This window comes from Neophocaena asiaeorientalis, unplaced genomic scaffold (genome assembly GCF_003031525.2).
Source record: "Neophocaena asiaeorientalis asiaeorientalis breed wild unplaced genomic scaffold, Neophocaena_asiaeorientalis_V1.1 scaffold29, whole genome shotgun sequence".
In the NCBI taxonomy this organism is placed as follows: domain Eukaryota; kingdom Metazoa; phylum Chordata; class Mammalia; order Artiodactyla; family Phocoenidae; genus Neophocaena; species Neophocaena asiaeorientalis.
Window position 1 is genome coordinate 1,914,761 of NW_020174423.1, and position 72,089 is coordinate 1,986,849.

The following is a 72,089-nucleotide window of genomic DNA, read 5'->3' on the forward strand; positions in this document are numbered from 1 at the left end:
AAGACTGGCTTGATTTCTGCCTTTGAGAAGTCACTGGAGTAAACAAATAATAAAAGACCCACCAATGCCATCCCTTCTACCATCACCCTGCCCTCTCCCCTGCGTTATTTTTCTCCATATCACTTATCGCCATCTGACATGCCCTATATTTTACCATTTTTTACCATCAGTTTCCCCCTGACTAGAATGTAAGCTCCGTGAGGGAGGGATGTTGTGTCGGGATGTGTGGCTGAATCCCTAGTACCCGAACATTGCCCAGCATGTGAAGGACTCAGACATATAAGCTGAATGAATGAAACACAACGTTATGTGCGCAATATCAGAAATGTGGACGAAGAGCTGCGGAATTACAGGGATCCCCGTGGAACTAAGGGTCAGTGTGTGTGTGCGCGCATAAAAGTCAGATTCAAAGAGAAATTTGATGCTTTTGGAATGATGTAGGTAAAATACCAAAGCCTTCAGAAGAGGCTTGGTCATCTGGTGCTGGGTTGGAGAGCTACAAAGGAGGGGGAAATGTGACATATTCCACCCTTCAAACTTATTGAAGTGTTTGTTGCTTTGTCGAGTTGTATTGGAAATGCTTATATTTCATTTGGAAGGAGAGGGAACGGGGAGCATTCTCAGTGCCTCCTTAGAACACAAAAAGGAAAGCTAGGTCACAGCGGTCAGGCAGGCAGCAGGGGCTTAAGAGCTCAGGTGTGGGAAGTCCTCATTTCTTTCCTGTCTCTGCTGTGTGCCCTTGAGCATGTTACCTGACCTCTCTGAGCCCCACTTCCTCAAAATATGTAATAACACCTTGTACATGTTACCTTGTAGAGGTGTCCCAAGGATTAAGTGAGAAAATGGATATAGGGTGTTTAACATGGCACCTGCCTGTTAAGCCCACAATAAAAAGGTAGCTCTTCTTGTAGTAAGGTCACAGCAGAAAAAAACAGAGCTCTACCCTCGCGCATCCATACTGCTGAGGAGAAGGGACGCCGCATCGCTAAGTGTCTATACGTAGTTTCAAGTAAGGCCTAACCAATTTTCCCCAGCTCTTTATTTTTACATAAAGTGGCACCAAATGCAACATAAATTAGGTGCCAATAAAAACTGACACCCCCTCCTATTCCCAACCTTTCCCAAACCTGGTAGAAAAGAGGTTTCTCTCCCACTACTGAGGAGCAGTGGTGACGTTCTTCCACTCAGACTATGGTTTCCTGGGTGACTAAGTCATTATCCTTCTCCTGCCTCCTCCCCACACTCACCCCTTTCTCACCCCTATTACTTCTGCTGAAAAAAGCTTTTAGAAGACAATTTTACAAGCTGCTCTAGCCATCGATTTAAAACATTTTTTTCTTTCCTGAATGCAATATATTTTCTAAAATATTGAAGAAAACACCTTTTTTCTAGGGCAGAGGAAGGCAATAAAAAGGTACACAATGAAAGAGAAAAAAGGAAAGCCTAGGAAACAGGAAACCCAGTGGGATCCACTGGGCCTGGCTGGACTTCCTGGGGGGTGAGTTTCTGGGAGTTGAGTGGCTTTGTCTGTGTGGGGATTAACTTCTGAAAAAAATGGGATCTGCTTGGCCAACTATGGCACTGGATAAAATTTTGGACCCATAAGCTAAACCTGAGGACTCTAGATTCTTTGTGACTGTTTCATCTGAGTCAATGTTATCACATATAAAACTGAACTCCTTATTGCCGTTTTTAATAAGAATTATGTATGTGCCTTGCTACTTGGGTTTGGGAATTTTTACACATGGTGGACACAGCCATAATCAACCCAGATCGAGGTATAGGACATTTCCAATTCTCCAGAAAGTCTCCTCTTGCCCCTCCCAAGTCAAAACACCCCACCCCACAGCAGGAAGCCCTTGTTCTGACCTCTGTCACCATCAGTTAGTTTGCCTATCCTTGAACTTCATATAAATGGAATCATATAGTATATACTCATCTGTCTGTCTGCTTTCACTCAACATCATGTCTGTGAGATTCATGCAAGTTGGTGCATATAGCAGTAGTCTGTTCCTTTTCATTGCTGTGTAGGACTCCATTGTGTGACTACATCACAATTTATCTCTTTTCAGTTGTTGGCATTTGGGTTGTTTCCAGTTTGGGACTACTATGGATAAAGATGCTGTCAACATTTGTCTACATGTCTTGGGCGGACTTAAGCACTCATTTCTCTTGGGTGTTAGGGGTGGGATTTCTGGCTGATAAACGAGTCAAACATTCAGCTTTCAGTAGATCCTGCTGAACAAGTTTTCAAAGTGTCTGTCCTATTTTATACTCACATCACGACTCTACACTACTTCCTGCCTTAATGGAATAAGGAGTAACTGTTATGAAACAAAATATTCTTTGGTTGCTCTACATTCTCAGCCTCATGTGCAAATCAAGGTTCCATCAGTTACTATTAATAACAGTTTTTACCTGTTATTCCCTCTGCCTGGAACACTCTGCCACTGGGTATTCCCTGGCAGCTCCTCCTTATATTCAGGTCCTAGCCCAGAGGATGCCTCCCCAGCAAGGTCTTCCCTGAGTGCCTGAGTGCCCATCCAACTGAGTGCCTCTGCTTCCCTAGCTAGTCATCGTCATTTCACCCCCTGCTTCATGTCCTTTCCGGCACTTATCCTGTTTGTTCATCAGTTTAATTATTGTGTATCTATCTCCTCTCACTGGGAACAAAAGCTCGGTGAGGGCTGGGTGTTGTCTGTCACAGAGTTCAGTACAACCAACACAACCTGTACAACCAATGAAATATTGCAGAAGTGACCGTGTGTGACACCCAAGATTAGGGAATAAATCATATGGCATCTGCCGTGCTTTCTCTTGGATCACCTGCTGTGAGGGAAGCCATATTGTGAGGACATTCAAGCAGCCTGGAAAGGCCTGTGTCTTCTGCCAACAGTCCGCATCATGTGAGAGAGGAACCTTGGAGTCAGTGCTTCCAGCCCCAGTCAGGCCTTCAGACGACTACGTCTTGGTTGATCCCATCATGAGTGACCTTGAGCCAGAGCCACCCAGATAAACCACTTCCAAATTCCTGACCCACAGAAACTGTGAACGTGGCATGGACTTATATATACTACCAAATGTAAAATAGATACATTTTACATTTGGGGAGCAGTAAATGGGAAGTGGGAAGCAGCCGCATAGCACTGGGAGATCAGCTCGGTGCTTTGTGACCACCTAGAGGGGTGAGATAGGGAGGGTGGGAGGGAGACGCAAGAAGGCGGGGATATGGGTATATATGTGTACATACAGCTGATTCACTTCGTTATAAAGAAGAAACTAACACACCATTGTAAGGCAATTCTACTCCAATAAAGATGTTAAAAAAAATAATAAAATAAAATAAAAAGTCACAGAACGGTTGTAAAAAAAAAAAAGAAACTGTGACCACATTCACCTCATTGTGGTTTTAAGCTACTAAGTTTTGAAGTAATTTGAACACAGTAATATTTAACAAATACCAGCACTCAGCAAGTATTTGTTGAACAAATGAGTGAATTAGAGTAAAAGCAACAGAAAACATGGCCTCACACCATCTACTTTGACCTGGTCAGAATGCATGTGCCACAGGCCTCTCCACTCTCCTTAAGTTTTAGCTTAAGCTTATGATCCTAGAGCAGGGTTTCTCAACCTTGGCACTCTTGTTATTTGGAGCTAGAAAAGTTTTTGTTTGAGGGGCAATCCTGTTCATTGCTGTAGGATGTTTAGCAGAATCCCTAGTCTCTACCCACTAGATGCCAGTGGAAACTCCTCCCTCCAATGCAACTGTCACAACTAAAAATGTCTCCAGACATGGCCAAATGTGCCCTAGGGTGCAAAATCATCCCTACTTAAGAACCGTTGCTCTGAAATAGTCATTGAAGAGAGGTTAGAAGTACAATACTGGTTGGGTTCAGGGCAGGTACAAAATTTTACAATGTTTTTTTAAGATATGTGACTTATAAGAATCCAATCAACACATAACATATTTTTTCCAAAAAAAATATAAATAAATAAGAGCTTAGTTAAGCCAAGTACATCTATACATAAAACAATTCTTTCTTATAAGTAAATGGCCCAATTAATACATATTGTGGCTAGGTGTGAAAAAAAAGACAGCACCATGACCAAGTCAAGTTCAACCTCTGGCTTTAAATAAAATATTGGAAAGATGATTTGTCCCATAAATCTCCCTTTGGAAGAGGAACAGAAGTTACTCTTTTTTCTTTCTTTCTTTCTTTCTTTTTTTTTTAAGTATAGTAGATTTTCAATGTTGTATTTATTAGTTTCAGGTGTACAGTAAAGTGATTCAGTTATATATATACATTTTTTCAGATCCTTTTCCCTTATAGGTTATTACAAAATATTGAGTGTAGTTCCTAAAAGTTACTCTTAAAGTAGAGCAGTACAGGAAACCAGCCTTCCTCAAATCCACCTGTTTACTTCCTGTTCCCTCTAGCCTGGAAGCCTTCTCAAGAGAGCCATGCAGCTTGCCCCTTACTTCCTCCAGGTATCTGCTTAAATATCTCCTTATCAAAAAGGCCTTCCAAGACCAATCTTTACCGATAGCACTCCCGGCGTCATAGCACCCCCGGCGTCCCCGCAATCTTCTACTCATCCTGTATAGCAATTATCACCATCAGATAGACTGTATATTCTGTTTGTCTTCAGCGTCGGTCTCTGCATTGCTAAAATGTCATTTCCAGAAGGGCAGGGATGTTGTTGATACTCTGCTGTATCCTTACACCTGCAAGTAGTGCCTCACACCAGGTAGGTGCTCAATAAATGTTTGTGGAATGAGTGAATGACTGATGTGGTGGCTCAAAGGCCAAGGAGGGCTCAAAGTGCTCCCCTGGGATGGGACGGGGTGGACAGGGGACTGCTCACGCATATCGTACTTTTTGCATCTTGAGTCGTGTGAAAATAATAGCTACTTAAAACAATTAAAAAGTGAAAGAAAAACGTGGTCAGTTCCCCTCTTTCACCAAATGGGGCAAATCAAGTCTGCTCCACCATCTCAATATTACTTTACATGTGTGTCATATGCAAAAGGTTTGTTCACCATGTCTCATTCACCCTCAGCGCAAAACTGGCTGTGTTTTTGTTGTTATTTTCACAACATAAAATGATGGATTGTTTTGGATCCTCATTCCTCATTTGAGAGCCTCTTGGCCTCTTTTAAGTCAAGTTTCAGTGTTTCTTCAGTTCTTTCAAGTATTTTCAGCCATAGAAAAGAAAAGAAAAGAAAAAGCCAATCTATCACCATGTGTCCCCTACAATATTGAAGAACAATTATTTCAAGCATATTATAGCTACTTAACTTGATAGCTACTTTCTGAGAAAAGAGAAGTGTAAATTCAAGTTTTGTAAATCAATGAGTTTAAATGCATCGTGGAGACATTCTAAGATGATCCTGTGGTGAATAGTTTTATTGAAAAAAATGAAAAAGAACCTGCAAAACATGAAGAACAGAAGAAAGAAAAAAATTCTGATATTGAACCCAAACCGGGTGATTTGTACCCATTTTTCATTTTGGTCCCATGTTGGTTATTCAAGTGTTGAGCACGTCTTTTGTGTTTTCCTTTACACTGTCTCCTCTCTAGGTAAAAAGTCAACAGTACTTTCCACCGTTCCCAGGGGGAAATATCGGCATCACTGGGATGGGTGCGGGATCTTGAGAGACTTTTGCAAACTCCACAGCACGTCTAGCAGTGGAATCTGGCATACCTCAGGTTAGGGGAAGGGAGCCGCCATTGCAGGTTAGGTTCTTCGGGAGGTAGATGCTGAGAAAGAGTGAGGGGCACAGAGGTCTACTGGGAGGTAAGACCTATAAAAGGAGATGGGGAGCAAGCAGAACTGGGCAGGCAGAGTGGTCCGAAGGCCATCAGACTGGACAAAGTCTGCCAGCCCCACGAGGAGCTCAGTCACAGGGACTGCCTGGTAGAGAAGTCTTGTGTTGAGGGGACGTGGCTAGGCTAGCACCGCCCTTTTACTCAGCCCTTGGCTGGGGATCCCCCCAGAAGACTGTGACCTTGACTTGAAGAGCTGAAGCAGATCCTGAGGGAGCTGACGGCTGTAGGCTGTTGGACAATCACACACCCTGTGACTGGGCAGCCAGTCATTTCTTGAAGGGGGCTCTGAGCAACACATGTCTGTCCGCCCCAGGAGGGAAGGAATGGGAGAATCTGACAGACATTTTGCAGAAGTCTTGGCAACTCTTGGTGCTTGGTCAGATCTATAGGAAGAGGTTAAAGAGAACCCTGACAGGGCTTCCCTGGTGGCGTAGTGGTTGGGAGTCCGCCTGCCGATGCTAGGGACACGGGGTCGTGCCCAGGTCCAGGAAGATCCCACATGCCGCGGAGTGGCTGGGCCCGTGGGCCATGGCCGCGGAGCCTGCGCGTCTGGAGCCTGTGCTCCGCAATGGGAGAGGTCACAGCAGTGAGAGGCCTGCGTACCGCAAAAAAAAAAAAAAGAGAGAACCCTGACAATTAGGATAGCACTGCCATCAGTAGACATAGTTTGGACGGGATGTAACCTCTTCCCACGAGACCCACAGCTGCCTTTTATTGAAAGTAGCCCAATTATTTTCTGCCTAAGTTGCCATGGCCTGTGCCCCCTGTGTTGAGTGACCAGCCATGCTCCTTAGCTGCAACTTATAGGGCTCACCAGGGGATTGATCCGAGGCCCAAGAAGGCCACATGCAGGATGGGGGTGGCTTGATGTGAAACGGTCCCATTTTGAATGAGGACAAACTAACTCAACACTCTTGTTAGTTTCAAGGAGCAGTTGAAGCAGGTGCTCAGGCTGCATCCTAAGGGACACTGAGTGTTGTTCCCACTCTCACCTGCTGCACTGAGCTGACCAGAGAGCCGTGGACATCCACCCTGCTGTTGCCTGAAGAGGCAATATGTCCTTTGCTACCCAGTATCCTTGCAGGAAACTCCTGTCATCACAGGTGATCTGGGGATGCCATTTCCTTAGAGTCTGTCCTTTGAATTTCAAAATGACAATGCTGACGGGTATTTTTTCTTCGTAAAAAGTGGGTGAAAAGATGAGATTTGACCCTGAGACTCTAAGAACTGTCCTTTAGTTTTTGGTTTCGGCAACCTTCATAAACATTGAGCACATCCAACTTACCTCCTCACCTCCCATGGTGGTGTTTCCCAGAGCAGGAGCTGTCATGTCTCTAAATTTTGAATGTCAGGCTAATCTGCCTGCCACATTCTTTACTTGCTGCAGGTGATACAAAGAACTAACTCTCAACAGTTCACAATCTAATTAGCAGGACCCTATCTCAAGCAGACCTTATTTAAAGTTGTTCTGTATAAATAAAACGGTTTACAGTACTATCTGTGGACTTCCCTGGTGGCTCAGTGCTTAAGAATCTGCCTGCCAATGCAGGGGACACGGGTTCGATCCCTGCTCCAGGAAGATCCCACACACCATGGAGCAACTAAGCCCATGCATCACAACTACTGAGCCTGTGCTCTAGAGCCCGCGAGCCACGACTACTGAGCCCACGCGCCACAACTACTGAAGCCCGCGCTCCTAGAGCCCGTGCTCCAGAACAAGAGAAGCCACCGCAATGAGAAGCCCAGGCACCGCAACGAAGAGTAGCGCCCGCTCACCGCAACTAGAGAAAGCCCGCACTCAGCAACGATGACCCAATGCAGCCAAAAAAAAATTTTTTTTAATTAAAAATGAATACTACCTGTTAATACCAAATCTCTGTAACCTCCCAGTATGAAAAGCCTTAAAAGCTTTCAAACCAGAATTGAGCTACACACACACACACCTGCGCACACACACACACACCCGCGCGCACACACACACGTACAACTTAGAAGCAGGGGAGGGTTCTGTTTCTATAATTCTCTGCCTCTACTACAGGTTTGGAATTCTTCGACCTTCAGGTCATAGAATAAGGATCATCTCTTCCCAGGCAGAAGCCAGATTAAATGGAAAAGGGGAACTACTAAGAGGTATTGCAGGGAATTTTATTTTTAAAACAGTGATCAAAATTGTAGTTTGAAAATTAAAATTTTAAAGCGCTTAAAGGTGAAAGAGAAAATAAGAAAAAGTTACAAGGGTACTACTCAAATTCATACATTTCCTTTCAATATGGTAATTAAAAATCAGAGTTATACCAACAAATACAATATTCATTCTCTACACTAGTCCTTGGGAATTTTTGGATATTTTTAACTGAATGGAATAATGTGTTGGAAGAAGTCAGCTTCTAGATCTCAGAGCCTGTCAGGGAGAAAACTCAGAAATGCTAAACAGATAACATATTTTTCAAGTTTATATGTGCTACAATTCCAATAACTTCGATGAATAATATCTGCAGAGATATCTGCAAACATAGCTGAGGGGCTTAAGGTAAGGTGACGTATAGATTAGGTAAAGCTTAGAATGCAAATAAAAATAAAGATGGGAGGCAAGAGATCGCAGTGGCTAAAATACCAGCGTCAGAATCTGGCTTTGGTTTGAATTCAAGCTCTGCCCCTCGACTAACTGAAGAATCCTGAGCAAGTTACCTCCCCTTTGTGGGTCTCTATTTGCTGTAAAATAAGAATAAGGAGATGATCCAAGATGTCAGTCCCCAGGGCTGTTCACGTGGATGAATGTTCTCCAGTATGCCTGAACTGGTGTCTATGTCCCTGGGGTGAGTCGCAAGCCCATCACCAACACCACCCCTCAGCAGAGATTTTGCAGTTGCGCCTGTCATCTTTCACATCAGACAACAAGTGGATTACCCGACAGCAAATGGAAAACCAGACTATTAAAATTTTCCTGGTATCAAAGCATCCTGCTCTGGTCATTTCTTCAGGTCACCATTCTCTTGTGAGGGCTCCCGTGTACATGTAAATATTCAATAAAATTTGTATGCTTTTCTCCTGTTAAAAAAAAAAAAGAATAAGGAAATCTACCTCATGTTAGTTTTGTGAGAATTCATGTATAAAGTACTGAGCACACAATTTGGCATGTAGTAGGTGTCCAATTAATGAAAATGATCTATAATAAAAAGTAACCTAAAGTGAAAACCTTATCACAATGATCACTTCTAATTTTTAAGTGATTAACCTGTTCACTTTAATTCAATGAAGGATGAGCAGTAATCACTATGTTTTTTTAGTTATTCTGCTGTATATCTTTCTTTAAACAACTTAGTACTTAGGAAGACTGAAATATGAGAATAAGAGCTATTATTTATTGAACCTCTACTATTCGCCCTGCATCGTGGCGGACACTATTTACATATCACTAATTTTCACATTATATGTGATATTTTTTTCTCTATTTATAGATGAAGAAACTGAGGATCAGAAAGTCAGAGAGGTTGCAAGTGACTCTATAACCTAATCTCTATTCACGCTGCCATATTGCCTCTAAGAGTTGTGATGCCATCAAATTAATCTGTAAATAAAATTAATTTATTTTAAACAATGTAACCAATTGCTGACTTCCATATCATTCCTGTCAGATGTGCTTAATGGACTCTGGCCTTGAATCTACTACGGGTCTTCAATCTACTGGATTGAAACGAAAAGCAAAATGGAAGATTCTACTACCCTCCATCCATCTCTAGTGCCACTATCCTACTGGATCCTGGCACTTACTGTCATTCCTAGGAGAGGCATGCCACGAGACACATCTTCTACAACACAGAGAGACTTCTCAAAGTCAGAGAAAGGAATGATTACCTTTGAGAAGGGTCAGAAAAATCGCTAAGAAGTTATTTGCTAAAATGCTAACATGCTGGCTTGAAGAAGTTAAGTTCTTCACATTTGGTTAGCAATATGACCACCAAAGTATCCTGTTCACTTTAATTCAATGAAGGATGAGCAGTAATCACTATGTCTTTTTAGTTATTCTGCTGTATATCTTTCTTTAAACAACTTAGTACTATACATGGAAATCCAAATACACACACTAAATAAATTAGGAAAGTTGTCCTCTTTCTCTCTCTCTCTCTTTTTTTCTAATGAAGAGCGACTTTTGTTTTCCTAAAAACCTAATACCCTTTGAAGCTGGGAAGAAGCACTTCAGAATTCCTTTAAAGGTAAGCTCCCTCAAATACTTATTTGGTGTTTTTTAAACATGTACCTAATAAGTAAAAAAAATTAAAAATATAGAAAATATGCTATACAAATGGCAAGTAAGCACATGAAAAAATGCTCAGCATCATTAGTCATTAGGGAAATGCATTTTAAAACCACAATGAGATAGCCCTACACACTCACTAGAGTGGCTGTAATTAAAGAGACTGACAACACTAAGTGTTTCCAAGGATATAGAACAACTGAAACTTTCATACATTTCTTGTGAAAATAGTACAGCCACTTTAGAAAGCAGTTTGGCGGTGTTTTATAAAATTACACATACACCTACCATATGACCCTTCAATTCCACTCCTAGATATTTACCCAAGAGAAATGAAAGCAGATGTCCACACAAAAATGGGTATGTCAGTGTTCACAGCAGCTTTCTTCATAATAGCCAAAAACAAAAAAACAACCAGATGTCCAGCAATGGGTGAACAGATGAGGAGACCATGGTCTATTCCTACAATGGAATACTATTCAGTAATAACAAGGAACGAACTAAATAGATCCACAAAAATTTGCCCAGCTGATTTTCGGCAAAGTTGCAAAAGCAATTCAATGGAGGGAGGATACCTTTCTTAAAAAAAAAAAAAAAAAAATGGTGCTAGAGCAATTGGACATCTATAGGCAAAAAAGAAAATTGAATCTCAAACTAGAGTCATAGAATCCACAACAAGTATACGAAATAGGTAACAATTTTAGGACTATTTATGCCACTATTAGCTAGGATTACTTTTTTTAAAAATATAAATAAATTTATTTATTTAGGCTGTGTTAGTTTTGTGAGAATTCATATATAAAGCACTGAGCACACAATTTGGCACCTATTAGGTATCCAATTAATTTGTTGCTGTGCATCGGCTTTCTCTAGTTGTGGCAAGCAGGGGCTACTCTTTGTTGTGGTGCATGGGCTTCTCATTGCGGTGGCTTCTCTTGTTGTGGAGCATGGGCTCTAGGCGTGCGGGCTTCAGTACTTGTGGCACGCGGGCTCAGTAGTTGTGGCTCGTGGGCTCTAGAGCACAAGCTCAGTAGTTGTGACTCACAGGCTTAGTTGCTCCACGGCATGTGGGATCTTCCCAGACCAGAGCTCAAACCCGTGACCCCTGCATTGGCAGGCGGATTCTTAACCACTGCCCCACCAGGGAAGTCCCTAGCATTACTTTTTTTTTTTTTTAATTTATTTTTTTGTACAGCAGATTCTTATTAGTTACCCATTTTATACATATTAGTGTATATATGTCAATCCCAATCTTTTGACTACAAATGATAGACACTCTGAACTAGCAGGGGCTTAATCTCATTAACAAAAACAACAAAAATGCAGGTTAGGGGTAGTACAGCAGTTCCGAGAAGTTCTGAGAGCCCCACGCTCCTTCTGCTTGTCTGCTCCACTTTTCTTGGTATTCTGCCTCAGTCCAGGTTGGCTTACCTAGCGCTCACTATGTCCACACTCTGGCCAGCAGGAAGGGGAAGGGACAAAGCAGTGAGCATCCTTTCCCTTTCTGGATACTTCCCAGAAGTCTCACATCAAACATCTCTTTACATGTCTTGGCCATTACAAGGCCCACCTAGTTGGGTGGGTGGTAAGAAATGTCTTTTTTCCAGGGAACATTGTGCCCAGCAGAATATCAGAAATTTTACTACTGTTTCTAGAAGAAAGCAAGAAGATGTATTGGAGAAAACTTGCAGACTCTTCCACAGGCCACATTTACATTTGTTTCTTCAATGGTTCTCAAGCCTCTCTCTTCTTGAAAAGTATGAACAAAAAATATGACTTTTCTATAAAAATATAAAATACCCAACACTCTAGGGAGGGTGGGAGGGAGGGAGACGCAAGAGGGAAGAGATATGGGAACATATATATATGTATGACTGATTTACTTTGTTATAAAGGAGAAACTAACACACCATTGTAAAGCAATTATACTCCAATAAAGATGTTAAAAAAAAAATAACCAAACACTGGAAATGGCCCAGATGTCCTTCAACAGATGAACGGTCAAACAAACTCTGGTACACCCATACCATGGAATACTACTCAGCAATGAAAAGGAATGAACTATTGATACTTGTAACAGCCTGGATGCATCTCAAGGAGATTATCTCAAGATTATGCTAAGTGAAAAAAAAGCTAATTCCCAACAACTTCATACTATATGATTCCATTTATGTAACACTGAAATGACAAAATTTTAGTAATGGAGAACAGATTAGTGGTTGTCAGGGGTGAAAAAGGAGGTGGGGATACAGGAGAGACATGGATGTAGTTATGAAAGGGCAACAGGATCCCTCCTGTGATGGAACTGTTCTGTAACTTAACTTTAGGGGTAGACAGAGGAAACCATGTATGTGATAAATGGTATAGAATTAACACACACACACACAAATGAGTACAAGTAAAGCTGGAAAACCTGAATAAGATCTGCAGATTGTACCAGTGTCAATAAGGTAGTCAATATATTATACTATAGTTTTATAAGATGTTATCATTGGGGGAACTGGATAAAGGATGCAAGGGATCTCTCTGTATTATTTCTTAAAACTGTATGTGAATCTAATATTATCTCAATAAAAATTTCAATTAAAAAAAACACCCAACACTCATTAATTGGCTCATCATCCATTCAATAAACATACTTTCTTTTTTCAAGAAACTGTGCTAGATGCTAAATCATTAAGATAAAAACACACTCAAGGGGAAAAATATCCCTCATTATTAGTAGCAAAAAAACAAAACAAAACGAAACAAAAAAAACCAAAACCCTTACTATTGATCTGTAGTTTCTTTAAGAATACCTGGTTGTTGTTGTTGTTGTTGTTTTAATGTTTATTTATTTATTTTCTTATTAGTCATCCATTTTATACACATCAGTGTATACATGTCAAACCCAATCTCCCAATTCATCTCACCACCACCGCCACCCACCACCGCTTTCCCCCCGTAGTGTCCATACGTTTGTTCTCTACATCTGTGTCTCAATTTCTGTCCTGCAAACCGGTTCATCTGTACCATTTTTCTAGGTTCCACATATATGCGTTAATATACGATATTTGTTTTTCTCTTTCTGACTTACTTCACTCAGTCTCTAGATGCATCCACATCTCTACAAATGATCCAATTTCGTTCCTTTTTATGGCTGAGTAATATTCCATTGTATATATGTACCACATCTTCTTTATCCATTCATCTGTCGATGGGCATTTAGGTTGCTTCCATGACCTGGCTATTGTAAATAGAGCTGCAATGAACATTGAGGTGCATGACTCTTTTTGAATTACGGTTTTCTCTGGATATATGCCCAGTAGTGGGATTGCTGGGTCATATGGTAGTTCTATTTTTAGTTTTATAAGGAACCTCCATATTGTTCTCCAGAGTGGCTGTATCGATTACATTCCCACCAACAGTGCAAGAGGGTTCCCTTTTCTCCACACCCTCTCCAGCATTTGTTGTTTGTAGATTTTCTGATGATGCCTATTCCAACTGGTGTGAGGTGATACCTCACTGTAGTTTTGATTTGTATTTCTCTAATAATTAGTGATGTTGAGCAGGTTTTCATGTGCTCCTTGGCCATCTGTATGTCTTCTATGGAGAAATGTCTATTTAGGTCTTCTGCCCATTTTTGGATTGGGTTGTTTGTTTTTTTAATATTGAGCTGCATGAGCTATTTATATATGTTGGAGATTAATCCTTTGTCTGATGATTCATTTGCAAATATTTTCTCCCATTCTGAGGGCTGTCTTTTCGTCTTGTTTATTATGGTTTCCTTTGCTGTACAAAAGCTTTTAAGTTTCATTAGGTCCCATTTGTTTATTTTTGTTTTTATTTCCATTACTCTAGGAGGTGGATCACAAAATATCTTGCTGTGATTTATGTCAAAGAGTGTTCTTCCTATGTTTCCCTCTAAGAGTTTTATAGTGCCCAGTCTTACATTTAGGTCTCTAATCCATTTTGAGTTTATTTTTGTGTATGGTGTTAGGGAGCGTTCTAATTTCCTTCTTTTACATGTAGCTGTCCAGTTTTCCCAGCACCACTTATTGAAGAGACTGTCTTTTCTCCATTGCATATCCTTGCCTCCTTTGTCATAGATTAATTGGCCATAGGTGTGTGGGTTTATATCTGGGCTTTCTATCCTGTTCCATTGATCTATGTTTCTGCTTTTGTGCCAGTACCATATTGTTTTGATTACTGTAGCTTTGTAGAATAGTCTGAAGTTAAAAAAAAAGTTCTATAAAATTGATCTAACCAACAAGGGATTAAATTTTGGCTTTTAAAGAATATTAGGTTTTTTTGTTATAATACAATCCTTTGTTTATTTGTATATTTTTCAAAAATAGACTTGAAGGTGATATTTTAATTCTAATAGCCATTTTTAAGTTTATGTTTTGAGTCTTTCCCCTGAATAAAGTAAATATTTTTAAAATGACAGGGTCCTTTTTATGTTCAGTATTTATATGTAACTGGATTATCCAGGACTTGTTTCTCTTCTCCTTTGATTCCCCTACCTCATTTCATCACTAACCAAATCTCTCCTGGGGTCCTCTGCAGAGAAATGGACATAAAGTAAATTTACTCAGTTTTTCTTAATAAAGAAATACTTCCTAGTATTTCTGGGTTTAAATAAATACTGAGAATGTTTTTATCAGTGAATTTCATTTATTCATGTTATTATTCATATGTAACAATATCAGTAGTCTCCAAAATGCTATTCTCTTTTAAAAATCCATTTATTTATTCATTATTCCTCCATTCAACCAGTCTTTATCAATTGCCTACAAAGAGGTGGCTAATATATTTGTCTTTCCCACCAAAATATGACTCTATTGTGGTCCAGAAGTTTCCATCTTTCCACTCTCAGCACCTGTTGCATGTGGTATTTAAATAGCTATTCAATAAACATCTGTTCAGAATGAAAGAATAAATGTGGTCTTTCCAGAACCCAGATCCGTTGATGTTGTTCTGTTTTCCTAAAGACAATGAAGACAATCCATGATGATGTTGAGTGTTTCACTGACATTCCAGAATCCCCTGGTTCTGATATTATTTACTTGCCCTTCCAAAAAGGCCCTTGAGATGTTTCAGCAAAGGAGAACATTAGGGTACCATACGGAAGGCCTGTCCTAGAATGCAGTCTCCATTCTCCGTCTCTCTGCAGCAGATGTCGGCGCTTTTCCTGCATTTATATTTCCCTCTATTCTCAGTCAAGTACAACTCTCGCTTCTCCCTGACCTCTGACTCTCAACTTACTCTAATAAAACAATCAAGTCTTCTTTGTCGGCAGCTCAGGTTTGATTGTTCTTTCTAAAGCTTGACCTTTGTACTGTTTCTAATCCCTACCTTCTCATATATGTAGCCGTTGCCTAGCAGATACGCTTTGATTTATTTATGCCACTTGCATGCATAAGCTATTGCTAGCTGCAAAGCTGTGATAGGAAAGTCACAAAAGGAAGGTGACCTCATCTTATAAATTGCTTAGATAGATCTTTTGGCCAATGGTGGTTTAGAGAAACAGTTCAACACATGTGCCCTTTCCTTCTACTGGTCCCTTACCAATTTAAATGTTCCTGCAGTTGTTACTTATTCAGTTTTTAATTGACCAAGCCTGAAGCCTGCTGAGTATACTAACCTGACTGAAAAATCAATGTTTAACAAATAAATGAGGCGTTAACTGTATGAAAGTTAGTCATGTCAAAAACACACATCTTGACTGCCCAAAATAACCATCTCATGTCCTATAGAGTGGGTTTGGTTTAAATTTCCTATCTAGTCGCTGAAATATTGAAATATTTCAGGGATTCCTGAGGATTTCATGGTTAAGAAAGTGTGTGAACTCCTCCTAAACATAATTTCAAGTTGAGAGCAATTGCCCCGGAGGAAAGAGCAGGGAAACTAGAATATAGAAATTCTGCTCTTAGGTCCAGAAAAATTTTATATCAGGTCCTGGGAAAACTGCCAGAAATTCACCTCGCCCTTGATGCCTTTTCCAGATGCCTAAAGGGGGGAATTTTTATTTTAAGTCTCTGATATATATGCATTCTTATTGTATTTTCAACCCTTAATGAATTCCACATGTTCCCTTTGCTTATTCTTGGGTACTCAGGACTGAAATATAGGCCAGAAGGGGACAAATTTTTCCTCTGACCTTTCCACTCCATGATTGCTTTTGAATTGTAAATGATGCACTTTTGAAACTGTGAGTTCCCAGCTGCTTTCATCTTGCTCAAACCATTATCAAATGGTGGCAATCTCCAAAAGATGATCAGACATGGTGGTACCTGCACCTTTTTTCATTTTGCTTTGTACATATGAGTACCTCTCATATGAAATGATTCCTGAATTCAGAAGACATTTCTGGTAAATATCATAAGCCAGCACCTTCATTTCTGCACCACTAATCTCAATGGTAAGTTCCAAAAGTTATTTTAATGCTTAACACCAAATTAAAGTTTTTACCTTTGCTTACAAAATACAAAAATATAATATATTAAAAAATATAATTGTTCAAGAGGATGAGAAGACAAACCACAGACTGGGAGAAAATATTTGCAAATGACTGATAAAGGACTGTTATCCAAAATATACAAAGAACTCTTAAAACTCAACAATGAGAAGACAACTGGATTAAAAAATTGACCAAAGACCTTAACAGGCACCTCATCAGAGAAGATATACAGGTGGCAAATAAGCATATGGAAAGATGCTCCACATCATATGTCATTGGGGAAATGCAAATTCAAAGAACAATGAGATAACACTACCCACCTACTAAAATGGCCAAAATCTAGAACACTGACAGCATCAAATGCTGATAAGGATGTAGAGCAACAGAAACTATCATTCATTGCTGGCAGGAATGCAAAATGGTATAGTCGCTTGGAAGACAGTTTAGTGGTTTCTTACAAAACTTAACATACTTTGACCATACAATCCAGCAATGGCACTCCTTGGTGTTTACTCAAAGGAGGTGAAAACTAATGTCTGCACAAAAACCTGCACATGAATGTTTATAGCTTTATTCATAATTATCCAAACCTGGAAGCAACAAAGATGTCCTTTGGTAGGTGAATGGGTGTATCAGAGTTTTGTGGTATATCCAGACAATTAAATATTATTCAGCCCTGAAAAAGAAAAGAAAAGAAAATCCAGGGAACTTCCCTGGTGGGCCAGTGGTTAAGACTCCATGCTTCCATTGCAGTGGACGAGGGTTCAATCCCTGGTCAGGGAACTAAGATCCCACATGCCGTGGGGCATGGCCAAAAAAAAAAGAAAAGAAAATCCATGGAGGAAAGCCATGAAAAGACATGGAGGAATCTTAAATGTATATCGCTAAGTGAAAGAAGCCAATGTGAAAAGGTGCTACTGTATAATTCCAACTATATGACATTCTGGGAAAGGGAAAGCTATGGAGACAGTAAAATGATCAGTGGTTACTGCGGGTTGCGGGGAGAGATGAATAGATGGAGCAGAGAATTTTTAGGTGAAACTACAGTTTTTAGTGAAACTACCCCATATGACACTTTAATGATGGATATATATCATCATACATTTGCCCAAACCCATCGAATGGACAACACCCAGAGTGAACCCAAAGGTAAACCTGAAACTTTGGGTGATAATGATTTGTAAATGTATTTTAACAAAATACCACTCAATTTTAACAAATCAATTTTATCAGTTTTAACAAATATCCCACTCTGGTGGGAGATGTCAAAAATAGGGGAAGCTATGCATAAGGGGGTGCTGGGGCTATATGAAAATGTCTGTACCTTCCTCTCAATTTTGCTGTGAACCTAATATAAAGTCTACTGGATGGCTTCCCTGGTGGCGCAGTGGTTGAGAGTCCGCCTGCCGATGCAGGGGACATGGGTTCGTGCCCCGGTCCGGGAAGATCCCACATGCCACGAAGCGGCTGGGCCCGTGAGCCATGGCCGCTGAGTCTGTGCGTCCGGAGCCTGTGCTCCGCAACGGGAGAGGCCACAACAGTGAGAGGCCCGTGTACCGCAAAAAAAAAAAAAAAAAAATTCTACTGGAGACTGCAACAAGAGACTTAAATGTTAAGATGTTAAAATGGTGCCAAGCTACAATCTTTGCTACAATGGTTCCCATTTTGCCATTAAAATATCATGAAAAAGTTTTTGAAAAATAAGAGTCAGCCATTTGCAAAGGGCATTTCCACTGACTACAGTGCAGAGGAAACTAAACCAAGAAACTTTGTCATGTATACTTTATCCTCTGAGAAAGAAGAGCAAAATGGGTACGAAGAAGTTAAGCCTTCACACTGTTATTCAGTCAGAATCTCCAAATCCCAGGAGAAGGCACAGTAGAATTACAGAGGACCAGGGAGGCAGGGGTGGCTGGTTACAGAATGTGATGGATAGACCCCTGGCATAAGGGGCTGCAGATAAAGCATCGTGCGGAAGCATGCTGACAGCCTTCAGCATTTAAGATTGTAGTTTTTCCATTTATCACAGCTGATTAAAGAAGAACCCCAGATAGCCTCTGATTCTTGTCAACATAAATTCTCCTCCTTGCAGACAACTGAACAATGGGTCAGGGGAAGATCCTGCCGTGGCGGTTGCTCAACAGGTGATAAATGTAAATGTCTGCAGGATTCCAGCATTTGGGTAGGTGAGTGTGTTCCTGCACTCTCCCTACCACTTTAGATCTGTTTTCAAGACTACGGTCAAGAGAAGCAGAGGAAATTTCATCTGCCAGTTGGCCAACTCTGAGACTGGAAGGAACTTCCCTTATTGACATGTAATAGGAAAACAATCACCACCCCATCATAGGATCGAAAAAAACTCTATAGCACAAGGAAACAGAGTGCTATCTGAAGACTCCAAAGAAGAGTATACAACTGAAGATGATTTACTATAGGAAAAGAAAACTTTAGAAAATGTCTCTTTGTGTACTCAATAGGATATGGGGAGATATGGTATCTATCAGTCACTGGTAAGGTAAAAAATGTAAGGAAGCTAAAAATTTCACTGTGGAATTAAAAATGCCATTGGAGGCAAAAAAGCAAAATTGACTCTGCTGATGAGCAAATCAGTCATGTATAGGATGAATATGAGTTTTTCGGGGAAACTTCCTCACTTCTCCATGGACAGTGCTCACAGCTCTGATTTCTCAAAACACACAATCTGCTTACCTTTACAGGCCCTTACTTCACTGTGCTTCACTGTAATTGCATTTGGTGTTTGGCTCTGTCCCTAGACTGTGTGCTCCTTCAGGGAGGGAGCACGATCCATGCATTTTTACCCCTCCAGTGCAGCAGCATCTCTGACCAGTGGGCCCTAGTTAAGAGCCTGATGAAGGGATGAAATGAGAGTTCACAGTTGACTTGGCTTTCTTATTGGTTTACATTTTTGTTTTTTTAATCAGCATGCAAAAAACCCAGTCTGTGACCAAAGTATGATAGAACACAGGGCTAGAGTCTGGGATGTGGGGATACAGTTAAAAGGTATGGACTGAAAGTTTTTTCTGGAAAAATAAGGCTAAAGTAGTAGACAACAGAATGAGGATGGCATCAAGTAAATAGTAAATTAAAAAGTAAAGTAGTGAGACTCAGATTAATTTATTTTTATTTATTATCTTTGGCTGTGTTGGGTCTTCGTTGCTGCACGCGGGCTTTCTTCTAGTTGCAGCAAGTGGGAGCTACTCTTCGTTGTGGTGTGCATGTGGGATCTATATCTTATATATATTATAGGTATATATTATACTTATACTTAATATCCTTATTATAATATATACAATATTATGTATTTTATATACATAGTGTCTAGCAGCATTCCCTGCTAACTTAGCTGTTATTATTCATTTGTAGATGGATATATCTGATGTCTCTGCTCTTCAAAGGGTTGTGAATATAAAATGAAACCATATATTTAAAATGTCTTTGAAAAGTATGTGGGATCTTCCCAGACCAGGGCTCGAACCTATGTCCCCTGCATTGGCAGGTGGATTCTTAACCACTGTGCCACCAGGGAAGTCCCTTAGATTGATTTAGAATTGAGTAAATGCTACTTTCTTAAGGTCATGCTAAAAGTCAATAGATTAGTCGCAAATACATAAAATACCTTTTATCACAAGATCAGGTTCCCTTTTCTTACTCTCTCACTTCTTTTCCCTCCCAACCCCCTTTTTTCTTTCCCATTTTCTCTTTTTTTTGTTTTTTGTTTTTTGTTTTTTGCGGTACGCGGGCCTCTCACTGTTGTGGCCTCTCCCGCTGCGGAGCACAGGCTCCAGACGCGCAGGCCCAGCAGCCTTGGCTCACGGGCCCAGCCGCTCCGCGGCATGTGGGATCTTCCCGGACCGGGGCACGAACCCGTGTCCCCTGCATCGGCAGGCGGACTCCCAACCACTGTGCCACCAGGGAAGCCCTCCCATTTTCTCTTTTAAAAAAATTTTTACCATGCTTTGGATTTGCCAATGACATCTACAGACATTACAGTGCTAGCCCTTATAACAGATAAATCCTAAATCTCAGTGGCTTAAAAAAGAGAAGATATCCCTCAATAAAGTCCAAAATGTTCAAGGCCGACTCTCATAGACTTTCAGGGACTCAGGCTCCTTTCATTTTACAGTCCCTCTCCCCTAAAGCCTTGAAATCCTCTCCATTTCAGGTGGCAAAGAGAGGTGCATTAAGGGACCTAATAAAGGTTCAAACAGGGAGGTTCTTATGGACCAAGGCCACAAGTGAAGCACATCACTTTGGTCACATCCTATTAGTTACTGATCAGGCTCGTGGCCACACCCAATTGCAAGGGAGACTGGGCAATGGAGTCCAGCTGAGGCTCTGAGAGAGAAAAATAGGTTTGGTGAATAACTAGTCTGCCTCTACCACAAACTCTAGGCTGTTATTCCAACAATAGATAATTGTGATCTAGAGCACTATGTGTAGCTCTCTCCTTACTCTATCTCTTACTTATTCTTGCAACAATCTGATGGAATTGGATATTAGTATGTCCAATTTAGTAGCCTAAGGTCATGTAGCTCTGAATGACAAACGAAAATTTGTATCCCATTCTGACTCCAAAGCCCACTGCACTATGTTGCATTTCTACAATCAAAGCGTAATGTTGAAGTGAGATTATAACCTGACTGAATTGTGATTAAGCTTAAAAGATCATGTAACTGCCACATCATCAATAGAGTCCATCCTGTGAGATGTTTTTGCAGTTAAAACGATGGACTTACACTAATTCACCTGAACGCCTTCCCATTTTAATGTATAACATAGATCTGAGGAGATCTTTGCAGTCTCTTGTACAGGAATGGAGCAATAATCACTGTCCTACCACTTACGGCTCCTTTGCGCTAACAGACTAACAAAGTTGCATTTCCAGAGTGAACACCTTTATACCTCATACTTTTCAAAGACGTTTTAAATATATGGTTTCATTTTATATTCACAACCCTTTGAAGAGAAGATACATCAGATATATCCATCTACAAATGAATAATAATAGCTAAGTTAGCAGGGAATGCTGCTAGACACTATGTATATAAAATACATAATATTGTATATATTATAATAAGGATAATTAAGTATAATATATATCTATAATATAGATCACTTATACATTATTATATTATACATATGTATATCTTTCACATTTTAAGATACTCATATAATTGCTTATATACCTTTATTATACATTTATATATGTATATATAAATATATGTATGTATATACATATATCTTCATTTATTTATTTTTAAAAATATTTATTTATGCATTGGGCTGCACCGGGTCTTAGTTGCGGCATGCGGTATCTTTAGTTGCAGCATGTGGGATCTAGTTCCCTGACCAGGGATCAAACCCCGGCCCCCAGCACTGGGAGCACAGAGTCTTAGCCAGTAGACCATCAGGCAAGTCCCCTATATATGTCTTCATTTAATCCTCAACACCGTTTAATGAGTTAAGTGTTTTTATTACCAGTATTTTATTGATGGGGATATCAAGGCACAGAAGGTTAAGCAACTTGACGGAGGCAACAGAGTTGAGCAGTGAAGAAAATAAAAACAGGTTAGGCTACTACTCAAAGTCTCTAGTAATTGTCCTAGAGTTCAAGTTCATAGGTTCTATTTCTTCGTTTTCAATGATGCTTGCCATATATTATTCCTGTTCCTCAAAATACTTATCAATTGGGGCTTTCATGACATTCCCTATCCTTGCTCCCCTGCAACCTCATTACACTTTATTCCATGAGCGTGTTGATCTGAGTATGTAAAACCTAATAGCTCCTGTCGTTTCACCAAAATAGCCTTGCTATTTTTAAAAAAATTTTTTTTTTAGCCTTGCTATTTAAAGCAGGAGGCAAAAACCTAACTTAGCTGTTTCCTAAGGTAAATCCACAACTTATTTATGTAGAGAAATCCCTAAACTTCCTCTAAAACAAACGGCATATATTCTATCTAGACATGTATTTGAGATATTAAAGAAACATCAGTTTTTTTGGGGGGTGGGAAGCCCGTGGTTTACAGGATCTCAGCTCCCTGACCAGGGATTGAACCCAGGTCACAGCAGTGAAAGCCTGGAATCCTAACCACTAGGGCACCAGGAACTCCCATCAATTTCCTTTTAAGAAAGATGTTTTAAACTTAGTATCATCTGTCAAATTTCTGGTGCCTAGCACAAAACTGGAGACAAAAAAAAATTTTTTTTAAGAAATCTTCTGAAATATTAGTCATTTTAAGTGAGTCACTCCCTAAAAGAATTTGCTTGGGAGTCAAAGAAAGGTGACTTTAATATCCCAGAAACAAAACCCTGATCAATTTGTTCATCCATTCAGCCTACTATGACTCTGTTCCGATGGGGAAAATAAAAAACACTGAAATTGAACCGGTCACTGGAAAACTCTCTTCCTGGTTTATCTTTTACTATATAAATGCCAGTTGGAACTTCAGGCAAAACGTCATTTGTAGAACAGTGGTGTGGCACAGACACTGTATCCATCATGCAGAACGAGACAAGGTGCTCGTTAGAACCAGGTGCCGGACGAAGGAGGAAACATTTTGTGTCTGCTACCGGTAAGTTCAATCCTCTGCGGAACTTGAGGCTGAACTTCTGTGAGGCTCCACCCCTGTGAGGCTCCTTTGTCAGCTGTGCCTAAAGCAGGGCCCTAGTAAGTGCTCAGTAAAGAGATGTTGGAAAAGTCAATGAGGCCAAGATGGAGTTTACACATGGGTAGTAGGAAGAGCTCTGAGTTCTATAAACTCCAGACGACTTTTGCAACTGGTTTTGCAGGTCAACCAGGCACTACTCTCTTCTAAGCTCTAATACATTTAAAGGAAGACGGATCAGGGACATTTCACACTGTGAATTCATCTGTTAGAACTTCCTTAAATTGACTGGGTGGAGGCCCTACCGTTTTAGGTTGGCACGTTAATGCGGCACCTGCAATTTCCGCCCTTCTCTTTCCTCTCTTCCTGGCTCCCGGTCCCTGCTCCTCGCCCTGCCTGCGGCCCACCGCCAGCTGGGTCAATCCGGGCCCCGGGCAACCCCGAGTCCCTAAAACCTTGCTTCAGGAGAAAATACGTAATCATCATTACGTTTTAAACCACTGCAGCATGAGGTCTTTAAGTGAAAGCTTTATTTGAACACAAAAATGTAACCTACAAGAAACGAGGCAATACGGTCAAACCTCTTTCTTTGCCTCCCTTCTTGTTAAGGCCTCCCCGGCCACCTCAAACCCTCCATCTAAGGAAGCTGTCTTTTCCCCTCGGAGATTGTAGGCTTTCTGAGAGCCTCCTTCCAGGCCTCAGCTCCGCCCGCCCGCCCCACCTCAGCCCCACTTCGCGCCCACCCATTGTCCCCTCGCAGCTGTCACTGCGCGCTGATCCCCAAATCCCGATTGGAAAACCATCCCGTCGCTCAGCCCACCCTCTGGGACCGGACGCCTCACTCTCTGCCGAGCCTTAAAAGGCCTCCGGCCGCTTTTCCCGAACCAGCAGGTAAAGCCGCGGCGGCGGAAGGGAGAAAGGGAGGGGCCGCGCACCCCGGTCGCCCCGCCCGGCGTGGGGGAGCGGCGGGCTAGCGGGCTAGCGCGCCACCACGCCCCTCCCCGACCCTCTGACCGCGCCCTCCCACTACCCCAAGTCCAGATCAGGATGCTAGCGCCGCGGAGCCGCTCTCGTAATCCCGCCCCTCGGATGGCCCCGGGGGCAGCTACCACCGCGAAACACGGAGGGCGGGGCGGGCCAGGCGGCTGGGAGGTGGTGGTGGGGGAGGATGTGAAAGGTCCCGGATGTTGCTGAACGGGAGCCCCTTCTAGAGGGAGTAACTGGCGCAGGCGCAGAAGGATCGCACGAAAAGCTACGGTGGGGGTGGGGAGAAATTTCCTCCTGGCTGGTTTAGAAGAGTGAGCCGGCGGAGGTAGCGGGGAGATCCGAAAGGAAAGCGAGTAAGGGTGGGGGTATTGGTGGCCAGGAGAAAAAAAAAAAAAAAAAGAGCTTCCCGTTCAGGCGCACTCAGGACAGGAGTAGAAAAGCTGGAAGCCGAGCGGGCTGGGGAGGGGTGCTGGGAGCGGAGAGGACCCGCGCTCCTCCGCTCGCCCTCTAGTGCGGGCAGGCAGGACGGCCCCGCGCTGGGGAGCGGCGGTTGCTCTGGGCCCCCTGAGCTGTGGGCACCAATCAACGGTTGCCATAGCAGCGTTTGACGTCATCGTGCGTGTGGCGCCCCTGCTGCCGGGGCTGGTGATTGGAGGAAACCCCGTGTCTGCGGAGCGGCTGTAGCCTGTGAGCAGCGAGATCCAGGGACAGAGTCTCAGCCTCGCCGCTGCCGCCCAGAGACCGCTGAGCCCCGTCCGTCCGTCGCCACCCACTCCGGACACAGGTAAGGGACCCGGCCGCCGCCGCCTCGCCCGGCTCCTTCCTGTCCCAGGCCAGCCTTCCGAAAGCGCGGGGGCCCTCCCCGCTCCGCATCCCTTCAGCCCCACTCGCCCGGCGGGAGCGGCGCTGGGCTGAGGCGGAGTCTCCTCAGGCGGAGACGGGCGGCGGCTTCTCTTCCGCTGGGTTCGGGCGGGCGGCTCGCGGCTGCTTCGGGCTACTTGCTTCCGCATCGGCCGCGATGAGCGCCCGGCCCCGGTCCCCTGGGTGGGAAGGGCGCCCACACGCCAGATCCCCGGGACCCGCCCGGTCGCCGGCTCCCGGCCGGCCGAGGCACCGCCGGCTGCGATCCGTTCCCACCCGCGCCCCCGAAGCTCCCTCTTCAGCACCTCCCCGCTGCCCGCTTCCGCCCGAGATAATGACTCGGCGGCTGCGGGCATTGCAGTGGCGCAGGTGAGGCCGCCCCCTCCCCGCCGCCTCCACCCTCCCCTGCCTCTCCCGCCCGCTCCTCGGCGCAGCCTCCGCGCCCCGTGCTGCGGTGGCGGCACCCAGCCCTCCCCCACCCGGGTGGCGGCGCGGCGGGAGGCCCGGGCACCGGGCTGCGAGCCGAGGCGGCCCGGAAGCGCCCGCCAGGTAGACCTGGGCGAGGCCGCACTTCGGGCCAGCCGGCTCCGGGGTGGGGCTCGCCCGCGACCCAGAGCCGAATTTCCTGGGTTCCGCGGCGGGGGGACTTGAATATTCCTGGCGGGGTGGGGGATGGGCTGGCTTTCTATGTCCGGGTGGAGAGGGGCTGGAAGCCCAGGTAGGGATGAGGATGGGGAAGACGGTGGGCCGCGCGTCTCGCTCGTTCCCGCGGGGGCTGGAACTGAAGGGTCCTGGTCTGGGTGTGTAGACGGGGACCCCGCTCTGCGGGGCGGGTGAGCCAGAGCATAACAGCCGGCGGTGGCCCTGCTCGCCTGGGTGTGGCTCGCCCCTCCCCCACCTGCCGCAGCTGTCGGGTCCCCGTAGACTAAGTGAGCACCCGCGGTGGCCGGTGGCGGACGGACGCCGGTGGGAGAGTGGGGTGTGTCCGCGGCCGGCCCGTCTGGTTCCGCTTCTGCGGGCGGCGCTGGCGTCGGTGCCCTCGGCGCGGGCGGCTCCCCCTCCCCGGCTCGGGCGGGGGCGTGCGGCTCCTCCCTCCGGCCCCGGTGGGGGAATTAACACTCGGCAGTAGGTTGGACTCCTTGACACAGATCCGCCATGACAAAGAGGGAGACTCGGGGACCGAGCGGAGGCACCAGCTTGGGCGGAGCCAAGGAGGGGGGTTGCGGATGGCGCGGACGGAAGGGTTTGCACTTTAAAGTCGCAGTCGGCCCGTTTTCTTTTCACCCACCTCGACGTCTTAGGCCGGCTAAGGGTTAAATGGGTGCGGCCAGTCCTTGGAGCGCTGGTTATTCTGAGAAACCTAATCCATTTCCCGCTTGTACCCGAGGGGTTGGGGAGAGAAACCTTTGTACTGGTCTTAGATAATTTTCATTAGAAGCAGCGTTAGTCCGAGAGCATTTTTGAGTTCCTAGGGGAGAAATTAGTAATTTCAAGAAGAGGGGAGAAATTGGTAATTTCAAGAAGAGGGGGGTGGGGAGGTTATGCGATCACGAATTTTAGTTTTCGCATTGAAACAGTCTAGTTCCCATTCAAGCTCGCTAATTGCTTGTTCAAACACAGAGGACCTGTGACGATTTGGTTTTTTGAAACAAAAAGTATTGTGGGATTTCCCTGGGAAGGTAAAGAAAGGGAGTCATTTCCCGTAGTGAATGACAGTGACTCTTCTGTTCATCATAAATCCTGTACCCTGTGGGACCACTGTATGGGTTAGTATCTTTCTGTGCTGCTTTAGGACCTTTCAAAAGGATATATTAAGGAATAGTAAAACGGGGGAAATTGAAAAGTCGAAGGAGCTTTAAAATGAGAAAGAATTAGGAAGTTACGATATAAGGGCAGCTCGGGTGATAATGTATTCAATTAAATTTTGACTACTAGGAACAATGCAGTAATGCTGCATTTAAACTGAACAGTGACATCAGAAACACTGGTGACGCCGGGAAGCACTTAATAGATACATTTTAGTGCTCGCAGATAGTAAGAATCGAAGTTCCAGGATTCATGGGTGTTATTTTTTAAGCCTGTGTGCATATAACAAGGTACAGATAAATGAAGCCTTAGGGTCAGTTATGTATTGATCCTTGGTGGTGGTTTTACATGCACAATATATTAAAACAAGCAGTTTGGTCGTTTCTCCCAGAAAATTGGCATGCTACGATCAGCTGTTGCAAAGATCAGTGGACTTGGGGTGGGGGGGGATACCAACTAAAATTTAAACACTCCTGACAAGAGTAGCTATTACCAAAGTAAAAGGACATGAGTTACATTCAACTGACAGGTATCGTGATTCTGGGAGTGTGATAGTGTAATGTTCTTCATAGGTGGTGTTTTCACTAAAAGCTGCTTAATTTTGGATTATTTAGTGATATTTGAAACTGGAGTTGAGATTTTGACCAAGTAAGATAACGGTTGGTTTTTAAGGCCGCCTCTTGGTGAATGTGCTTTAACCTTATGTGAAATAAGGATCCTGAACAAAGATGAGGTAATGCAATTTTAGTTTTGCTAAACCAGTGTTAATGGCTTTAAACGTGCCCTCTGCATGCTGAGCATGCCAGTATTTTTTTTGTTAGCATTCTTTTGTGAGGCTGCATTAAATTTCTCATGTAAAGAATCTTCCATAGGTAATTAGGTTTAAGGTGTTAACATAGCTTGTTTACAAAAGGTATAATTTTCAGTCTGTTTGTTTTAATGGAAAAAAATATCTAAATGCTACTTTTCTTTTTTTTTCCCCGGCAGAACATCCAGTCATGGATAAAAATGAGCTGGTGCAGAAGGCCAAACTGGCCGAGCAGGCTGAGCGGTATGACGACATGGCGGCCTGCATGAAGTCTGTAACTGAGCAAGGAGCTGAATTATCCAATGAGGAGAGGAATCTTCTCTCAGTTGCTTATAAAAATGTTGTAGGAGCCCGTAGGTCATCTTGGAGGGTCGTCTCAAGTATTGAGCAAAAGACGGAAGGTGCTGAGAAAAAACAGCAGATGGCTCGAGAATACAGAGAGAAAATTGAGACCGAGCTAAGAGATATCTGCAATGATGTACTGGTGAGAATCAAACCATTCAGTTTAGCGTCGCTATGATATAGAGTTCCTGTAATGCATATCAGTTAGGTTACTCTCAACTTTTTCTTTCTTTGGTTTTTCCTTTCCTTTTGCAAATGGGGTGTTCTAGATTTCCAAGTCTTTCAGGGTGTCATTACTAAAAGATGTTAAAACAGTTGTATAAGGTAAATGCAAAGATGATTATCAATCAGTTCAAATAGATTAGTAGTGTTTTTTGTTCTAATTGAAAAGGTAAAGTAATTGTATATCGTTTCAGTTATGGTTAGAATATTTGTAGTAGTTCTAGAGCTGATTTTCTTTAAAGTACGTATATGGATGCAGGAATTTTACATACCCTGTTTTAGGTGCGATGTAATAGGAGACTCACTGTAGACTTAGTAGCCTTCCCTGGATTAGCCACTATAATGTTAATGCAATGAGTCAGCCATGCGGAAAACTGGCTTCACAGTTGCTTTTGCCTCTTCCTGCGTTTAAGTGTTGGAGGTCTCAACTTTGAACACTGACAACCACAATAAAAGATTATGAAAAACTCAAGCTTGATTTTTCCAGGTTCGTTCAAGAAGTATTTTAAGTATTCAGTATCTACTTGTTGAAGCACTGCTTCTCTAAATAGCTTAAAAGAATTGAACATTACATTTTGGTTAATTTTAAAATGTTCTTACAAATGGTGATTTTCTGTGGCAGAAAAGTTAAAATCTGAGGATAAATTGGTAGAAGATCCAACCATTTAGCATATAACAACTTATATACACTAATACTTTCCCCTTTTAATGAACCATGAGTTTTTGGAATAATATTTGAGGTGGGTTTTACTAAATGATTTCTCTTGTATTTCAGGACTACAGGTTACACATTGGGTCTCAGTATGGCAGGGCTCTGGTATATAGAGGGATGCAGTATCCCAATTCCTCTGAAAATCCAGCTGCACTACTTAATTATTTGAACCTTGTTTATGGAAGAACTACTATAACGAGCGATATAGGATTATTTCTCACGTTGTGGGGTTTGGAGTTTTTGTTAAAGTTATAATGGTATTATGATTCCTTTATACTAGTCTGAGACTAATGGAATATCTTCAGTTCCTAAATTATGAGTATTTTTCTTAAATGATGATTTTCTTTAGGCTATCTTTTTAAAGAACAATAATATTTTTTATCTTAACGTGGGCGCCAGCCTTCTTGTGTGGTATCTGTCTTGTGTGTGGTTTGTTTTTGATTGCTTACTTGAAATCTTTACATTGATAGCTATCATTCATTTCTGAGATGAGAAGGGAGTTCTGGCTTTTATTGATACTAAATGACAAATGCTCATCTTGCGGTTTGCTAAGGTAATAAGAATATTTAAAATTTGAAAATACGATGTTTTCCTATAATAAAAAACATGTCAGGCTTTTCCCACCTTGCTCTGTTTACTGATTAGTACCTGTGTACGTTACTGAGTTTTGTTCGCTCTGATGTTTTTCCTCCAATTATTACACCTAATAGATCAAATAATTTTTATTTTGGTTTCAAAGAGTTTGCTACAAGTTATAATTTCCCTTAAGACAAAAGTCAATTTTAGGAATAAATGGGGGACGCAGTAACATTTACCCTCTACTTACAGCTTATTTGAGATTCCAGGTAGGTATTTGCATGTTTTCCACACAAGAAGTATAAAAGGTCCTGTCATTGTGAGGATTTTCCTAGGAAAAGACTATAGCAGTTTTAACTTTACCTCCCTTTGGTTTCCTTATCAAGGAAAAAGAATAGGATCCGTGGGTGAGAATAACTGGATTAATCTCTAAATAGCTTCTCCTTGTTATGATTATTAAGGGGGTTTCATACTGGTCACTACCCATGTTCTCCTTCAGAATAGCACTGGCTTCTTACCGAGTCTAAACGAAATTTCCACTTCGAAAGTATAGATAAATGAAAGTTTAATTCCTTTATTATACAGAAGACTCAGAATCCTAAACAAGCTTTTGCTTCCAGCCTTAGTCTTTTCTAAAGTAAATCTCCAGTAGTGATCTTTGCATGGCTCATGCCTCTTAACATATAGTAGATACTCAAGTATTTGTTAAGTAAATGAGCGAAAAGGCTTCTTTTGGAAGAGAGGATAATAGAACTAGGTCAGCAGCACTGCTAATTTTCCAAGGCCTTTTCTGTTTCAACTTGGGAAAATACGATATTTACAGATACTGTGATTCGTTACAGGCAGGCTTCTTTCTTTCCCTGTCATCTTTTTTTCAGGCAGGTCATGTTGACTCTGGAAACATCTTGCATAAAATTCCTTTTCCCCTTTTTAGTAAAATGGAAGAGTAAAATATAGCAGAACTGTTATTTCTCCTAGAGAAAATAATTGTTAGAACTGATTTACTTGATGATTAATAAAAGTGTGCTTAATTATATCTCAATGTCTTACTTATAAAAATATAACCAGTTATAATTTTTATTACTCTAGTTTTTTTTCTGAACTTTGACTTTTAATTTGAGGAAAACAAGCAGGTAATTCCTTTTCAGAATTAACATTATTGGCTGGTGACATCAGTGATGAACCAGACTTCATTGTTCTATTGAGTACCTGTATCATACTGGCTAAGAAAATATTCTCTTTCTTCCTACTAGGGGGAACTAACCTCCACGGTTCAAAGTCCTTCTGAAGAGCTCTTTAGTCCATTATTAGGTTACCGCCATTCTGGTTAATGGGCACTTTATCAAGTGTTTGCTTAATTTATACCATTTACTTAAGCAGAGAAAGAGCAGGGAACATGTTACTTTGGACAAAAGTTTTAGAGCATTACTGTGGAAAATGGTCACTGGCTTTATTCTTCACAACATGGACTTCTCTTTATGCCAAAAAATTTGCAGTTTTCTTCCTTGTGACGTTAAATTGTGAACTAATGTAGTCTGCCTTTTCTACCAGATCTTAGACCAAAAGCTCTCGCGTTCGTGGGGGAGGGGATCAACACCTCTTCTGTCTAAACTCACAAGAAGCCAAAAAATTGGGTACTTTATCTTGAACATGATGAAGTGGAAAATGAAATGAGGATATGCATACTAGATTGAACCTAATTCAAACTCAAAGAAGAATGTAGTGTTGTAAAAAGAGCTCCAGGTTTTGAGTCAAACCAACTTTTTACCATTGAATAGCCGAGTGGCCTAAAGAAATCTTCCACCCCTCAGAGAAAACTGAGCTCAATTAAATAGGAATAATATCTACCCCATAGGGTTGTTGTGGAGAAAGAAAATCAGGTACTCTTAGTGCCCCAATTTATCTCAGTTTTGGGCTTCTGTTTAAAGCAGTGACAATAGTACAAACCTGCCTCTAATAATATAGAGGTCTCTTAACTCAGGAGTCCAAGAATGGGAATTAAAAGATCCAAGAAGCCTTAAAAACTGTGTATTTTTCTAGGGCAGAGGGCCTGTACTGGCTAGCAAATTTTCAAAGGTTTCATTTAAAAATTGAAAGCCACTGGTATAAGGTAAAGAATGGCTTCCTTTCACAAATCAGTAAAATCACAAGTCTGCCATTTGTAACAGCTGGCAACAGTAGTTGTGTGATTCAGTTAACTTGACTGCGTTCCATTTTATTATGCTTCTCTACATTTTTAAGGTGTGGTTTTCAAGGTGTGGTTGCTGGGCGCTGGGTTTTATCTCCAGCTCATAGAACTGCCATTAAGCAGGAGCAAGCTAGGAAACCAGGCAGCTTTGGGTCCTTCCTAGTCTGAATATGTTAACACATTTTTGACCAGAGACAGATTTTGGCCACAGGCGTTAGTTTCTGCAGAAATCCCCCGGTCAATAATGTGTTAATATGTGTCTTAGGCTTTAAAAACTGCTATATAGAGTTTTAAGTTGAAAATTACTAGGCAGTTCACTTATTGGAATAAGGGCTTCTCAGAAGACTTCTGCAGTGTTATATTCATTTTCACTACTGTATATATTTACATGTTTTTGTCAATAACTGCTTTTGGTATGTTTCAGAGTACAAAGACCTTATGTGACATAGCAGATAGCAGCAGTCCCTTCCAGGAAGGAGTACATTTGATAGTCTTTTGGGGAATAAAATTCAGTGGTCTTTTTAAAAGAGTTTTCATGATAACCATTAAACATTGACCCTGGTGAGGTATTGTATATTTGGGAAGTCTGAGGTGTGTGAAGTGTAAATGAAAGAAAATAAAGGAACAAAGAAAGGAGAGGTAGATGTTTGCCATTTGGTGGGAAGGGGAAGAATAACAGCTTGATCAAGAGCAACAGGTTACCTGTCCTTTTTTGGCGTAGCAATACTTAGATAAGAATGAAGTCTTTCCTGCCTGTTCTAAGAGGAGATATAGATGACCTGGAGATGTTTAGTGATTAGATGAGCTGTGAAGATAGTTAAAAGTGAACTAAGAGGAAAAGATGAAAGGATTCAAAATTGGACTTAAAGCAAAAAACCTGAGTAATGGGCTTCCCTGGTGGCGCAGTGGTTGGGAGTCCACCTGCCCATGCAGGGGACACGGGTCCGTGCCCCGGTCCGGGAGGATCCCACATGCCGCAGAGCGGCTGGGCCCGTGAGCCGTGGCCGCTGAGCCTGCGCGTCCAGAGCCTGTGCTCCGCAACGGGAGAGGCCACAACAGTGAGAGGCCCGCGTACCGCAAAAAAAAAAAAAAAAAAAAACCTGAGTAAAATCTTAAAGTAGAGGAGGAACATGCATGCTTATGCATCTGATCTGCCCAAGAAAGAGGAAGAAATTGTATTCAGCCCTAGCAGAGGCTTTTGAATTAGAAAGGAGGGAAAATAAAGCTACCTTAGAGTTGTAATAGCGTATGGAGAATAATTTTGCTTTTCATTTTTTCTTCTAAAAACCCAACTTTATCAGTAAAGAAATCTTACTGGTAACACCTCAATAGTGGTACAGTAGGAAGACCCAAGTTAGTTGTTTAATTGGAAAGTGGTTCAAGTATGTGTTCATACTTGGTCTAAACATTTATTTTCAATTAAAACAGATGTGTATGTTCATTTGCCCATTGCTAATGTGGAGCTAAGACCTTTGAATATGCATAGATCCACAGTTTGGAAATAATTTACTAGACACCCCTAAAATAGATGCATCCTTTACAAAATGCTGTTTGAGTTTGCATAGCAGAGTTAGAACTTGAAAGCTAGAAGAATAATCAGTTCATAATCCTAGAAATATGCAATTTTTCTAATCTTTTAGTTTGAATAACCCAAGTGGTGTGCGTGTGTGTGTGTGTGTGTGTGTGTGTGTGTGATTGAGTGTGTGACTCTCCTTTAAAAACTAGTCGTTTGGCGCATTCAGCTTAGTTTTCATAGGAACACTTCTTTTCATACTTATATTTCATAACACTTAAGTAACATACCATTTTAAGTAATTATAGCCAAGTATAATGGCATAGTTCGGGAAACAAATATGGGACTCTTAATAAGGATATAACTGCTGATAGAAGCTGAAGGGAGTTCCAGAGAGTAGCCGAAAAACTTATCTGAAGTATTTAGCCCAAAGTCATGGGCATGATTGATGTTTACTTAGGAATGAAAGGCCTAATGTAAAGCCAGTCTATTAGGTAAGTAGGATTTGGTTAATCCAGCAAATTAAGTGATGGTTCATTCTATCAGAACAGTAGGTGGGAACATTGCTTTATCTAAAAGCCTTTTCCAATAATTCTGCAAGAGATTAGGAGAGAGAGGGGGTACTGGTTAGATCATGAAGGGTCTACTATGTTATAAATTAAGGAATGTGGGACTTAATGGCTGTATGAAACAGGCAAAGGAAGTGACACCAGATTTTGCCAACAACAAGGTGTGTTGATAGACATGCAAAAATAATTCTGCTCTTATAAAGAAAATCAGAGCCTTTGATTTGACCATTTTTTTGGATTTCTGATCATCCAATTCTGTTCTTTGGACTAACTTTCTCCTTTTACTAATGTCAGAAATAGATTCTCAGTGCCCTCCATCATAGTTTATCACATTCATATATTAACCTTGGGTTTTTTTTTTTTGGAATTGGGGCTTTAACCTGTGAAAGACATAGGGTTTTTTTTTTTCCCCCATGAATATATTACCTATTTTCATATCTGATGACTGGTTCTACCACATAGAGGGAGCCCAGTATGTGAAATAGTTCTTCATTTATAATATTAAATGTTATTGGACCATTTAGATTAATTTGACCACAAGTTTTTTATTCCAAAATAGGTGATCTTTGACACATTTATATTGAAGAACATTTGTGTGTATGAGAAATTTTTTAAAAGTCAAAATTATGGGTGTTCTGATGTCAGCTAAGTTAAAAACTTAATGTAGTCCATTGCAATTCTAATAGCATTAGAATTTTTTTTTCTAGAATTCCTGAGATATTCCTCTTGTGATTTCATCCTGGTTTCCATAGCTCTTTTCTTTATTATGGTTTTACATTGAGAATAAACACTGCTCTTTAGAGGATTTAGAATTGCTGTCAATTTCAGCGTGCTACAAGCAAGAGTTCATCTTCCTTTTGAAACTACCTGTCCTTTCTAACCTCTTAATTTTTAGCACATTTTCTAGACTTAATCAAAATGACATCTTGGACTCAACTTTGACTTCATTTTCTGATTGCAAGTTATTGCTGTGTTGCCTACATCATAGGTTCTCAACCCTTTACATTGTTGATACTCATTTGTATGATGCACTCCTGTGGGTAGTATCCAGGATTATTTGCCATTGCCATTGTACTAGCTAGTAGTAGTTCTACCCCTTAGTCTCCCACTCAGAAGCATATTGGCAAGAAAGTGATGGTGTGAGGAAGGGTAAACTTGACCTAATTGTAATGGACAGAAGCTAAATTGTAAACCTTTTACAGCTAGTGGTGGTCATTCACTTGGACTTGCTATCTTTACTGTTCTTTTCCCGGTTCTATGCTATATACAGACAGCTCTTAACTCTTCTTACCCTTTTATAAAACAATGCTTTCCTTCTGTTCATTTGCTCCATCTTTGCCAGAATACCCTCTATAACGCCTTCAGCTCTAGTTTGGTCTTCTTACTTTCCCTGACACAAGCCATTGCTAATTCCCATCTTTATGGCCCGAGGGTTTCCTGAGGGTTTCATTAATCTGATTTGTAACTTATTTATTTATTTATTTTGAGGTACGCGAGCCTCTCACTGTTGTGGCCTCTCCCGTTGCGGAGCTCCGGACACACAGGCTTAGCGCCATGGCTTACGGGCCCAGCTGCTCCGCAGCATGTGGGATCTTCCCGGACCCGGGCACAAACCCGCGTCCCCTGCATCGGCAGGCGGACTCTCAACCACTGTGCCGCCAGGGAAGCCCTGTAACTTATTTTAATTTTGATATCCATGTTGTTTTTGAACTTAAGAAGATTGGCTCTATTTCTTTATTCCCCTTAAAAACAGGACCATTGACATGTGTGGTATTTAATATGTAAAGTATGCTGAAGGAATGATACGCTTAATATTTAGGTGGCACAAATTTGAATTTGGCTTGGGAGAAATGGCATGCTTAGCGCCACATTCTTATCAGTTCCCATTGTACTAAGTACATTTCTTTGCAACAGGTCATTCTCCTTTATTCTCTAGTGAGCGTTTCCCTATAATGATGAAAAACTTGTATCTGTAAAAATTGCTATGCAGTAGCAGTTGTCGTTTGTCACTGATATAATTTTGCATTTTCTGGTAAGGTATAATGTGACATAAGTAGTGATGAAGTATAAAATAGTCTTATATCTTGGCAGATTTCACTAATGTTTTTCTGTTGACATTAGCTTGCTATAGTGTGGATCTTGGGGGCAACAAAGCATGGTTGAATATATCTGACTTCTACCAGTATGGTCCTGTTGTATGGCACATTCATGTTTGTTTGTATTGGAATAGATAACTAAAAGGTTTCAGCATATAAGCTTTTTCTTTCTTTTGACAGAATTTGTGAGTTTTCTTCCCTTCTCCCCCAAATAAAAATACGGTTACGATGGTATTAACTACAGGTAGGATGGCAAAGTAAGAATGTAATGACAGTTGGTCAAATGTTTATCTATAGAGTTAAGTAAGTCAAACTAAGACTTTGTCCAATTGGTTGACTTGTATGCATGTTCATTCTTTTAAAACCTAGAAAAGGTGCAGTTTTTGTAGTATTGGAATTTCATTTATTTGAATTGCTTAATGAGTTGGACATCATTAGAGAAGTTAGAAATGTTTTAGTGGAGGCTAACTTCCATTTCGCAAACAAGTTCCAGGATCTACAAGTTTTTTAAAATTAGCGGTATTACCAGGGAACCCAGTGGTGAGTTGAATGTTTCTCATCTAAGTGATTAAATACAAATGCTTTTCTGAGAAAGACCTACTTCTCTTGTTGATCCAAGACTCATGAATTTTTAACTCATAATTATTTTTGCCCCTTAAAACAACATACATTAAACACCATTGCCCAGAATTTCAAAGGAATACTTGGACCACATTCAACCAAGGGAAACGTGATGAAAATCCTACTCAAAACACGTTACCTTTAAAATGTGATTCTGGGAAATTGACAGTTGAGGACAGTGTATAGGTAGGCAGTAGTATTCTTAGAACAGGCAAATTCTCAAGTCAGTAATTTGATGAGTATTTTACTATGGTGTTTAGAAGATGTTTGGAAATGACATCAAACGGATCATAAGACTTTGTTAACAGTAATGACTTTTCCCTTCGGTTTCCCATTTGATAGTTTCCATCTGATAAGACAGGATTATCATCAGACTTAAATTTAATTGGATCATAGGGATAAGACTTGAAGAATAATCTTATGAATATTTCTAAAAAATAAACTATAAAAAAAAATAAAAATAAACTATAATGTGTGCTGCTTTACTTTAAAGGGGTGATACAACCTAGCACAGACTATGCAGACTTTTGGTGTTTGAATTTTTAAAATTCATTTTATGACTCTGGGCAGGTATTACATCTCTGTGACTCTTATTTCCACATCTGCAAAATGGAAATAATAATAGCATCTACCTCTAGGATATTTTATATAGAGTTAATACATCCCCGTGGTAATAGTAGATAGCAAATATACTGCTTACCTTCTTTTGTGCTTCTTTGATATCACTTCATTGTGGCTTGATTTATTAATTTTGGATTAAATTTAAGAGAATTTTAATAAACTGCTTAAACTTTAAATTTAATATTTATTGATTACTTGCTACTTTATAAGCCCTGTGCATAAAGAAAAACATAATAAATATAAAAAGCCTCTGCTCATAAAAAGAATCTCAACAACCTAGAGGGGAAAGTACTGTGTGTTGGTCAAATTCAGAAGAGCTGGTCTTCAACCTTCTTTTTTAAAAGTGGCTGATAATCTGGTCCCACTAAGGAATTACACACAACACACAATGTGCATGTGCAAGTTTTAAAAAACACTATAAAAAATGAGGTTTTTAAAACAAAAAGTACTTTGTGATGGAAATATTGGGAAATGGGGCCTTGATTGGTGAGAAGCTTCAACCCAAGTAGGTCAGCATTAATGCTAGCTCTGAGAAAGGCTCTGGGGAAGGGGAGAAGGAAAGCCCCCTAGTGTCAGACAGTTTTAGCAGTTATCACTCAATGCTCAATAATTTCTTTTTGGTACTTTTCACCATCTTTTAATCTTTAGGAGGTACATTTCGAATATGACTAAAACACTAATTTTCAAAAAAAACATTTTAGAACACTCCAGGCTTTCTATCAGCATTGAGTTTTTATGTGGTTGTCTTTTGTTTCATTTTTGGTAAGAATCAGGGAGCCAAACTACTCTGGCTTTTTAACAGGAATTAAAATGAAATTTTAGGCTGGTTTCAACATTCCTTAAACACCAGAGAATAATATATCTTGGCTTTATCAAATTCCTTGTTGCTATTTTAAAAGTTAGATGGTACAGATTTGCCATCTATTTCTTACTAGTGGAAAATGCATTCAGTTAAGTGACTGGTCAGAGTCCTCTATGATTCCATCCTTGAAGTTAAGAAGCTCTGTCCCTTCATATCTATATGACTTTATCATTTATAGAACACCTAAAATTTTACTGTGTGCCAACATTACACAGAAAGTCTTCAAATACGTACCAAATTAGTTCTTGACACCATCTAATTCATTAGCAGTTTCGGTGGAGCACTTTCGGGAGCAGCTGGTGGAGTTGCAATTGAAAGAAAGGAAAGCAGTGCAGCCACAAGAGGGAGTAAGAGAATAATTTCTAAATTGATGGGCCTTCGTTGCAATGAAAATAGCTGCTTGCCTTTTAGAATTTTGAGACTTTAGGAATGATAAAAGTCTCAGGGGCTCTACAGAATAAAGTGAAAGTTCTGGGAAAATTCTCTGTGCACAAGGGAATTGTGCAGGACCAGAATTGTGAACTTCTAGGTTGTGCTATAGAATTTGAATTAAACTTCATATTGAGGATATTATTTAAAATGACATTTGTGGGGCTTTTGAGTTTTTTAATTGAATAATAAATTGGGAGGTGAATTTTATAGAATCATTGGATTTGGGGCTTGAAGGAGCATCTACCCTAGCTTTTTCATTTTCACAGATCAAGAAGCTGAAGCAAAATAAGACTTTGTCCAGTTGCATGACCTGTATGCATGTTTGTTAATCTAGGAGAGATCCTGTTGCATTTAATTTACGAGGAGTGCCCAATTTTTGTTGCATTGGAATTTCATGTATTTGAGTTGTTTAATGAGTTGGACATTAGAGAAGTTAGAAGTGTTTTTTAGAGAAGGTTAAATCCCATCTTGTAACTGGAAAAATTACCACTTTGTTTAATTTCATTAAAAGTGATGGCTTTAGTTTTAGACTATATTTTAGGGTTCTGTACTTAAAAGGAAAATAGCAAGAATCATACTTGAGGGCCTTGTGCCTCAAGTTCTTGGCACCTTTTCCCTTTTAGCCATTGGCAGTTTTTGTGCCTGATTGGTATGAAAGCATACTATCTATATCCTGGCCTCTTTTCCTTTGTGTTCAGGGAAGAGGGCCATGATAGTACAGTCTAAAACAGAGCAGTGGGTTGTAGAGGCTTGGTCTTCCCCATGCACACATCTGGTGAAATCAAGTCAAAGGAGACACTTGCCCTATGTTTTCAAATTGCAGTCCGTAAATGTCTCATTAGAGGTTGATTCTTTTGCTTTATTATTCTGGGACTATTTGCTGTTTGTGTAGTGACTTTTTAATGTATATTAATTAATGGAAATTAAATTTAACAGTATAACCAATTGTTGGAATACTCTCCAAGACAAAGTGGGAACCTCCTCTCCACCCCTCATTTTAATTTGCAAACGCATCACTTATTTTTGTGACTTTTTTTCTCCTAAATACAAGTTTTACCAGCCTAATAAGGAAATTTGAAAAACACAGATGAGCACATAAAGGGTATAAGAGTGGAGAGCAGAACTCACTGATAATGCTGTCTTCCAGAAATAGTCACTTTTTTTTAAAATCACTTTAAAAAAATTATTTATTTTTGGCTGCACTGCATCTTCGTTGATGTGCACAGGCTTTGTCTAGTTACAGCAAGCGGGGGCTACTCTTCGTTGCGGTGCACGGGCTTATTGCGGTGGCTTCTCTTGTTGTGGAGGACAGACTCTAGGCGTGCAGGATCAGTAGTTGTGGCTCAGTGGGCTCTAGAGCGCAGGCTCAGTAGTTACGGCACACGGGCTTAGTTGCTCTGCCACATGTGGGGATCTTCCCGGATCAGGGCTTGAACCCGTGTCCCCTGCACTGGCAGGCGGATTCTTAACCACTGCCCCACCAGGGAAGTCCCCTAGAAATAGTCACTATTTAGAAGGTTTTTCTTTAAAACTTACTTTTATATAAGTGTAATATTAAGTAACCAAAAGTGAAAATAGCTGCTTCTACATATGGTAATTAAACTGCCTTTCTAACCATTTATTTTTTAACTTTTTATTTTGAAATAAGTTCAAATTTTCCCATATATCCTTTACCTGATTCCCCAAATGTTAACATGTGTAACTACAATATAATGATCAAAATCAATAAATTAATAAAATAATGGATAAAATAAACTATTATATAGCCTATAGCAGTTACAAATTATACCACTATAATTGTCTAATTCTGGTCCAGAATTCAATCCAGGATCACAGTTTGCATTTCATTGTCACGTCTCCTTACTCTTCTTTAATCTGGATCAGTTTTTCAGTCCTTGCCTTTTGCCACTTTTTTCAAAAGTACTGGCCAGTTGTTTTGTAGAATGTCCCTCAATTTGGATTTGTCTGGTGATCCCTCATGAGTAAACTCAGATTGTGCATTTTGGGGAAGAATTCCTGGAAATGATATTGTGCCCTCCTTGGTGCATATTAGGAGACACATGTCGTTCTGTTACCGAACCATTATATTTAGGTAGGACATTATGTTTTCTAATTTAAACAGCAGGGAGGACTTCTAAAAACACCCTGTGGTGCAAAAGTATCAATTTTTTTTTTTAAGATAGATGCCCCATAAGTATGGTTACTTTATCAAAGGTTAGAACTAAATATAGTTTGCCAAAGTCCTTTTTAAATGGGTTATGCAATTTTATAATGAATGGATTACTCTTTTGAAAGGGGGAAAAATCCCAGCTCTATAACTTGTGATTTTCCTTTGAAATACATTTTCATTAATTGGCTTCATGTATTCTAATTGACAAGCTAAATCACAGCCACTAGCCCAGTGATTTAATTTGCATAGTGGCAGGTGGTCATTCTTTAGGGCTGAAATAAATATATAAATGGTTTACAATGAGTTCTTGTTAATTTTTTAAAGTTTAGTCTAAGGACCCTTACTCTCTACATTGTCGGATTCCCATTTAAGAAAAAAAGGAAAGGACAAGTGAGGAATAGTGGTGGTGGGCGGGACGTGTTCAGTGCGTTAGAGAAGCTTTCCTGGGGTGAAATTCAGAAGGAAGGTTTTGAAATGAATGCTACTGTGAAACACAAGAAAATCGAATGAGGAGGTGTCATGATTTTGTGTTTGAAACTCCCATCACTCCTCTTGGTGGCAGAGTTGTACCAAAATCTAGGTGTCCTGACTTGCAAAAAAAATTTACTCTACCTTGCTGCTTCGAACTGTCCTCCCACCCTATCTCTGGTGAAGCTTTGTAGTTGTCTCCCTTGGTTGCCCCCTCCAGAGGCATTACATAGTACCTGGTGCTTATCCAAGGGTCCTGAAAGCATATTAGGATATGCTTTGGCTGCCCTTTGGCTGCTGTTTCTGAATATATGTGCTTAGTACAGCATCCAAACACCTGTCATTTTTGAGCAATTTCTAGGTCTTTAAAGAAGCAGAACATTGTTCCTTTTTGAGCAAAATATTCATTATCTAACCTACAATATCAACCTCAATTTTTACTACATTTTATCTTAACTATATATTTAGAAGTTTGGTAAGATGATGAACTTTTGATAGTCTTGATGTTAGGCTTTTTTCCTTTAAGATTGTTCTAAGTTTCCTCTGCTGTATTTAAATGAAGCAGTTCAAATTAGTCTACAAATTCGGCCTGGGGATTTGATGTTTGAGTGCCTAATATGTGCAAAACGTTTGTCTTTAAGGAGCCTATAAGTAGATTAAGAATACGTATGTGAAAAGTCAAAGGTGCAAAGTCATAATTATTTTAAATTACACTTGCTCTGGATAACATGTTGCGGAGCATAGGACATAAAGTTCAAAAAACAAAACTCTTCTGATGTCATCCCACTTCCTCAGAGGTAATGTCTAATCTTTTTTGTATCCTCCTGGGAACTTGCAGTGCCCACGCAAACAGTTCTGTCCTTGAAGAATATACACAGGTAGGATCATAGTTGAACCCACACACTTTGATGTGTATCTTATGCTTCATTCCATACTGGCATGTACCGCATTCTTTTTAACGTCGGTATAGTGTTTGATGAGTGTAACAATTTATTTAGCTAGTCCATTGTTGATATTGACAGAAAATGGGATATTTCCTTTTGTTTTTCCTTCAGTTGAAAGCTCTTCAGACCTGGGAGGTACAGAAAATGTAGACTAAACTGAATATTTTTGAGAATTGGCTTGAGGGAGAACATAGTGTTAGAGCTGGGTATATTGAAAGGTGAATGGTACAGATTACTTTAAGTCAGTCAGCAGTTCTTAGAGTGATCTGTGGACCCCTGGGAGTCCTGCTGGGGGGAGATTCATGAGGTCACACCTATTTTCTGTCTCTTTTACAGATGAGAAACCTGAGGCCCAGAGAAATTTCAGAACTTCGTCAAGTTGACATAGCTAGTAAGCAGTGAACTGGGATTTGAACATAGGTAGTAAGCAGTGTAAGCTTGTGCCTTTTACAAGTCTGCTGTAAAAAGAACAAGTACTAACAGAAAATGTTTCCTTTATCTTATGTACTTTGATATAATTTAATCCTGTAGGTTTGTTTTTGTTTTTGTTTTGCTGTAATTACTTCAGTTTATTCCTTCATCAGAACCTTCAGGAGGCACCACAAAACCAGGTGGGAAAGCCCAGAGCGAAGCCTGTCCCCACCCTCTTTAATCTTGTGTTTTTAAATGAAAGTTTTTTTGTGCATTATTTCACCACTCTTATTAGATACACAAATTTTTGATTATGGAACCTGAACTGAAGTACTAAAGTTGAGAGTACAAGTGCACTAAAGCAGATTTTTTGGTTGTCAAGATCCCCATGTCTTACATTTACATCTAACTGAGTAGAGTACCTACTCTTTTAGGAGCTGTGATTGGTGCTTTCCTGTTTATATAAACTACACTCTCATTTAGACCTCGTAGTGGCCTTTTGAAGTAGATTTTCATTTTAATCATTTGTAAATATGTTTTTTATTTAAAAAATCATTTTATAAAATTAAATTTCATTTAATTCTTTAATAGATGAGAAAACTAAGACTCTGAGAGATTAACTTGCCTGAGATCTCAAAATTGATGAGAGTGGGATTTAAGGTCTTTCTGATTTTAGTTTATACTGTTTCTATTACACCAATCTGTTGCTCCAAGAAATGCTTGGATGCCCAGAGATTAGGGCCTTGCCACCAGCTCAGGCTGCAGTTTTGGTGTTTTAGATAGTTTATAGTCTTGATTGTTCCTACAGATTTGATATTTTACTCTTCTTAATTTCCAGCTGTAATCATATTAAAGGACAGTGAGAGAGGTATATCACTAGAATAGAGATGGATTTTCAGTTTACAAACTTTTTATTAGAAATATTTGACCACAGTTAGAATTGAATGTTTACTGAAATTCCTAGTGGGGGCAGGTTGAACCTAGCTCAAGAAGGGCAGTCAGAACTAGATAACCTGTCAGTTTGTGTGGTTCCTTAATGTTAATCCACTCCAGAGTCAAAGCATTGATGTTATGTAGACCATCTTTGGATCAAGCACGTGCTAGAAACTATTGTTAATATATTCTGCCCTGGGTAAATTGACTGGCTTGGGGGAAAAATCATTACTTGACCCCATATCTTAAGTGTTCTTACAACCTAAGAGGTTAATTGTACATGGTGCTGTAGAGGAAAAAAAAAATCTTTTAACTCTAAAATCTCAAGCTCCACATAATTTATCCATTGGTTAGATTAAGGTTCAGCGCCCTCTCCAGAGCTATAGCATGTATTTAGCTCTGGATTATAAACCATTTACAGAGACATTTCAGATGTGGGCTTCATGCTTTCAATCCCACATAATGTTAAATGGGGATGGCTACTGTATAAAGTCAGAATATGCATTAACTCTAATTCAGCAGATTAATTTTAGGTATTTTTAAATGGCCATGGTTATCTTTAAAAGACAGTAGCTGTCATCAAAAACATTTTTTTAAACTGCTTGAGGGGAACTATTGTGAATCTCTAAAACAAATTCTATTTCGGCAAGATCCGTATTGACACTATATATAGTACAACTGCTCTTCAGGCAAGTAACTACTCCCTCCCTGTTGTGTGATAACATTTTAATGTTCATATTTAGCATATAATGCTGATGTGAAAATTTTTAAAAAATCATATAGGTAGTGATTATAAAAAGATTTAGCTTTTTAATTTTTTCTACAAAAACTTCATACCATTTTTCCATTTTCACTAGTTCTTTTCAATTTCATATTAATAATTCATAATCAATACCAGTAACTAAGAAAAAATGCTTCCATCAGTTGTGTGACAGAAACTGCTATCTGTTTAACAAAACTGAGGCTCCCCTCTAATTCCTGTGCACACAGCTAGACCAAATTTCCCAGTGTCCCTCTTAAATGCAGGCAAGTGACTGTTTTTACCAATGGAATGTACATGCGGGCTGTGGGTACTGACTCCAGGCTACATGCTCCTTCATGTTATTCTTTTCTCTGACTGGCTAAAATGGAGATCAGCTCAATATTAACATTGTAGTCTCAGTTAAGTGCTTGAGTGTAAGATGTTATTAAAGTTTGTGTTTGACCTGAAAATCCTTTTCTGTTATAAATTACATTTAGATTAGAAAGTCAGTGTTATATGGAGAATTTTACAAGTGGAAGGTTCATCAGTAGTCAGCCTAACCATTATTTTATAAGTAGAAATTGTGACACCTCATTTGCTTCTTTCCTTATATTAATGCTATGTCTCCTTTTAAATTTAGATTCTCACAATGTCCCACAGTTGTCATCACCTCCACTTTACTACTACAACATGAATGAAATACAGGAAGTTGTATACTTAGCGCAGGGTATTTTCTGAAGTTTTTGTATGTTGAAAATAGCTATTAGTTCTTTCCTCTCTTCATTTTCTCTTCTCCAGTTTTTCTTGTCACTGCTGCTTTCTGATAAGTGCTGCTTCCTTTTTTTCCCCTGTTTTTATTTCCATCATGGTCTTCTCCCTACATTTGCCTTTCTCCTCTGGCTTTTAAATCTGGAAAATTGAACTTTTATTTCTCTTTGGTTAGTTTGATAAATTAACATACTTAATCACCTCTGTAGTGTTACAATTAACTTAATTCAGTGAACTCTATATCTTCCATATCTTAGAGTTGAATGAGACCACATCTTATTTGTGAATCTCCTCTAAAAAATAGTGATTTTTCTCATTTCCTCTGAAAATCTCTGTAAGAAGAGTAGAACTTGCTATCTGACGAGATGGCCTATTCCAAATTTGTTTCGTAAGCTTTCTCATACTGAGCAGAAATCTGCCTCTGCCCAAATTTAACTAGTCTTGTCTTCTGGAGCCATTCATGTCATATTCTTTCAGTTTTCATGACTGTTTCCAGTTTTCATCAACACTCTTGCTTGCTTTCCTGGATACTCTCCAGTTTGTCAAAGCCTGACTTGATACTTTTGGCGGACACTGGGGGGGTGGTGAGCCACACAGCATGTGGGGTCTTAGTTCCCTGGCCAAGGAATCGAACCCATGCCCCCCCTGCAGTAGAAGCCCGGAGTCTTAACCACTGGACTGCCAGGGAAGTCCCTTGATTAATTTGTCATCAACAGTTATTTCCAACTTTTTCTCAATCGTAGTATGAAAAATGGAATCAGAAGATATATTGGTTGACTTTTGCATTTATGTAGATTTGAGTTTACAGACTGTAGCTGGGGTTTAAAGGGATGTGAGAGGGCAGGCAAACGGGGGAGATTCCAAAAGGATAAAAGCAAATAGGTTTATGACAGTCAGAGTAAATATTTAGGGTGTGGAGTTGAGATACGGCTGAGCTCGATTCTGCCATTTAAGACCCTTCCCTTGGTATCAATAATCAGTATCAAGGCTGCAAAACAAAGAGCTTTGTGGGAGTCTTAGGAATTGCAATTCTGGAGACACAGATTCGGGTTCTGTTCTGGGGAAGATAAAGAGTCAGGGGCTTATATAGTCAAAAGCCATAAGGTTGTTCAAGAATTACAGTTGAACCAACACAAGAAAGGAAATATTTGTCTTTAAGGAATCGTGAGTTATTTTAGGGTAGGGGTCCGATAAGTATCTTGAGTTTCTGGAACATTGGGCAGATGTTTCGAATGCCTGTGTTAAGACAAGAAGGGATCATAGTTCAGATTCCATCTGGGATGAGACGTGCACAAGTCACATTTCCTCAGTGGCCTAAGTTCTGTTTTGGTGAAAAGAATAAGGATGTGGAACACAGACTATTGTGGGAACCACAGGATCAATAAGTTTTAGAATCTCTCATGTACGTCTAGCCCCACTTTTACTGAAATGTCTGAATTCTGATCACATGATGCTGCTGAACAAATAGTTTGCTGTCCTGTTAGAATCTGAGAGTCAGAAGTGTGTGAAAGTTCAAACATGGTCAGGGATTTTTTTTTTCTTTTAATGGATCAAAGTGGTAGGTTTGATGGCTTTTTTTTAACTTTTTTAAAAATAAATTTATTTATTTTATTTATTTTTTAAATTTTTGGCTGCATTGGGTCTTTGTTGCTGCGCGGGGGCTTTCTCTAGAAAGGAACAATATACTCCAGGTTTGGTTTCCTCAGCACAGCGTAGAACTGAATCATCATCCTTCATTTTGATTTCTAATTAATATCTTGGAATCATATTCTCCTTCTTAGTAGGCATATCGTCCTGCTGGGGCAGAGAAAACGTAGAATAATGTTGTAGAACAGGTCAGATTGCCTAGTTGGAGTTGTACCGTCACAACTTAGCTGTGGTTTTCGAGCTTGGCGCCATTTGTTGTCTTCTATGAGATGGCGATAATTGTAGTTTGTACCTCATAGGTAAGGTTATGGAAGGATCAAATTAATCCATGTAAAGTGATTAAGTATCAAGAATGGCATGTTTATTATTGAAAATGATGTTTTTATTATTTTTCTCAGTTGTCTATTGCTGCCTAACCGATCAAAACTAAAACAGTGATTTATTCTGTTTTGTAACTCTTTGGCTTGTCTGGATTCTTTTGGACAGTTTTTCACATGGTGTTGGCTGTGGTCACTCATTACTGTTTTCAGCTGGGGCTTAAATATCCAAATGGCTTCACTAAACATGTTTCATGACTGGGGCTGACTTGACCTTTCTCTCCAGCAAGATAGATGTTTTTTTTTTTTTTTTTTTTTATGCTCCGCAACAAGAGAGGACCGCGCACCGCGATGAAGAGTGGCCCCCGCTTGCCACAGCTAGAGAAAGCCCTCGCACAGAAACGAAGACCCAACACAGCAAAAATAAAATAAAATAAATTAATTTAAGAAAAAAAGAAAGAAAAAAAAACCTTAAAAAAATTTTTAAAAAGATAGTTGTTTTTTTGTTTTTTTTTTTTTTTTTTAAATGCTGGCTTAGGGCTCCAAGAGGGCAAAAGGGGAAGTTGCTAGTCCTCTTAAGGGTTAGGCCTAGAACTGGAACAGGAGGCATTTTCACCACATTCTGTTAGCCCTCGCACAGAAACGAAGACCCAACACAGCAAAAATAAAATAAAATAAATTAATTTAAGAAAAAAAGAAAGAAAAAAAAACCTTAAAAAAATTTTTAAAAAGATAGTTGTTTTTTTTTTTTTTTTTTTTTTTTTTTAAATGCTGGCTTAGGGCTCCAAGAGGGCAAAAGGGGAAGTTGCTAGTCCTCTTAAGGGTTAGGCCTAGAACTGGAACAGGAGGCATTTTCACCACATTCTGTTGGTTAAAGCAAGAGAACAAAGTTAACTGGGACTCAGGAGAAAGGAAATGAATTCCACCTCTTGACAGGAGGAGTGGCATACATGAACAGGGATGGTAGGGGAATTGGTGGAGGACATTCTGTTCTTTCATAGTTAGCTTTTTGAACCAAATTTAATCTTTAATCCAGTCTATCTTGCTTTTTGTTTTTTAAATTTTTAAATGGTTCTTACCTTTATGTCATCAGAAGATTTTAAAAGTTTGTCATTTATCCCTTTCTCAACTCTTTTATTTTAAAAATTCCTCATCCCTTTCTCAACTTCTTTTATTTTTAACAGCTTTATTGAGGTATAATTGACATACAAAGAACTGCACATATTCATTTAATGGGTACAATGTGATGAGTTTGCTTTTTCAACTTCTTGTAGTCAGCATTTTACCAGAAACATTCGCCACTGTTGATCCTTCGTCCTTTTAGTCTATCATTAGGCCAATAAACAGCCTGACTACTGGTATCTTGCCTTCTTGTTACTTGTAGGTTCTGGTTAATAGCTTTAAAGTAGTTTTTGCCATTGTTACTGTTTAAATCAGATGTTATGGCTAAATTCAGCTTGAGGGAAGAGGTGCTTAATTGCTAATTTAAAAATTCTCAGTGTGGGTTACCCAAATGTAAAACAACAGTTTTTAGAGATATAGAAGTTATTACTCATAAAAGATGAGTTTCAATTTCTTATGACATTTATTGACACCTTGCCTAAATAACTTCTGCAAGTTTTTGGACGTATACTTTAAAGTTTTACATTTTAAGTGATTCACCCTTAACTAACTGCACATGTTTGTGGCCCTCATCTTTACATATATACAGTGGGTTAGATAAAAGTCATTGAAAAGTGAGGGACATGACGAGGCGTGTTATTCTGTTTCGGTTGTCTTCCCTGCTAGACATTTTATCCTCAGACTTAGAGACTGTCTTGCTCACTATTCTCAGTGCCTAGCCCAGTCCATTTAAGTATTGAAGAATAAATGAATGTAAAAAATATGTTGAAGCAGTAAAATACGAAATAGAAATGCCTAGGTAGAGAATTGATTTCATGGTTAGGCTTTTACTTGTTGTCAGTTCTTTCATTTGAAAATATTCTTTGTCAATCTTAAATATATATAAATGAGCCAGAGAGCAGTTCACAATCAATTGTACATGGAACCTTCTTAAGATTTATATATATACTTCCCGCTATTTAATTTGAAGTGATTTGTGAATTCTGGTTAATCTCAATACACTTTTTCCTTAGTTGGACTTCATAGTCTTAACTTTTAGCCTAGCCAGTCAAAAGTGGAATTTGTCCCTCCAAGTGTGGAGTGCCACAGGTTAAACCTAGACTTCTGAATCCAAAGCCATTATGCTATACCGTCTCCCATAGTGGAATGAATAATGCATTTTGTATTAAGATATAAAACTTGAAAAAGCCTGGTCATTTGTTTCTTAAGTTAAAAAAAAAAAACACTTACTATACTAAGTGGAACTATCTTTTGCTGTTTAGGCAGATCCGCATATCCCCAAAGAGCAGCTGTAGTGTTCACAGAGTGTTCATGCCTCAAAGAGGTTGATGGTGTTTAAAGGACAAAATGACGGGAGTTTGAATTTTGCCAAGTCTTAGGTTATAGGCATTCCTTCTTCGGAGGAAGCAGTGGTCTTCCAAGCCCAGAGGGTTCCTTTATTTCTAGTTTGGTTGAGATTTCACACTAGAAGCTGCCTGCCTCACAGTTTAAATGAATCAATGAATGAATGAATTCCAAAACACTTTTGCAGCTGAGAGATCTTTGAATATGGAAGTTTGGGTGTGGTGTAGTAAGAATTTTGTTATCCTAACCAAAGGGGTCTTCTAATTTCAGGCCAACGGTTTCAAATATCAGTTAATAATCACAGGAAACATTATTTCAGGTTGAATTCTCTCATCTCCAACCCTTTCCTGTAATGCATTGCAACCTGCTCCTACTGCCAACTTGGAACTACCCATTTCATCTGAGTATCTGTTGCTTAAGTTGCAGAAAGGGGGAGAAGCCGGGTTAAAGCTTACTCTCCCACTCACCATTTGGAACATAATGAGGTAGACATACAAAGTTAGAGTTATTATTTAAAAGCATTTTTCAGCCTGTTTGGCATATAAGTAGGTGCTATATAAACTACTGAGTTACTACCAGAAGAATAGAAACCAAGAATTAGATACCCTTTTTCCTTGTAAAAATTGAGACTTGTTTGGGGCTAAGCCCAGTTGAAAATTGACTTTCACCTTGATTCCTAGAGTGTATTTAGTAGGAAGAAGTGGAGTGTTTAAAAAATTTTTTTTTGCCTAATTCTACTACTTGAATATTATCTTTCTCCCCCTTAAAAAAAAAAAGAAAAACTACTAGTTTATTGTGCCTTATCTCCCTAATACAGTGAAATCAAGTTTTTCTTTAAATCCATTGTAGAATATAATTATTAGCATGTTAGGATTTACTTAGCTTAGATTGTTATAGTTTTGAACAGAATTACGTAGAATGAAGTTTAACCCGTTTGGGGTGATCGGTAAATATGTATCTTATTAGCTGAAAATCACTTTAATGAAACTAAAGGTTTACTCTTCAGATCTTTAATTCTCATACTCCTACCAGTGTCTTAATTTAGTTAGGAAAAATAAAACTTTGAACAGCTTTTTACCTGTTGTGAGGTATTACTTTAATTGTAGTCTTATAAATGACGTTTTGTTCTGTTTCCTCTGTCATGGACTCTGGTAGTGTCTATTATACTGTCGGTTTCTGCTTAAGTCATATATTCCTCCAGAGTACCAAAAAGTTAATCTCTTACGTTCTTTGCATTCTAGTGTCATGACTACCTTGAAAATGAAAAGTTTGCCATTTTGTTAAATAATATAGTAATAAAGCATAATAACAGATATAATATTATGAGCTATCATGCTTTCACATTCATTGAAACATGCAGTCTTTATCAGCATGTAAATTGATAGCACTATGGGGGAGATGCCAATATTCAAATTATCATCCTTAAATAATAAGCTGAACACTAATTTCAAATTTTAAGTATTGCTGTCCAAAGCATTCTGCTCTTAAACCACAAATTTACGAGCCTACAGCATTCAAAAATTGTATTATTGGCAGTGACTGGGTATTAAAGTTTTATAACTTAGGCTATATAGTATGCTCTTAAAAAAATGCAGATTCTTTCAGTTTTGTAAGTATTTTAGTCTTATTATGACTGTTTCTTTTCTTCCCAAGTCTCTTTTGGAAAAGTTCTTGATCCCCAATGCTTCACAAGCAGAGAGCAAAGTCTTCTATTTGAAAATGAAAGGAGACTACTACCGCTATTTGGCTGAGGTTGCTGCTGGTGATGACAAGAAAGGTATGCTGCCTCAGCCTGTGCTGGACGCTTAGAAAATGACACAGTACGGAAGGAGTCCCTTCTGGAGTGTAGAGAATTGTTTTGTTGTTTTTTAATTGCTCAGAGCACTAAATGAAGAGTAATAATGGACTTTGCGCTCTCTCTCTCTCTCTTTTCTTCCTTCCCTCCCCTCCCTTCTTCCCTCCCCCCGTCCTTCCTTCAACTAAACAGTTGACCCTTGAGGAACACAGATTTAAGCTGCACAGGTCCATTTACACAGAGATTTTTTCTGTAAATACTACAGTACTACATGATCCAAGGTTGGACATGAAGGGCCGCCTACAAAATTATACTCAGATTTTCGACTGCATGAAGAGTTGGCATCCCTAAACCCCTTGTTGTTCAAGGGTCAACTATATATCTACTGCTGAATAATTGGTATTCTGAAATGTATGCTTGCTAACAAGCCAATTTTATGTATAGGAATGTTTCCTCACAATTTTAATAGTGGTTATAGTATAACGGTAGAGCAGTACAAACTAATTATTAAAAAGAATACTGAGATGGTTAGAGTTATTTTGTCTTGACATTGATCAATGGCTAGTGTAATTTTCCAAGAGAAGCTTTTCTTTTTTTGTCTTTTCATTTTTTTTTTTTCTTTTCAATTGAGGAGCCTTAATCAGTTAAGGTTGCTATAGCTTAATATTTCAGAGTTTATAATTGGATAGTAAAGGTTTGGTTTGAGGGGTGAAGGTGAAGTGCAAACTTTTATCGATACATTTTGGTGCATTTTATTATCCAGGGATTGTGGATCAATCACAGCAAGCATACCAAGAAGCTTTTGAAATCAGCAAAAAGGAAATGCAGCCAACACATCCTATCAGATTGGGTCTGGCCCTTAACTTCTCTGTGTTCTATTATGAGATTCTGAACTCCCCTGAGAAAGCCTGCTCTCTTGCAAAAGCAGTATGTATTTTTTACCTGTTATGTGGAAATTTAGTAATCATTATTATTGGAGCATTGAAATGTATTTTTTTTAATCACAGGCATTTGATGAAGCCATTGCTGAACTTGATACATTAAGTGAAGAGTCATACAAAGACAGCACACTAATAATGCAGTTACTGAGAGACAACTTGACAGTAAGTACATACCAGCATCATGGGCGGTTAACATGGTGAAGAGATTATAGTCATACCTCTGTTTTATTATGCTTCGCAGATACTTCGAGTTTTACACATTGAAGGTTTGTTACAACCCTGTGTTGAGCAAGTCTATGGGTGCTGTTTTTCTCAACAGCTTTTGCTCATTTCATGTCTCTTGAGTTCACATTTTGGTAATTTGCAGTGTTTTGAACCCTACACCAGCAAAAATTTCAACTGCTGAAGGCTCAGTTGATGATTAGCATTTTTTAGCAATAAAGTATTTTTTAACAAGGTATGTACATTGGTTTTTTTAAAGACATAATGCTGTTGCATACTTAATAGACTACAGTATGGTGCAAACATAACTTTATATGCACTGGAAACAAAAAATTCGTGTGACTCAGTTTATTTTTATATTTGCTTTTTTTTGTCTTTTTTTTAATGTAAGATCCTATCTGCTTTTAAAACTCTGAAGAAAACCATCTTACAGAAACTGAAATATTAGACTAAGGACTAAAAATATATCTTTTCATTAGTTACATATACCCATTGTTAAAATTCTGGTTTTTAAAATGACTTTGTAATTCATGGTTTTGAACTTTCAATTACATAAGCTGTTTTATTTTTCATTTCAATATAGTTGATTCTTTTCTTTCCATTTTAGTCACAGAAGAGTTTTGCCTTTAGTATCAAAAGCATACTTAAGTTCTCTCTTTTTTTAAAATAATTTTTATTTATTTATTTGGTTGTTCTGGGTCTTAGTTGCAGCAGGCGAGCTCCTTAGTTGTGGCTCTCAAACTCTTAGTTGTGGCATGCATGTGGGATCTAGTTCCTTGACTAGGGATCGAACCTGGGTGCCCTGCATTGGGAGCACGGAGTCTTAACCACTGCGTCACCAGGGAAGTCCCTTAAGTTCTCTTATTTATTTATTTATTTTTGGCTGCGTTGGGTCTTCGTTGCTGTGCGCGAGCTTTCTCTAGTTGCAGCAAGTGGGGCTACTCTTAGTTGCGGTGCGCAGGCTTCTCATTGCGGTGGCTTCTCTTGTTGCGGAGCATGGGCTCTAGGTACTCGGGCTTCAGTAGTTGCAACACGTGGGCTCAGTAGTTGTGGCTCGCGGGCTCTAGAGCGCAGGCTCAGTAGTTGCGATGCATGGGCTTAGTTGCTCCGAGGCATATGGGATGTTCCCGGACCAGGGATTGAACCCGTGTCCCCTCCATTGGCAGGAGGATTCTTAACCACTGCGCCACCAGGGAAGCCCTTTCTTCATATTTAAATTCCATTAAAAACGGTGACCATAAAGTTGCTTCTATATTTATGTAGCTATGGTAGGGCATTAATAACTTTAGTTACAAAATTTCAGATACTCTACAGAGTCCAAGTGGACATCTATTTTGCCTAGTCTTTTAGTAAAAAAAAAAAAAAAAATGACTTACTGTGGCAGGTCATGATCGTCCTTGGTATACTGCAGACTAAAAAAGAAACCACAATGCCAGTACCACACTGAAAAAATATATAGTTAATTCCTTAATAATATTAAATTTCTAGCACTCAATTTCCAGTTGTCTTTTTGTGTTTCTTTGTATTGTCTTTTTTTATTCTTCCAACAGTTTTTTATTTACATTGGGATCCAAATAGTCAATATATTGCAGTTGGTTGATATGTCTCTTTGGTCCCATAGGTTTTCACATTCTTCTCCTTCACATGAATATTAAATTTGAAGTTTTGAGGCTTGGGTGAAAAAAGTATCAACTATCTTCTGTGTGCCAGATAAAGAGCTAGGAATGAAGATTATAGTTTAGTGCTACTGGTTTTTATTAGCTTTGGGGCATTTGTTTTGGGGACTGTACATCATAATTGTATACATTTAACTTTTCTCAGCTTTATTTTATCTAGCCCATTGCCAATTTTCTGAACCAGTTATATTCTCAGCAGTTTTTTGAATGTCATTATGTACTTGTTTATTATTAAACACTGAAAATTATTTTAGAAAGTATAATTGGAGGCTACCTACACACTTTGGAGATTATTTTAGTCAGGATAAGGTATAGAGTTCCTTAAAGAATGAATCTTTTTATGTATATCAAATGAAAGAAGCACTTCAGTTTGTTAGCTAATTTTAATATTAAGAATTTTTCAAATTTTTCTGGTTTGAAATGATGAGATAGTTCTAAAAGGTAGAACTTGAGACCTAGTCACTACTGAGTTGTGTTATCACTTTTTGAGAAGGCCTGATCTGAAAAATATACTTGCAGCTGAATCTTGGTATCAGTATAGCATGAAGAGCGTATTACAACAGCTGAGTAAGAAGAAAACCAAGGTTCTGATTCTGATTCTGTCACTATTTACTATGTGCCTTCTCTGAGCTCTTGTCATATTGCCTGTTATCATTATAGGTTGATTGGATCACTTATCTGTCAAGTAAAGAAATTTTGTCAAAACTATCTAGTATCTGAGTCTGGATCTGGTTGACCAGTATTGTCAACACATAACCCTAGGAAGAGAAATATAAATATTCTTCTTCGAAGTTTTAATGTTTATATGGAAAAAGCAGGATCCATGAAAGAACTGGAAAGAGATGATAAAAAAATAATTCCATCTTGTCTTACAAGACCACCAGTTTAATAGAAGCTTACAGACTTCTAGAGGTCATTCAGATAACTGTATGATGTTCAAAGAAGTCTCCTTTCCAGGCCAGTAACATATTTGGTTAATAAATAAATAAAACTAATGGGTGATTTGGGGGATAGAAAAATATTGAGCTTTTCCCCCCTTCATTCTGCAGTGTATAAGCAATATAAAATTTAAGGTATCTTGAAACAATCCTTTTATAATTTCCTCTAAAAATCATTATAGGGTGCTAAGACTTGTAAAAAAAATATTTGAAACAGCTGAGATAATTTTGAAATCATCTTTTTAAACTGCTGAAAAACTGTAACATTAATCTAAAAATTAATAGACACCATAGGCCTACTGCTATGGGACAGTTCAGGTTTCACCTCTTCGAAGATTTGGTTCTGACCACACTGTTTTGTGTCCATCTATTTATTTTGAATCAGACAAATTCACAAAGGTAGTTTTTGTGTTTTTTTTGTATACTAAAAATGTTAGTTAAATTTGTATTTTAGTTCTGACTTGGTCCTGACTCTTGAATTTCATAGAGTGTGGTATTCTCTTTAGAGTGGCAGTCTAAAGTCTACCAGGGGAAAGTAGTCAGCCTGAGCTCCTTGAGCATGGGGACTGAATTTGATGATTCTGGTTTAGTTGCACTAAACTTATACATCCGTCTCTCACTGGGGCTATTTGGGACAATCTACTATTCTGATAGCTATTGATATTTAGAACTGTAGCGTTTCTATGATTTCTTCTACTTTTTCTTCACCTATGAATAACCAAGAATTTCCTGTATCTGACTTTGTTATTTGAAGACAACTCTGCTGTGTACTTACTATGCTTACAGAATGATTAGGGAGGAAATAAATGTACTATATTGATGTCTTTTATATCTTTTTAAAAATTTTATTGTATTGAAGTATAGTTGATTTCCAATGTTGTGTTAATTTCTGCTATAGAGCAAAGGGATTCAGTTATACACATATACATTCTTCTTCATATTATTTTCCATTGTGGTTTATCACAGGATATTGAATATAATTCCCTGAAGGCGTTTTACATCTTGAAGCTATCTTAAATGCTGCAATTTTTTAAAGAAAGCCTTCCAACAAAAACTGCTTAGATTCTGGTACTTTGGCATATATATTAAGGTTTTTTTAAAACTGAAATATACTAAAATTTCTCTCTCCCTCATTGGTTCCAGTCACAGGTGTAGCTGTGGGTACTTTAAGGTTTGGAGCACTTATAAGGCTATAGTAGAAATAGATATCCCATGGATATTACATGTTAAACCATGTGTTATCTGTGGAATACTCAAGTCTCAATGTGCACACCATTGACTACAGCTACAGAAGCGTTCCTTTAGTTGTGACTCAATTTACTCTGGATAAAGGGCAGAAACGGTTCACATTCCATTATTTGTAAAGTTAACTGCTGTTTGCTTTCATTATTTTTGCTACACTCATTTTATTTGTATTTAAATGTTTTAGGCAACCTAAGAACAAATGTACAAGTAAAGATGCAGTAAAAATGAATTGCTTGATATTCATTACTTCACATATATCAAGCGCAGCAGTAAAACAAAAAACCCATGCATTTAACATTTTTTAGGGTTTTTTTTTGCTTTTGTGGGGTTTTTTTGTTTTGTTTTGTTTTTGTTTTGTTTTTTGTGTTTTTGTGTGTGTGTGTTTTTTGATACTTGCCTAACACGCATGTGTTGTAAAAATAGTTACCAGGGAAATAACGTGAGATGATGGCTAGCTTTGTTTAATGTCTTATGAGATTTTCATGAACAATCCAAGCATAATTGTTAAGAACATGTGTATTAAGTTCATGTAAGTGGAATAAAAGTTTTATGAATGGACTTTTCAACTACTTTCTCTACAGCTTTTCATGTAAATTAGTCTTTTGGTTCTGAAACTTCTCTAAAGAAAATTGTACATTTTTGGAAATTTATTCCTTATTCCCTCTTGGCAGCTAATGGGCTTTTACTAAGTTTGAATACAAAGTTTATCATAACAACAAAATACTACTAAGATAACTACTACTGTTCCCAACCATGTCCCTACTTCCTCATCCCCCTGAAAAAAAATTTTTTTTTTTTTTTTTCAGAGACAGGGGGATTGAATGAAAAAAAAAGTAATGTGTTCCATTTAAAATTTTGGTATATGGCATTTTCTAACTTAGGAAGCCGCAATGTTCTTGGCCCATCATGACATTGGGTAGCATTAACTGTAAGTTTCGTGCTTGCAAATCACTTTTGTTTTTAAGAATTTCTTGATACTCTTATAGCCTGCCTTCAATTTTGATCTTTTATTCTTTCTATTTGTCAGGTGCACAGGATTACCTTTTTTAAGCCTTGTGTCTTGTCACCAACCGTTCCTACTTGGTGGCCATGTTCTTGGGGAAAAGGCCGCATGATCTTTCTGGCTCCACTCAATGCCTAAGGATACCCTGCTTCCTTTGCTTGCATCCCACAAACTATTTCCCTCATCCTATACACTGCAGCAAATCTCTCCCTAGTTGATGAGATTGTGTTTATCTCCCTGTAAACCCTACCTATCCTGAATGGTCTGTCATTGTCTTTGCCTTTAAAATCCTTCCTCTTCCTCTCTTTGAATAATGATGGGGCTAAGTTATACCCAAAGCTCACCCTACAAGCTATTTCCTCAGTACCTTGCAGAAAACACCAAACAAAAATACCATTTTAAAAGAGGTGTATTTTTTTTTTTTCTTTTAGAATGTAAGCTCCTCGAGAGCAGGGACAATGTTTTCTGTATGTTCTATTGTGCCTAGTACACTGTAAATGCTCAATAAATACTGATGATGGGAGGCAGTGAGTCTTGATGATAAGGGTGAGAACTGAAAATCCCGAATACTGTTTTGTTGCTTGTTTTATTATGACCTCAGATTAAATTGGGAAATATCAGCCCTTTGGGACAATTGTCCCAAATGTTACATTCAAATAAAAGTGCAATGGAGGCCTTGGGGTCTTTCTTTCAAGGAGAAAAAGATCTCTTATGCATTTGGGACAACATCATAATGCATCTTCACACACAGCTCTTTTCTTTTTCTATTGATTTTTCCTGACCCCCAGGCCAAGGACATGAAATAATCATTTTATAGCTACGGAGAATGAACTAAGACTGAGGAGATGGGTTTTATTCAAGTAAATTATAAATAAAATCTAAAGCTTGTCTCATTTGCCTATTTATGTGCCTCAGTCTTATCTACTAGTTTGATTCTGAAATAAATTGTGATAATACTTCATTAATATTAGGTGTTAATAGGTTTCTACATAGTAGTGCCCAGTAGATAAAGGAAGATTTCAACCTGAGATTTTTTTGCCTTGAGATTTGAATAATAAATTTTTTATAACATTTCTTAAATTGCCCCAAATTCAGGCTTCATGTCTGTTTCTGTCAACAGTTTCAGGAATTTGGAGACTCCAGCAATGTAATGTATTTGGTGTGTGTGTGTAGTATTGGAGTTGTTAAATGTATTATGTCCACTTCAGAGTTGTGCCTTGAGAGTGGGCAGGAGTGTGATCAGTTAAAAGAATGGATTTTGCTGCCACTTTGGCTTATGGTCTTGGCTTTTCCAGTTAATAGCTGTTAGTTTTTTGTGTGATGAAGATAGAAATTGGTGTGGGGGAGCAAAAGAATGAAAAGAATGTAATGTCAAGTGGCTTAGTAACTATAGGAGCTCAGTTCTTTTCCTGTCTTCCCTAAAAATAGTCACCAATCCTGCCATGGCCCAGTACATATTTTAAAACTAGTTAAAGCCAATTTGTGATCTGCAATCTTAGATTATTTGAGGTCAGGTCTCAACTTGATTGAATAATTTGGGAACTCTAACAATGGTGAGATGTTTAAAAATCTTTAGTAGGCTCTGAATGTAGATCCAAGAATTTGACCCTTTTCAGCGGTGGTGGCATCATTTAAATGGTTTCTCTCTCCATTAGGAGAGAATGGCAGTGTATTTGGATTCAAGTACATCATAGTCACTGCATGAGAGCCTGCAGTGTGTGAGGAACTTTAACTGGTGCTAAGAGATATACACCTTCCTGTGGGAAAAGGTGAAGGAATCATTAAATTAATTGCTTTATTATACTTTGTTATACACCATATAGGAAATTACAGTGGTGGAATTGAAATATCTACAGTCTTAAGGTGGTGGCTTAGACGGGGCCCTTGGAAAATGGATGGCTGGACTTGGATACTTTTCTGAAAATTGCATCTGTAAAGTACTTTTCTGTTATTTTTAGTGTGACCTATAGCAGTCACAATCTCGATTAATTCTAGTTCCTTTTAATAGACTGGAGACCTAAACATAAGATACTGCTGGGTCTTTGTAGGATTTTTGTTTTTTTAGAAACTTTACAACAGGCCTCTAAGGAAACTGATACTCTTGGATAACAAAATGGTATTCAAGAACCCAACACAGTGGTAGATCTGCTTTAAAAGTCTGAAAACTAACCTTAAAAATGTTGCTTGTGTACATCCAAGTCTGGTTATGCTACTCACCTGGGTCCTTTGAAGCCTACTTTATGTATGACTGTCAACCCCCAAGTATTTCAAAACTTGATGGTAGACCAACTATTTGGAAGACATATGCTTCTGACCTGTGTACCATAATTACTCAGTTTGTAAGAATATCCAACCATCCTGCTGGTCAAGCAAGCATATGTGTCTTTTGGATGCAGAAGCCAAGAATATATTGAATGCATATGTTTAGGCACAGCTATTATCAATCTTGGTGATGCCAGGGACTCGTTGGTGACGAGTACTTTTTTTCTTAAAGTCCATTCCATAAAATTTCTGAAAGACCAAACTTAACTAATGTTAATCGAAGACTTGTCCGTAGTAAATTTATTTCCAATTCAAGAACTTCTAAAACCTATCAGTATTTCAGTAGGGGCTTACTTTTTTTTTTTTTTTTTTAATTATCGGTGGTTGGTTAGGGCCAGTCACTGTTCTGAGTGATTAAGAAGGACTTTTCAGAGAAGATTTATGTTTGAGTCAGACTTGCAGAATGGATGGTATCCGATGGAGTATGAACAAAGGCATCAAGATAGAATTTAAAGACGACTTCCGTGCACTCACAGGTGAGGAACTCTGAGAGAGTGTAGGAAGAAGAAGTAGGCTCTGCTTTCTAAGGAACAGGCAAGTGGCTTTCACTTTTAATGCTTTTGATCAAATCAGGGTTAAAGTGCTTATTCCCAGCACCCAGTCTCTGGGATTCTAATTTCTAAAGCCCAGGGATATGCATTTACTTCATGAGCTGTAATAGTGTTCACGTTGCTGAAATCTATAGCAGGAGAGGGAATGTGTAACGTTTGGGAAAACAAGGGCGTGTAAAACCATGGCGGCCCCCACCCCCCAAAAATAAAAGCTGTTTCTAAACTTGAGAACTTCAGTCTGCAAAACAAAAGTTTGTGGATCTGCTCAGCAGATCATGTTTCCCAAGCAGAGATTAATGATAAAGTTTACCTGTCACAAAAGGTTTTTCACATTAATGATCCTGGTTTAGTTTGGAAACAGGTAGGTACTTTAGAACTTCTAGTGTGTCGAGAAGAAAGGTAACATGATTTTATGGGGGTTTTTGTTTGTATTTTTAATGAACGCCGTTTCTACTGTTTTCCTTAACTCCTGCCGTGCATAAAAATCAAATCCAGGGAATTCCCTGTCAGTCAAGTGGTTAGGACTCACTGCAGAGGGCACGGATTCAATCCCTGGTTGGGGAACTAAGATCCCGCAAGCCACGAGGCGTGGCAAAAATCAAATTAAAAATGAAAGATTTAAAAGCAAACTTTGGAATGTTCATAAGATGTAAGTGAATAACTTGCTGACCTTGAAGTTTGTAAGGAAGGATCTCTTAAGATGGACATAGAAAACCTAACTAGAAAAATTGTATGTAAATTCAGGATCTTAATATGTGAACGTTAATATAAATTCAATTGCATAGAAATTTTTATATCTGGAAGTGGAAAGAAGCACCTGAGAAAAAACCTAGTGGACAAAAAATTGGTATAAATATATAAAGAATTACAAGAAAATAGAAAAATGGACAAAGATTTTGAAAGTGCATTTTTATAGAAGAGATATTTGATCAATAAATACATGAAAAGAGGCTTAACCAGGAAAATGCAAACCAAGACCACAATCTTGATTAGTATAGTTTGAAAGTCTGGCCATACCAGACATTAGAGAAGTTGTGGATGGAGATCTCATACATTGCTGATGGGAGTTTAAATTAGTACATCCCTTTGGAAAACAATTTGGTGTTGTGAAGTTGAACATTCCACATCCCTACAACTGAGCAATTCTCTGTTGAGCATATCTTTTTAAAGTATTTAAAATACTTGCATGTGTGCTTTCAGGAAACTGAAAAAGATTATTCAGAGCTGCACAATTTGAGTTCGAAAAAATTGGAGACGATCCAAATGTTCATTGAAAGGAAATGGATATTTTCCTGATGACATCGTCTTCATTTGTGAAAATAAGTCAACTGCAGTCCAGTCGGGAACATGGTTGAATTTTAATAACAATATTGAGGGAAAAATAGCCCCAGTAAACAACATAAAACAGTACAATATCTTTATAAAGTTCAAAAATGAGCAGATCTTATGCTTAGGCGTACATATACGTGACAAAACTTTCCTTTGCCAAGGGTATGAATGACAAGTACAAAATTTAGAGGTTAACTGGAGAAGAAGCAGGGGGACAGGCCAGGACAGGAAGACAAGGTAAGTGTAAGTTATCAGCTTGGGAGCAGGACGGTGGGTTCACAAATACTCATTAGAAAGATCCATTCAAGAACGGGTGAAACAAGGATTATGATTAATCCAGTTCTGGGCATGAGAAGTCACAGAAAGGAAAGGAACTAAATGAAACAGTACAGTAGGCCAATAAATTCACTAGTCAAAGGCTTGCTTGAATGGTAAAAAGATTGGCACAGTTTTAAAATATGAAAAATAGCAAGTTTGATGCAACAACATGTGAAACTGTCAATAGAGACTTAAAAATTGCTGCCCCATACAGTACACCCTAAAACTGTCCTACGATCCTTTCCATTTAACTCCGCAGGAGCGGGAAGCAAGCACCAGAGATCTGGGCAGAAGAATGACTGAGCTGGGAAGGCTGTATTAGGAAACACGGAAGCAAGTGAGAAGTGAAGGGTTTCGAAAGAGGAAAGTCTTCAAGAACTTCTGGTAGCACGTTCTGAGTCTGTCCTTGTGAGGCCTGAGGAATTTTGTCATACCAGCCAAACCAGCAGATTCAGCCTAAGGTTCCTCACTTCTTAACCTTTAGAGGAAACGTACTGCATTCAGTCCTGAATCACTGAGGCATCTCCTATCGTTCCCTATGTATAGCCAAGTCTTAAATTTTTCAATATTTTTTCCTCATCTTTTCTTGGATTCAAGAGTTCTTAATTGGCTTCTGTAGGGAAAGTCTACTGACTTGAGTTTAAAGTACAAAATTATATGATCCATAAACAACAGTACTAGGTCAAATAGACATGGTTGTTGGTCCTTTATTTTCTTTTCTTTCCCAGGATTTGCAAGAGAGGTGTCCAGAAAGTCATTTTTGGTGACTTTAGTCCATACTTGGAGGGTCTTATGAAGGATCAAGGTAGAAGAGCCAGAAAAATTGGAAATGAGACAGTTTCTTTGGAGAATGCTTTAGAGTACTGGGCATGTCCCTCCACCACCACCTGCCTGCTCAGTGGAGGAGAGGAGGGGGGCACTTCACAAACTATTCTGGAATCTAATATATGACACAGAGTGAAGCTAGGCTCGTTGGAAATTCTCAAGTCGAGATAGTGTCTAGCTGGCAATGCTGATGGCAGAGCTGTGAGAAGTAACTGCATTAAGAAATCGTCCGCTCTCTCAGGGTTTGTGGAGGCGAAGAATGTAGACGTGTTTCCAGGAAGCCAGGATCAAGACAAGGAACTTGGCCTAAAAGGGCTTCCTGGATAGGATCCCCGTACCATAGTCTGAAGGGCAGAGCAGCAGCAGCCGATGGTGAGAGTGCTCAAGATCTAACCTGTGACTTGTCTCCAAAGAATCAGCGAGTGACTAAGAAAGTTGGCTGTAACAACTGTCATGGTCAGAGGAGAGCAGTGCCTAGTTTCCTTCAGGTTCCATCCTGTGAGACCTTTTCCGCCCTCCACCCAAGGCAACCGCGGTGGAGCGAGTGCAGCCAGTGGCTGAGGGAGGAGTGGGGGCCAGGTGAGGACATGGAGAATGAAGCTGCCCACAAGTCCCTCCAGTAGTGGACCACAAAGGAAAGGAGCTTTAACAGGAAGTGCAATTAGATCTTCATCCCCACTTATAAAACAATCTCAGCTCAGTGAAAAATGACAAGGGTGAGTCTGCAAAAGACAAAGGATTAGCACACCAAGAGCTTGAGTGAAAGAGCCATCTGAAAGAAGTTATAAAATGTGTTTGATATATTAAGAAGGTGAAAGAAAGAATAGAAACAAAAATGAAAAAAATTAAAAACACTGAAAAAAATGAATTGAACAGGTAGTTGAGTAATCTGGCCAGTAATCTAATTTAGAACTAAAACCCAGCTCAATAAACTAAGAAAACATGTTCCTATTTCCTACTTGATTTTTTTGTTTCATTTTTTTTTTTCTTTCTTTGAAGAAACTTTAAAGCAAAACACTAACAATGAGGAATTTTACTTTTCCCAGGAAATAAAATCTTTTCTGCCTAATGACACAGAACAGCAACTATTTTTTCCTGAGAATAAAGTCTTGTCTTTTATTAAGAAAAAAACATTTATTATATATTGTACCTTATTTTTAAAATCTTGATTGTATCATTTAGCAAAACTTGAGAGTGGCCTCTCATCGAAGAAATAGACTCAACATTGTGGAACTTCAGGTAATTTGGAGTTAAAGGCCTTTTTTGGTTGCATTTTCTTAACTAGAGTAGCAAACGTGAAATAATCTTCTTAAAATTTTAGACTTACAAAAAAGTTGCAAAAATAGTACAAAGAATTTTTATGTACCTTTCACCTAGATTTTCCAAATGTCAATATATTACCACATTTTTCTCCCTAAATATTTTTTTCTGAATCATTTGAGAGTAAATTTGAGAGATATGATGCCTCTTTACCTCTATATGCTTGAGTGTTTATTTCTTTAAAAAAAGATAGTCTCAGGAATTGCCCAGCAGCCCAGTGGTTAGGACTCAGCGCTTTCACTGCCAGGTCCCTGGTCCAGGAACTAAGATACGGCAAGGTGTGCAGCGCAGCCAAAAAAAAAAAAAAAAAAGATAGTCTCATGAAACTATATAATTATCAAAACCAGAAAATTTACACTGATGTGATACTAATATCTAATCTGCAGACCTTATTCAAATCTACCAGTTATCCTACAAATGACCTTTGTGGCAGAAGAAAGAAACTTTTTGTCTGGGTCTCAGATCCAATCCAGGATCTTCAGTTGTATGTATTTAGTTGTTATGTCTCTTTAGTTTCCTTTAATCTGGAACAATTTCTCGGTTTTTGTCTTCAAGGCATTTTGAAGAGTACAGACCAATTAATTTATAGAATGTTTCTTTTTTTATTGTTTCCTTTATTTTTCCCTGATGTTTTCTCATTAGTTTCAGGTTGTGCCCTTTTTCAGGAGTCCCACTGAAGTGATGTGAGCACTGGGACACACTTTCAGGTACAGCCCTGCTCCGCCCAGGCCTCTGGTTGTTTTTATAGAGACAACTGCCTTCCAGCTCACACATGGACCCCAGATGTCTCAAGCTGCCTTTATTTGTTGGTCATATTCTTTACTTCAAAGGATGAAGTCAAAATCCGCACTGTCCAGTGCAGGAGCCACTCGCCACAGGTGACTGTGAAGAACTTGAAATGTGTCTGGTCCAGACTGAGCTGTGCCGGATTTCTGAGGCTTAGTATGAAAAAAGAATGTAAAATATCTCATTGATAACGTTTTTATCAATGAAGATGTTTTTATCTTGATTATAGGTAGAAATGATAATGTTTGGTGCATATAGAATTAAAAGACATATATTTTAAAAATTAATTTTCCTTTTTGTTTTTGCGGTACGCGGGCCTCTCACTGTTGTGGCCTCTCCCGTTGCGGAGCACAGGCTCCGGACGCGCAGGCTCAGCGGCCATGGCTCACGGGCCCAGCCGCTCCGCGGCATGTGGGATCTTCCCGGACCGGGGCACGAACCCGTGTCTCCTGCATCGGCAGGCGGACTCTCAACCACTGCGCCACCAGGGAAGCCCTAATTTTACTTTTTAATGTGACTACTAGAAAATTTAAAATTACATATGTGGCTTGCATTCTATTTCTATTAGACAGTGCTTGTCTCAAAAGTAAAAATCACAACTCTCAAATGTGTCATGAACGTGTCAAGGATTCTTTGAAACTCATTAATTAATGAGGGAACCAATATGTGAGAAGCCAAGATGTTAGGATTTAACAACGAAATTTAATAACAAAATGTTAGGACACAATGGCTGGGTTAGATATAAAACCAGTTAATCCTTAAGGGTTATTTGTTCCACTCAACAGAAATTATCTGCCTCTTTACTGGACAAAATTTATAATTCATTCATTTATTTATATTTGGCTGCGTTGGGTCTTCGTTGCTGCGCGCGGGCTTTCTCTAGTTGCGGCGAGCGGGGGCTACTCTTCGTTGCGGTGCACAGGCTTCTCATCGCGGTGGCTTCTCTTGCTGTGGAGCACGGGCTCTAGGCGCAGGCTCAGTAGTCGTGGCTCGCGGGCTCTAGAGCGGAGGCTCAGTAGTTGTGGCGCACGGGCTTAGTTGCTCCACGGCATGTGGGATCTTCCCAGACCAGGGCTCGAACCCGTGTCCCCTGCGTTGGTAGGTGGGTTCTTAATCACTGCCCCACCAACCACTGTACCACCAGGGAAGCGCCTGGACAAAATTTATAAATTAACAAGTAACATCACTAAGTCTGGGACTTTTAATCAATAGGAAACAATGGGATGTACTAAGTACATTCCACTGGACCAGTGCTTACAATAGAAATAAAATACAAACCACATACGTAATTTTAAATTTTTGAGTCGCCGTATTAAAAAAGCAGGTGAAATTAATTTTAGTAATAAATTTTATTTAACCCAATATATCTGAAATATTATCACTTCAACATGTAATCAACATGAAAATTATTAATAAGCTATGTTACAATTTTTTTCCATGCTGAGTCTATGAAATCCAGTGTAGATTTTCCACTTACAGCATGTCTCAATTCAGAGGCAACCACTCAGAAGCTCAGTAGCCGCAATGGCTAGTGACTATTGCATTGGGCAGGGTAATTCCAGACACTCTTGGGTGGTCTTTTCCTGCTATGATATGGAAAGGATGTGCCGTCCGCCTTATCTGCCTTATTTCCAAATGTTGGTTGTTTTTTCTGACAGTATCCCGAGCTTCATATGAAATAGGTGGGCTCTAAGGATGTTTGGGATGCAAAAGTTCATGCAGTGAATCTGAGTGTGGGCTGTGGAGACGGTCTGGGATCGAATCCTTGCAAGGATTGAATGAGATGATACACATCACATCTAGCTCAATGTCTGGCACATAGGAGGTGCTCCATAAGTACCAGTGGCCCCTCTGGCAAGGCAGAGAGTCACTCAGATGAGTCATTAGTAAACACAGAATGGCAGTGACTCGCCCCAGCCAGGGCTAAAGTACTGCTGGCTGAGAAACCCTTTTCAGAAACTTCCCCTGTTTTTAGTACTCACTCTTCCAGAATTCTCTGCGGCCTCCAATGGGGCTCAGACACTTAGCTTCCTCCTTCTCCTTCTCCTCAGAAAGGCTGAGAAAGGGAAAAGCAGCTCCTAAACTCCCTCAGGCGGATCAAGTCCCCTAAGACCCAAGCAGCAGGCAGAAGGGACAACCGTGCCATCCACTCCACAGGCGGCCTGGAAGTGAAGCCCAGCCCGGACCCAGCCCACAGAGACGACTCTTCTCCCTGGTCTGAGAGCTGTCCATTTGATAAAAGAGAAAGTGAGGTCAGGGGAGTCTGATGAGAGAGGGCCACACCCTTCCGTGAAAATGCAGATGCATGAAAAGCTTTTATAATACATAAAGGCAGGCCTGATATTCAGCCATTGATGCCATTCCGGCTGTTGACAGCCGCTGCCTGTTCTGATGGGCTGGTGCCCAGGCCTTTCCAGTTAAGATGTTGTTATTCAAATAGTACCTCTGGATGGAGGTGTCCTTTACGGAGCCTCTCAAGATGCCTCATTATGCCAAGATGGACCTACGGTCCTTCACACGTGCTACTACCTTGCCCTTTCCATCTCTCTTCCTACCTCTTCTCCACCAGATTCAACATCAAACAAGCCAGCTACTCCTCTGTAGCTTGCCTGGCCCTTGGAAAAGAAAGTTCCCGATAGTATGCGCTCTGTTGATTGGACCAGAGATGGTCAGCTGAGCCCCAAACAGCTGACCATTGGCTGGCTAGTGAGTTGGGTGTCCTGGATTGGAGAATTGAGCTGGATCAATCAGCTTCTATACACTGTGGCCAGCTAGTGATAAATAAACAAAAACAAAGCAAATCAAAAATGGTACTAGGGCTTCCCTGGTGGCGCAGTGGTTGAGAGTCCGCCTGCCGATGCAGGGGACACGGGTTCGTGCCCCGGTCCGGGAGGATCCCACATGCCGCGGAGCGGCTGGGCCCGTGAGCCATGGCCGCTGAGCCTGCGCGTCCGGAGTCTGTGCTCCGCAACGGGAGAGGCCACAACAGTGAGAGGCCCGCGTACCGAAAAAAAAAAAAAGGTAGTAGAAGTTTATTTGGATTCTGGGCTTGGAGCCTATGGCAGCCATTTGGGGATCACTTATAAACTGATGAGCCAGCAGAGAGGCTGATCTACAGAGGAAAAGGAAGACACACAGAGGGAATCAGAAATGAGAGGGAGGCAGGGAGGGAGGGAGGGGAGGAGTGACTGCGAGAGGCGGAATGAAAGAGAGAGAGAGAGGAAGGGAGGGGCAGGGAGCCTCTGTGTCTCCTCTACACTTTCCAGTGTCCTGTTCCAGATTAACGACCCTGGGCTACATAACTCATTTCCTGGCTTAGGTTCCAGGAGATCTCTCAATTCCTAATTTGAAGAGATTTCTATTCCTTGAAGACAAATGCACCTTGGCTACAATATTATTCTTTGAGACTCAGATTGAATGCCTCCTTGTGCAAGGACTCCCCCGTCCCAACAGTCACTGCCCTTGGCTGTCTCCTCTCTTGACTCTAGGCTCCTCCAGGTCAGGGGCTTGTTCTACATTTCTTTGTATTCTCAGCACCCAGCACAGGGCTCGCTAAGTATCTGTTGCCCTATGTATGATTGTTGATTGAGAGAATTAAATATATCTTAGTGTTTTGAGCCTCCAGAAGAAAATTCCTTACCTTCGCATGGCTTTTATAGTTTATAAAACATACTCATCCCCAGGCTTCTAGCTTAGAGATGAGCTGGTCAGTGTAACTATACGTTTGTATTCTTCTAGAATGATACCGACTTAGAACTGACTGCTGAGGAGGGCTTCTGGGGCTGCCTCTCACTTGACAGAAGTGGGCAATAGAGAAGTTCAGTGACCTGCCTGACGTCATGCAGTTGGTGACATGACTGAGACCGTAAGTCGGGTCTCCTGACCCCGAATCGGGGTATTTCCTGTGCTCGTAATCTGAATCCTTGTATTTATCTCCACCTTAATGAAATAGGTTGTGATGACCCCCCCCAAATGCTAAGTCGATCCTTGAAGAAGGCTTTTTAAGGGCCACCTCTGAAAACCCTCACCTTGCTCCAAGGACTGACTGCTCAGCGAATCTAGGGCAAGGTTTTAAAGAACATCGGCTCCCTAGGAACTAGGGCGGCACTGCCGCTCAAAGCAGCACTTGTCTCCCTGGTTGATCTCCCGGGCTGTAACCCCACACAAAACCATAATAGTCAGGCCTCTGAGCTCCACGCTGTCCCCATTCCCCAGAATTCCTCCTCAACTCATCCATCGTATTGCCAAAGCATTCCCAGTGATTCCCACCTGACTCACCATTTCTTGGTACCACCAGGAATGCTAAAGGAAACACTCAAGCCCCAGAAGCAAGCGTCATATTTCCCTGCTTCTGTTAGCCACTCCTTCCCACCCTCGCAGCATTAACATGTGGGATGTCTAGTCCTCAAACTGTTACCCTTTAATCAAGACGCTCCTGATAAGAGAACAATTCTCTACAGAATTTTAAGTGGAGTCTACAAATTCTAAGTGCTCACGTTAGTGGATTTTTTCCTACATATAGAATATTACACTACTAGGAATATACATATTAAACCAGTAGTCTGGGTATATTCCAATTACTAATGTGATTAAAACCATTTTATCATTTTGGAAACGCTGCCAAGTTTGTCAAAGAAAATGGCTTATCCTCGGGGCTTCCCTGGTGGTCCAGTGGCTAAGACTCCACGCTCCCAATGCAGGGGGCGCGGGGTTGATCCCTGGTCAGGGAACTAGATCCCACATGCCATGATGAAAGATCCCGCACGCGGCAATGAAGATCCCGCACGCTGCAACTAAGACCCGGCACAGTCAAATAAAGAAATAAATAAATAGCCCCCCCTCCCCCGCAAGAAAAAGGCTTATTCTCTTATTCTGCACTCAGTCCTCCATGGCAGGCCAGTATGTGTGATTTTTGACAAATGCAAAATGTCCTTTGAAGCTCTCTACAACGGGGGAAAAAAGTCCCCAAATTATGAGAAATACTTTTTTTATGCTCCACAAAGGCAACTACCTTTATTTTTGTATTGCTGTGAAATTCATGTAACACAAAATCATTTTATAGCGAGCAATTCAGTGGCATTTAGTACAGTGTCGTGCAAATACCACCTCTGTTGAGCTCTAAACAATTTTCATCCCCCCCCAAAAGGCAATAGCATGTCCATTAAGCAGTTGCTCCCCGTTTCCTTCTCCCTCTAGCCCCTGGCAACCACCAATCTGCTTTTGGTCTCTATGGATTTACCTAACCTGGACATTTCATATTCATGTAATCATAGCATAAGTGGCTTTTTCTGTCTAGCTTCTTTCACTTAGCATGATGTTTTCAAGGTTCATCCACATTGCAGCAGATATCAGTACTGCACTTTTTATAGCCGAATAAGTTTCCATTGTATGCATGTATGGAGCCTGTCTGAACTCGAGGGGACAAGACACAGACCTCAACTATCTATGGGAGGAGTGTCAAAGAATTTGTGGCCATCTTTAAAGCACCACAATAAGTAAAATGAAATCCTTTCTTTCGCTTGCACTTTTTTGGGGGGGCTGGAGGGCGTTGCTGAGCGTAGCTAGTTGAATTTGCACAGTCTCACTGTGACCAAGTGGGCCTCTGCTGTACTTCGAATCATGGCTGCTCCGCACTGAGGGCCTCCTATAGGCCAGGCACCTGCCTTATTTCTCATAATCACAATGCCTTCAAGTGTAGATGCTGTGCTATTTCACAGGAGAGACCCTGACAGGTTAAGGAACTGTCCGACGGCCAGGTAGTATCAACCGCCAAGCCCCTGACCGCCACCTTGCCATGCTGCGTCTAGAGCTCATTCCCCTCTTGGCTTCTGCCTTTGCCCATTCAGGCTACTATAAGAAAATACCAGAGGCCGGGTAGTTATAAACAACAGGAATTTATTTCTCACGGTTCTGGAGGCTGAAAGACTGACAGCAGGTGCAGACATGGCCTGGTGAGGGCCCTCTTCTGGGCGGTAGACTCCTCCTTGCATCCTCACGTGGCCGGAGGGTCCAGGGAGCCCTCTGGGGTCTTTTATGCAGTCCCTTTCACGAGGGTTCCACCCTCGTACCCTAAGCACCTCTCAAAGGCCCACCTCCTGATACCATTATACTGAGGGTTAGGAATTTAGGGGCACACAACATTCAGTCCATAGCAACTGCTCTTTCTGGTCACCTGACCTTGAATCCTACCCTGTCTAGGTCACAAATCTCACCCTGTCCCTTTCCCGTATCCTCCTTCAGCACATCAAGCAACAGTCACACCTCTCAGCCTGACCTCACCTTCTTCTCCTTCTCACCTCGAGCTGTGCCATCCAGCCCTACTTAACTGCTTCTGGTTGACAGAATATTCCAGCTCCCATTACAGCTCTGTGCCTTTGCACATGCTGTTCCCTTGACTGGAACGCCCTCGTTGTTTTTCTCCTTGGCAAACACCTACTTATCCCCCAAGTCTCAGCTCCTCTGTGAAGGCTCCCTGGTGCCCCCATGTAGAATCAAGACCTCGTTCCCGTGGGTCCCCGTGGGTCCCCATGGTGCCTGCGGGGCCTCTCCTGTAGCCTTTGTCTTCCCGTCTTGGCATCTCCAGGACTCAGCATCACGCCTGGCCCTGGGCCCGCAACACCTGCTCCTGAAGCGGCTGCCCCCTTGCCCAGCCCCTCGGGCCAGCCTCCTGGACGGTGCTCCAGATCTGCAGCAGGTCATGGGGCCCCGGGCCAGATGAGGCAATTCTGAAAGGCACACAGTGTCTGGGGCAGTTGTGCAAGGATTTGGTGGAGGAGGGGTTAGAGTTCTCCAGTTCTCTTTTGCTGAGATGCTGGATGTACATAATCTTTTCCTTTTTCTGGTAAAAAAAAAGGACAAAAGTCTCTCCAGAACTTTGGACATCCCTTGTTTGGTCCATTTCTTTTCCTTTACCTCTGTTTCTCCTGCAATTATTTTATCTTCTTCTCCTTTTCCGAGCCCTGGGTGGGGGAAGAGGCCCAGGTTGGAGAGAAGGACAGTGAGGGGAAGAAGCAGAGGGAGGAAAAAAATTGTACATTTTTTTATCCCGAGGGAATTTTTTTGTCTTCTGGGATTCCCCTCTGCAAACAAGTGCACGGAAGCCAACATTTTTGTTTTACTGAAGGGCTTTCCCTTTTCTTGGGAATTTTCCTGGGGAGGGACAATAGTTAAATGCTACAGTCTCAGGTGGCTTGGCTACTGAGTCAACACCGAGTTAAGAGAGTGGGAGCTGAGAAAAGAGTGTCTGAGAAACTTGCAGATAAAATTTGTTTCAGAAAAGCCATTCAGCGCTGGTCTCCTTCCTGGGGTCCCTGCCCCCTTTTAGGGGCATACACAGCCCCTCTAATGCCAGAGTTGCTCCGATCTAGTTAAGGAACCCAACGTGACTGTAAGGAATCTAATTCCTAGAGCTCGTCTCAGGCAGGGTGAGAGGGTCAGAATTTCTGAAAATCATTGCATTTCTGTGCCATTCCTTCATTCGTGGATTCTTGTATTTATTCAGCAAATATCAATTGAGCACCTTACACACCCCAGGTAGTGTGCTGGGCCCTAAGTTTTCACCAGTGAACAATAGAGACTTTAT

At 40.2% G+C, this 72,089-nt stretch overlaps 1 protein-coding gene across 1 annotated transcript; it reads left to right on the top strand.

The window, feature by feature from the left end:
* The first annotated feature begins 24,680 nt into the window (after window positions 1–24,680).
* On the top strand, window positions 24,681–52,188 carry YWHAZ (tyrosine 3-monooxygenase/tryptophan 5-monooxygenase activation protein zeta). Its single transcript, XM_024756585.1, has 5 exons — window positions 24,681–24,925; window positions 27,796–28,100; window positions 50,890–51,013; window positions 51,795–51,958; window positions 52,039–52,188. Exons 2-5 carry the CDS (start codon window positions 27,807–27,809, stop codon window positions 52,171–52,173), a joined length of 717 nt encoding a protein of 238 aa, XP_024612353.1. The 5' UTR covers window positions 24,681–24,925; window positions 27,796–27,806; the 3' UTR covers window positions 52,174–52,188.
* Window positions 52,189–72,089: the final 19,901 nt, after the last annotated feature.

Bases quoted from the DNA above. Each gene is read 5' to 3' on its own strand.
- YWHAZ (XM_024756585.1), top strand. From the start codon at position 27,807: ATGGATAAAAATGAGCTGGTGCAGAAGGCCAAACTGGCCGAGCAGGCT. The intron at 28,101-50,889 runs GTGAGAATCAAA...TTTCTTCCCAAG, and splicing joins ATATCTGCAATGATGTACTG to TCTCTTTTGGAAAAGTTCTT. The intron at 51,014-51,794 runs GTATGCTGCCTC...TTTATTATCCAG, and splicing joins TGCTGGTGATGACAAGAAAG to GGATTGTGGATCAATCACAG.